Here is a 72,089-nt window from a genome sequence, read left to right on the forward strand (position 1 = left end):
CAATTAGATGTGCCAATTCAGGCACTTAGCCTTGATTCTTACCACTTGCCCAGGTGTGTTGGCAAGTGGTGTAATAGTTTGGGGGTTGATGGCAGCTGTTTTATGCCCAATGAGATCAACCCCAGGGGTTAGTAATGGAGAGACACCCTCGTTACTAACCCCACATTATGAAGTAAAATACACACTGATAAAAGTCCTTTAATTGAAGAAAACACTTCCTGGCCCTCTTTTAGCCATTTATTCCATTACAAATCAAAGTTATACTCATCAGTCTGCTTGTCAGGAGATCCAACAATGATCCCCAACTCTGCTACATCTCAATGGTGTGTTGAGCTGTGACATCAGTAATGTGACCACTCGGCACACCAGTTGGAACACACTAAGCATGCCATGAGAAATTTCCATAAGCGATGACTAGTAGTGACATAATTAAGGTTACCGCAAGCCATAGGCAGCAGTTCCCATAGTAAGCTCTGTATGAGCCACCTATGAATTATGGTAGCCTTTCTTACATCACTGCTCACAGCGTGAGAAATTTCTTTCAGATCGTTTAACCATAGCAGGGGGATCCAGCCCAGCTGACAACCTATCTCCAAAACTTCATAGACCACCCATCCCAGCTTGGATCCTCTACCTTCGAAGTCACTCCAACAACTGCCTGATTCAACCAATGTGTGTCCCTCCCCCTTAAACATTTTCCTTTAGCTCACAGATTGAAGCATGTTCCATCACCTGGGACTGCATGTGAGACCCCCTATGGTGACGGCTCCCTTGGGTCTACAATCCCCATCCACACAATGGGCCTAGGGCTTGGAGTACAATGGCATGAGACCATGAGATACAGATGTGATTGATAGAATGATTGCTTTACATTACCTTTGGCAATCTCCTGTCTGGCCTTAGGTATACATAAGATCCAACCAGCACGCCTTCCTCTGCTTGCTGTCACTGAATGGAAACATTGATTCCTGAGGATGAACTGATGAGTGAGCAAATCACTAATAAAATATCAACAAATATATATTAGATGACAACAATATTCATGTAACAGGTGCTCCGTGCTGGAACAAGTCTATCTTTTAGAGCTGTGGACTCCGCTCTACGTCCTATAGTCTTTAGTAAGTGGCCATCTCCTCACATGGGGTAATAATTTATGGGGTTGATTTCGGCTGTGTAATGTTTACTTACAAAGGATAATAATGGAGAGGCTTCTATTATACACCTCCATTACTAACAACGTAGTCAAAAGTAATAAAGACACATACAGAGAAAAGACCTTTAATTATACAAATCACTAAATAATTTTATTCCTTTTCTTCGCGGTCAAAGAACAGAAAGCAAATCCTGCCATTGGCATAATCATAATGTATTTTTTATTTTGTATCTAATATTTCAAACATGAGCCAATTTAAAGTAAATTGCAGCAATCAAAGAGCAATTATTTTTTTGACGTGCATTAAAAGATAAAAGCAAATTATACTCATTTAATAAACAGAAATGTAGAGAAAATAAACTGAACTGAAATAAATTGAAAAATATCAAAGGTTAAAACAAATACATTACATGCAAGAAGGTTAAAATTCTTATACAAATCAAGAAAGACTAGAACTAAATGGAAAGATTGCCGTTACACAATCTAATCCAACATAACCTTATTTGGTCAAAAGGCCACACTGCTCTACTGAACCAATACCAAAGGACACAAGAAAAGTAAGTGAACTTACATGAATACCTCACCAGAACTACCATCAGTACATGAATACAGCACAAGAACTACCATCATTACAAGAGTAGATCACCAGAACCATCATCAGTACATGAATGCAGCACCAAGTTAGTACATTGATCAATAACAATGTCAACTGAATCCCCACCATATACAGTTTTGTTGCAGGAACTTTCAACTGCTAGCTTATTATTAACAATGGTAAGAAGATATTAAGAGCTTTTGTTACCAGTTATCATCAGACTGTCGATCATGCAGAAGCCACGGTAGTGATTAAAATCAATATTTCAAATAAACATTTACAGGTATCTTACTGGTGATGTGTTCTCTGATTGGAGTTGTTATTTATTTTATTTCCATACATTACAGATGCTAGTATGAGATTTCACACCCACAGCTAATCCCTGCAGTATTTCCTCTTCTCGGGCCTTCTGAAGCACATCTGAACATGCTGCCCTTCGAAATAAAAGTGTCCTTACATAATCCTATGATTAAAAATATTTTTCATGCCGTGTCCCTAAATAAATAGTTGCCCCTCACTGTGCTTCCTGCACAAAATGTAACCCTTAAACCTTTCCTTTTAAGTTACATTACATACATACTGTTCCAATTTATAAATTAAAACCACCATACTGTCATCATGTATGAACTATATCTGCCACAAACTCCTTCTTTATAAACCATGGCTTCCAGACTGACCTTCCCAATCTTCAATGTTCTCCTACACTGCCATCTCCATTTACTTTCCACCCATGCTCACACCTCCCCATACTGTGCTCCCACCTTTCCATGTTGTTCCTGCACACTGCCTCTCTCCATACTGTCCCTCAAAGCTACTACCTTTCTACACTGTCCTTCAAACTGCACCTATGAATATTGTCCTCCCACACTGCAATCTCTCAATACTGCCACCCACACTGCACATCTCTATACTATCCCCTCACACAGTCCCTCTCCACATTGGCTTCCAATGCTCCCAACCTTGTCAAACTAGCCCCACAAAATCCTATGGGTCCATACTGTCACTTAAACTGCATTTCTCTATGTTTCCCCTCACACAGCACCTTTCTATACTGCCCACCATTCTTCCATCTCTCCATACACATATACAAAGGGTACGGAAAGTATTATTCATACTCCTTTACATTTTTCATTCGTTGTTTCATTGCAGCCATTTGGTAAATTCATGTTTCCGCATTCATGTTTCCTTCAATGGCAAACAGTCATCCTGTCCCTGCAGCTTAAAAACACCCCCATAGCATGATGCTGCCACCACCATGTTTCACTGTTGAGATTGTATTGGGCAGGTGATGAGTTTTCTCCACGCATAAAGCTTAGAATTATCACCAAAAAGGTCTATCTTCATCTCATCAGACCAGAGAATCTCATTTCTCATAGTCTGGGAGTCCTTCATGTGTTTTTCAGCAAACTCTATGTGGGTTTTCATATGTCTTGCACTGAGGAGAGGCTTCTGTCGCCCTACTCTGCCATAAAGGTGGAGGGCTGCAGTGACAGTTGACTTTGTGGAACTTTCTCCCATCTCCCTACTGCGTCTCTGGAGCTCAGCCACAGTGATCTTGGGGTTCTAGTTTACCTCTCTCACCAAGGCTCTTCTCCCACGATTGCTCAGTTTGGCTGGACGGCCAGGTCTAGGAAGACTTCTGGTGGTCCCAAACTTCTTCCATTTAAGGATTATGGAGGCCACTGTGCTCTTAGGAACCTTGCGTGCTGCAGAAATTCTTTTGTAACCTTGGCCAGATCTGTGCCTTGCAACAATTCTGTCTCTAAGCTGCTTGGCTAGTTCCTTTGACCTCATGATTCTCATTTGGTCTGATATGCACTGTGATATGTGAGATCTTATATAAACAGGTGTGTGCCTTTCCAAATCAAGTCCTATCAGTTTAGTTAAACACAGCTGGACTCCAATGAAGGAGTAGAACCATCTCAAGGAGAATCACAAGGAAATGGACTGCATGTGACTTAATTATGAGTGTCTGAGCAAAGGGTCTGTATACTTATGATGATGTGATATTTCAGATTTTCTTTTTTATTAAATTTGCCCAAAATTACTACATTTCTGTTTTTTTCAGTCAAGATGGGGTATAGAATGTACATTAATGTGAAAATAATGAACTTTTTTAAATTTACCAAATGGCTGCAATGAAACAGATAGAAAAATTTAAAGGGGTCTGAATACTTTCCGTACCCACTGTATATTTATATATATATATATATATATATATATATATATATATATATATATATATATATATATATATACAGTTGTGCTCAAAAGGTTACATACCCGGGCAGAATTTTTGCTTTCTTGTCATTTTTTCAGAAAATATGACTGATAACACCAAAACTTTTTCTCCACTCATGGTTAGTGGTTGGGTGATGCCATTTATTGTCAAACTACTGTGTTTTCTCTTTTTAAAACATAATGACAAAATGAGAAAAAGGTTTGGTGTTATCATTCATGTTCTCTGAAAAAAGGACAAGAAATCAAAAATTCTACCAGGGTATGTAAAGTTTTGAGCACAAATATATATATATATATATATATATATATATATATATATATATATATATATATATATATATCCCTTCCCGGAGATGAGCACACATTGAAGTGCGGTCCTCATCAGGGTCACCAATCTCCTTGAGTCCTGAAGTCCTGTCACTTGGACACCGTTTCACAGCCAATTGACATTACTGAGGTCCTTCCCCAGGATGAGGAACAGCACTGCAGGCAGGGTGGGTGAAGTAGTTGTTGGTCCCACTAATGTTTCAGTCCACTGTCCCTGACATTGTGGACCCCACAACAATGTACAATGTAGCCTTCATGCAGGACAGCTCCTCCTTGCTTTCAGACCTCTTCTGCAATGCTGGAGCAGCCTTTATCAAAGGAAATCCAACCCTTACACTGCAGTCACATGTGCTCTCTGTGACGTCACACCCACATTACATCCACTACTTGAAGGCATTCACTCTTCTATGTAGGCATTAGGTACCGTTCACACAAGCAATGCAGTTTTGGCTCAATCACTTGCAGTTTTTACTGCTTTCCACAAGTTGTCTATCATCAAAACAAACTCATAAACATAAATCCCCAGCCTTGTGCAGGTGTTAACTAAACAGAACAGACCCTCGCTGCTCATATACAGCTGAGCTAGCCTCAGTTTGGTCAAACAAAACAGCTATTTTCCATAGCAACCACTGATCCTTGCAATTCTCCGCACGTGGTCTTTACATTTATTTGTTTTCAAATATATTTTTATTGATTTCATAAATTTAATAGAGGTGAAGGGTAAAGGGTAAGGGAAAACAGGGTGGATGGGACAAAAGGAAAAGAAAAGACAGGCATACATATACAGTATATACTACTGTGTGACCACATATGTCAGTGTGGGCTCATCTAAACAGATTTCAGTTCTTTTTTCCTGAGCAGAGTTCATACACAGAAGAAGCGTGATCCAGCCAATTGCAGTATCCCCTTCAGTACGAACTCCAGCAGCTTCCAGAAGCGTTCAACTACGGGTACAATTCACACTGAAAAGGCTGCAGGATTGAGATGGTTCTCTAACAAACAGACTGCCTTGTGCAATCTCCAATTAGAGAGAGACCTGGCATGTTTCTCTCAGCTACAGCTCATATTTTGGCTGGTAACTCACCAGTAGCACACTTAACTCTGCTCAACATCCAGCAGACACACAATGAATCTACTTCTTGATTCTTAGAGAAACTCCAAAGATACAGCTAATGAAGACCGTGCAGTGCTAGGATTTAACTCTGTCCTTCCCAGCTTTGCTTGAAGGCAACACGGTGCCTTAGTTGCTAGCATTGTAGCCCCGGAGTTCCTGAGTTCAAATCCCACCAAAGATAGCATCTGCAAGGAGTCTGCATGTTCTCACCGCATTTGCGCAGGTTTCCTCCTGGTTCTCAGTTTTCTATCCACACTCCAAAGACGTACTGATAAGGAATCTATATTGTGAGCCCCAATGGGGACAGTGACGGTAATGTCTAAAAAGCGCTGTGAAATTAATGGCGCTGCATAAATGAGTAAAATAAATAAAATAAATATACACTGCTCAAAAAAACAAAGGGAACACTTAAACAACAGAATATAACTCCAAATAAATCAAACTTCTGTGAAAACAAACTGTCCACTTAGGAAGCAACACTGACAATCAATTTCACATGCTGTTGTGCAAATGGAATAGGAACACTTTTGAATGTTGGTTGTGCTTTCACACTCGTGGTAGCATGAGAAGGTTTGTTGTGTTTTTCAGTGTAGTGTCCAGAAGCTGGAGGCACTACCAGGAGACAGGCTAGTACACAAGGAGATGTGGAGGGGGCCGTAGGAGGGCAACAACCCAGCAGCAGGACCGCTTCCTCAGCCTTTATGCAAGGATGAACAGGAAGAGCACTGCCAGAGCCCTGCAAAATGACCTCCAGCAGGCCACAAATGTTCATGTGTCTGCATAAACGGTTAGAAACCGACTCCATGAGGATGGCCTGAGTGCCCGACGTCCACAGATGGGGGTTGTACTCACAGCCCAACAGTGTGCAGGATGCTGGGCATTTGCCACAGAACACCAGGATTGGCAAATTCACCACTGGCACCCTGTGCTCTTCACAGATGAAAGCAGGATCACACTGAGCACATGTGACAGACGTGACAGAGTCTGGAGACACTGTGGAGAGCGATCTGCTGACTGCAACATCGTTCAGCATGAACAGTTTGGCAGTGGGTCAGTAATGGTGTGGGATGGCATTTCTTTGGAGGGCAGCACAGCCCTCCATGTGCTCACCAGAGGTAGCCTGACTGCCATTAGGTACCGAGATGAGATCCTCAGACCCCTTGTGAGACAATATGCTGGTGCGGTTGGCCCTGGGTTTCTCCTAATGCAGGAGAATGCCAGACCTCATGTGGCTGCAGTGTGTCAGCAGTTCCTGCAAGATGAAGGCATTGAAGCTATGGTTTGGCCCGCCCATTCCCCAGACCTGAATCCGATTGAACACATCTGGGACATCATGTCTTGCGCCATCCACCAACGTCAGGTTGCACCACAGACTGTCCAGGAGTTGGCGGATGCTTTAGTCCAGGTCTGGGAGGAGATCCCTCAGGAGACAATCTGCCACCTCAGAAGCATGCCCAGGCATTGTAGTGAGGTCATACAGGCACGTGGAGGCAACACACTCTACTGCACATCATTTCCTTGTCTTGAGGCATTTCCACTGAAGTTGGATCAGTCTGTAACTTCATTTTCCACTTTGATTTTGAGGATCATTCCAACTCCAGACCTCAGTGGGATATTAGTTGTGATTTACGTTGATCATTTTTAGGTCTAATTGTTCTCAACACATTCCACTATGCAATGAATAAAGATTTTCAACTGGAATATTTCATTCAGTGATATCTAGGATGTGGGATTTTAGTGTTCCCTTTATTTTTTTGAGCAGTGTATATATTATATATCTCTTCTTCCCATGACAATACTGCTATTTCTGTCCCTCTATGTCTCTCTTGGTAATAAACACTCATTGGGACTAGGAGAACTCATAGGGGAATAATGAGCACCTGCTCATCTTGGCTGTTTCAGAAACTGGTGCTCATCTGGAATGAGATTGGTATGGGGGATAGCCAAATTTTAATTATTTGCATATGAAATATTTTGGAAATGATCAAAATACATAATCCAAATTAGTTCTCTCATTTCTGTCTTTACAACTGGCATTGATGTGGTTTTGTGAAGCAGAAATTAAATTGTGAGCCCCATTGTGGACAGGGGCTAATATAACTTGCAGAAAACTCTGCACAGCACTGTGAAATATACTGGTGCTCAGAGCTGGATTCTGACCACGGAAGGTCTCAGGACCATGCAGGATGTATGTCTGGGCCCTCTCCATGTCTCGCCAAAAAAGGTTTGGCAAAAATGTAGATGATACATTATTCTCCCATATACAGTACTTAATACACATGCTGTATGCCAGAATCTTATGTAAAATAATTACATACACATGAGACATGCAAATACAAAATTTTAATTTTCATGTTAAACTTGTTTGAAAGGTCAGAAGAATTTTTCCTATTTTTACCTTTGTTTTCACATTCATAGCCATAACTTTTTTTTACTTTATCTTGATTCCAGATATGTAATATATGACATTTTCATATATATGTATATTTGTTTCTGTTATTTTTTTTTTATTTGTATTGCTTCACATAGCCTACAACTACTTGTTTATTTACTTTTACATTAAAAACAACTATTGTAATTTTCTTTCTGTAGTTCTGAGGAAGGCCTTTGGGCCAAAACGTCAATTATTTTTTCAACACTATGGACATTGTATGAAATAAACTTATTTGCATCAGATGTTGGAGTGCCTAATTCTTTTACTGAAGTTTTTTATTATCTATATGTAAACTTTGCATTAATGAGGTCTTGTTATTGACTAGATAAGTTGTAGTATTTATACATCATATTGCCATAATCTCATTAGAAGTTTACATTTTTATTAATTCTTGTTATGTATTAAATGAAAAAAAATTCACAATTTTTTCACTATTTGCTAAACATCATAAACAGCATGTTTAGTGCATTGCACATGTTGTTATGATTAAAACATGCAATTACATAAAAAAGTATATTACAAAACTACAAATTTAGCAATTTGGTGTGCTGGTATTTTTTAGCAACATTATGATGAGGAAAATAGGAAAAGCATTTAATAAAATGGGGTCCGTTTTATAGTCCGAATTTACTATGGCTTATTTGGGGGTCGGCAGTGGAGAGGTGTTACAGGAAGCAGGGTCACTGCTGCAGGAAGCCGGCAGTGGCAATAGTGGGGCGATGCTGCTGCTGCCCCCCCATCCTGGTAAGCTACATAAGACCACCTCCATTTTTTGTCTCAAATTTAGGGGAAAAAATGAGTCTTATAGTCCGAAAAATATGGTATATAGAAATGTTCTGGTATATGAAGATTTATCTCTACAAACAAGTACATTGTCTGAGCAAAAAACACCATTTAGTTCTTTAGAGAGAGAAAATTCTCTTTATAAAGGCCAAGGTAGTCTTTGTCTCACTGTTAATGTTTCTGCCTTTTATGCTATAGGTCCTGTGTTTGAATCCCGGTTAAGAACAGCTTGAAGAAAAATCCAATAATTAATAAACCATAGACAGGCATCTAAAACAGTCAGATGCGGGAAGGAGGGCCAGTCCCCCAAATGTCCTATATCTTCGGTGGAGATCTGTACGGGAGGTAACGGAACACAAACACAGCAGAGGGGATGGTGTAATGTGATTGCTTTGTGATCAGGCAGGACCCCCTTCCCTCACTTCCCCCGTAGCAGCTACTGAGATGGTATGTATTGTCCACCCATGTTGCTGCTTTATAAAATGCTATTTTCTATTGTTATGGAGGTAATATTCTCTAACTTTTGTCTTTCATGTTAGCTTGTTACAAGTACTGATCCAAATTCTACTGAATCCATTCTTGTGTAATGCAGAATTATTTTTAGAGTGTCTTCATTTGTAACCATGCATTTGTAAACAGGATGGTTTATAAACTAATTACAGAATAAGTCATCAGTCTCAGAAGAAAAGAATACATCATCAATCATTCCTGGATAATCTCTGATGTACTGTACAGTTAATTTGAAAATTGTTTTCTGCTGTGCTGTGTTGTAATCCTTATTTTTGGCCTTGGCACCTTTTTTTTTTGGCTTGGCTCTTTTCAAAATATATTTTGCAGCTACACAACAGAGCATAACTCTCTATAACTTCTAATTTACTCATGCTACATTTAACATTAGTATATGTTGTATATTGTATTTTACAGTTATTGAAAATATTTGGGACATGCACTAAGCCAAATTAATCATGCTGTACGATGCAATTGGTGTTATGTTTAACTTTAGGCCACCTCTTTGTTAATTTACTTAAGTCAGGCCACACCCATTTCCCCTAAGCCAAATATCTCATAATTACTATCACCTGTTGGGAAATTATGTCACAGAATGGTGCCATTGTCTCATCCCCTGATGACGCCGCACATAGGGTGAAACATGTTGTGGGAACAAGTGCTCTAAATCGTTTGCCCTATTCAGACAATAAGCATTGATATCCCGGGATGTCATCTGATCTAAATGTCCTAATGAAGATACTATGCAAACTGCCCCTTCAGAGTGAAAGAGGACTTGAACTCTATAGCGCCACCTGTTGGAAGTAGCGATCCTACAAGTCACAATCAACCTATTAACGCGTCTTGCAATATGAATGGGTCATATTGTCTGATATTGTATGTATGTATGTACAAGTCCCCTCTGAAACATAAAGCGCTGCAGAATATGTTGGCACTATAGAAATAAAAATAATGCTTGTGTCAAGTAGACAACAGGAGTGCAGGCACTGAGACAAATAATACTGAGCATAGCTTCCGTATGGAATTTGGGGTTGGATTTTGAACCTAAACAAAATTTCAAGATGTTTGAAGAGATTATTTCAAAATACTTGGTATGGTTTATTAGAAAGTATCCAGATTCTGAGACTAGATATAATACCAAGGCAACTGGAATTAGAACCCAGAACCCAAGTAGCAAAGGTGCACTGGATACTGTCATCATTGCAAGGACAGCTATGGATATAGTGAGCAATAGAATGGGCAGGATTGTTTCGAAAATACACAAAAAGGATAGTGAGCAGTAGGGTTGAGCGACTTTCATTTTTTTAAGATCGAGTAGGGTTTTGGGAAACCCGATTTTGTCCAGAGTCGAGTCGAGTGCAGTCGGCCGATTATCGCTAAAAGTCGGGGATCGACCGAAACACGAAACCCAATGCAAGTCAATGGGGAAGCATAGTCGGCAGTGAGTGGAGGCCAGGAAAACACCTACAGTGCCCATTTTAATGCCAAAAACATCCATTCTTGTTTCTGAAGCTTGCCAATCTTAATTAACTGTATAATAATAGTTGGGCATAGGGAATTGGGGGAAAGTTGTGGGGGGAGTAGGGCTGGCTCAAGTTTTTCGTGGGCCCAGGAAATGCGGACTACGTCACGGCGGTGTTGCAGGGAAAGGTAAGTATTTAAACGTTGCAAGTGCTGTGATCCTGAGCAAGCAGGAGGGGGCCCACTCGTTCGCATTGGCACTGGCACAGGGCCCCCCAAAGTACGGCGGTGTGTTTGCATGGCGGGGGCGCCTCCCACCAGCAGCGACACTTTTGCGTACTCTGAGGGGCCCTGTGCCAGTGACGTCGCCAACGAGTATGCCCCCCCACCTGATGAAGGAACCTGCACTTTCATCTGCACCTTCCTCTTTGTCCCTGTGTAAGGTGGTATAACATGCGGGAAGGGGAACCTTACTTTCAGCAGGGTCAGATTCTGGCTGTGTAGAGTACAAGGGGAATGTAGTGGTCTAGGTCAATGTACCAGCAGACTCATTTAGCAGTGGCTGGGCAATGGGCAGGATGAGGAGGAAACAGATATAGGGCCAAAGAATAAAGTAGGCTAAATGCAGTTCAAAATTGGTAACAGGACTAAACAGGCGGCATTGCTTTGTTCAGTGGAGTAGCAAACCCAAGAGCAGCAGACACTGTTTCAAGGGCCTAACCACACTAGTAGGCCAAATGCAGTTTAATATCTGATAGTATAGGGCGAAAGCCAGAATGTGGAAGCTCAGCTTTGTTCAGTTGAGGACAACACCAGGGAGGGGCAGACACCTTTAGTAGGCCGGAAAAGCCTATTGCATTTTTTAAAATGGTAATTTGGAGCAGAAGGTTGAAGCTCAGCTTTATTTAGTTGAGGACAACACCAGGCAGGGGCACACAGACAGACACTTTTAGTAGGCCGGAAAAGCCTATTGCATTTTTTAAAATGGTAATTTGGAGCAGAAGGTTGAAGCTCAGCTTTATTTAGTTGAGGGCAACACCAGGGAGGGGCAGAAGCCGTTAGTAGGCCCTAACCACCATTTTTTTTTTTAAAAACCACTTAATGAGAGCCGGAAGGTTGAAGCTCAGCTTTATTTAGTTGAGGACAACACCAGGCAGGGGCACACAGACAGACACCTTTAGTAGGCCGGAAAAGCCTATTGCATTTTTTAAAATGGTAATTTGGAGCAGAAGGTTGAAGCTCAGCTTTATGTAGTTGAGGACAACACCAGGCAGGGGCACACAGACAGACACCTTTAGTAGGCCGGAAAAGCCTATTGCATTTTTTAAAATGGTAATTTGGAGCAGAAGGTTGAAGCTCAGCTTTATTTAGTTGAGGGCAACACCAGGGAGGGGCAGAAGCCGTTAGTAGGCCCTAACCAAAGTTGAAGGCCAAATGCAGTTTAATTTCTGATACTATAGGCCGAAAGCCAGAAGGTGGAAGCTCCGATTTAGACAGTGGAGGACAATTTGAATTAGGGACTGCAGACAGACTTAGTAGGCTGTCCCCTGTGGACCATGCATCCACCACATTAACCCATTGCGCCGTAATGGACACGTAATCTTCCGTGGCCATGCCTACAGGTCCATGCGTCTGTTGTCAGGTGCACCTTTGTACTCACAGATTGCCAGAGTGCATGGACAATGCGGTCTTCTACATGCTGGTGGAGGGTTGGGATGGCTTTTCTCGCAAAAGAAGTGTCGACTGGTTAGCTTGTAGCGTGGTACAGCGTAGTCCATCATGGCCTTATTAATAGTAAATAAAATATATAACTAGGCTCTATGAACTTTTAAATAGGTTCCAGGGGTACACGGGCAGCATTGGTGTGGTCAGTGGAGGAGTATTGCAAGTAGGGGCTGCAGACAGGCTATCAAAGGCCTAAAATACCAAACAGTAGGCACTCATGGCAGTTTTACATCGGTTACATGGATACACAGGCAGGCACTCCAGGCAGCATTGTGGTCAGTGGAGGAGTATTGCAAGTAGGGGCCGCAGACAGGCTATCAAAGGCCTAAAATAACAAACAGTAGGCAGTCATGGCAGTTTTACATCGGTTACATGGATACACAGGCAGGCACTCCAGGCAGCATTGTGGTCAGTGGAGGAGTATTGCAAGTAGGGGCCGCAGACAGGCTATCAAAGGCCTAAAATAACAAACAGTAGGCAGTCATGGCAGTTTTACATCGGTTACATGGATACACAGGCAGGCACTCCAGGCAGCATTGTGGTCAGTGGAGGAGTATTGCAAGTAGGGGCCGCAGACAGGCTATCAAAGGCCTAAAATAACAAACAATAGGCTCATTGCAGTTTTACAGCGGTTACATGGATACACAGGCAGCTAGGTGGTGAGTGGAGGAGTATTTAAAGTAAGGACCGCAGACAGGCTATCAAAGGCCTAACATAACAAACAATAGGCTCATGGCAGTTTTACAGCGGTTACATGGATAGACGGGCAGGCAGCTTGGTGGTGAGTGGAGGAGTATTTAAAGTAGGGACCGCAGACAGGCTATCAAAGGCCTAACATAACAAACAATAGGCTCATGGCAGTTTTACAGCGGTTACATGGATACACGGGCAGGCAGCTTGGTGGTGAGTGGAGGAGTATTTAAAGTAGGGACCGCAGACAGGCTTCAAAGGCCTAACATAAGAAAATGGGCTGGCTGTAGGCACTTTATAATTGGTTCCAGGGGTACACGGGCAGCAGTGGTCTGGTCAGTGGAGGACTAGTGGAAGGAGGGACCGCAGACAGGCTTCAAAGGCCTAACATAAAAAAATGGGCTGGCTGTAGGCACTTTATAATTGGTTCCAGGGGTACACGGGCAGCAGTGGTCTGGCCAGTGGAGGACTAGTGGAAGGAGGGACCGCAGACAGGCTTCAAAGGCCTAACATAAAAAAATGGGCTGGCTGTAGGCACTTTATAATTGGTTCCAGGGGTACACGGGCAGCAGTGGTCTGGCCAGTGGAGGACTAGTGGAAGGAGGGACCGCAGACAGGCTTCAAAGGCCTAACATAAAAAAATGGGCTGGCTGTAGGCACTTTATAATTGGTTCCAGGGGTACACGGGCAGCAGTGGTCTGGCCAGTGGAGGACTAGTGGAAGGAGGGACCGCAGACAGGCTTCAAAGGCCTAACATAAAAAAATGGGCTGGCTGTAGGCACTTTATAATTGGTTCCAGGGGTACACGGGCAGCAGTGGTCTGGCCAGTGGAGGACTAGTGGAAGGAGGGACCGCAGACAGGCTTCAAAGGCCTAAAATAACAAACAATAGGCTCATGGCAGTTTTACAGCGGTTACATGGATACACGGGCAGCTTGGTGGTGAGTGGAGGAGTAGTGCAAGGAGTGTCTGTCCCAGTACTCCCAAAATATAAATAGATGTTAATGTCTCGCAAAACAACCAAAACAAAAAAAAAGGTGGCATACTTAGGTACAGGGGTGGGCTCATCTGCTGAGTTTCTGACATAGTAATTTGGCAGTAACTATTTAATGGTGCCAATATAGGACACAGACACAGACTACTTTAAGTTGCATCATAGATGTCTACAAATTTGTATTGTCAGTGCCAGACATTGAATGATGTCAGCGAATAGACTAAAGATTGGTGGAGCTGTGCGACATAATTTTGCACGTGGTAGAGCACATTTTGAGCTGGGGTAGGGGGGAACTCTCTTGAGGCCGGCGGCACCGCCCCAGGGCCCCTCATGTTACAACGGTGTGTCTGACGTTGGGTGCGCACCGCCACCGCCAGAGACACTACATTGTACTATGAGGGACCCAGTAGCAATGCCGTCAACCAAAAGCGAGCACACCCACCTCTTCAGACAAACAGCAGTCTCACGGGTGCTTGCGCCAAGTCGCGATACCACGGCCCCGTGTGGGGAGTTTTGCCATTTAGGGAGGTGTAAACATGTCGTATGCTGTACAATCAGCTGCAGCAAATTAGACATTAGAAAAGTAATTCACAGGCAAGAGCTTTTCATAGGAAAGCTAGGTGTCGGCCGGGCAAGGTGGGGCAAAAGATTTCGAAATCCAGTTGTGGTTCATTTTAATGAATGTTAGATCGTCAACATTTTGGGTAGCCAGACGAGTCCTTTTTTCGGTTAATATTGAACCTGCAGCACTGAATACTCTTTCTGATAGGACACTTGCTGCCGGGCAAGCAAGCTCCTGCAATGCATATTCTGCCAATTCTGGCCAGGTGTCTAATTTGGAGGCCCAGTAATCAAATGGGAATGACGGTTGAGGGAGAACATCGATAAGGGATGAAAAATAGTTAGTAACCATACTGGACAAATGTTGTCTCCTGTCACTTTCAATTGATGCAGCAGTACCTGTCCTGTCTGCGGTCATAGCAAAATCACTCCACAACCTGGTCAGAAAACCCCTCTGTCCAACGCCACTTCTGATGTGTGCACCCCTAACACTCCTAGTCTGCTGCCCCCTGGAGCTCGTGTGAGAACGATCACGTGCGCTGTGTGCTGGGAATGCCTGAAGCAAACGGTCAACAAGAGTTGATTGTTTGGTTGCTAATATTAGTTCCAAGTTCTCATGTGGCATAATATTTTGCAATTTGCCTTTATAGCGTGGATCAAGGAGGCAGGCCAACCAGTAATCGTCATCGTTCATCATTTTCGTAATGCGTGTGTCCCTTTTTAGGATACGTAAGGCATAATCCGCCATGTGGGCCAAAGTTCCAGTTGTCAAATCTCCGGTTGTGATTGGTTGAGGGGCAGTTGCAGGCAAATCTACGTCACTTGTGTCCCTCAAAAAACCAGAACCCGGCCGTGACACGCAACTAATTTCCTGTGCCCCCGGGAAAGGTTCGGCATTAAAAATATACTCATCCCCATCATCCTCCTCGTCCTCCACCTCCTCTTCGCCCGCTACCTCGTCCTGTACACTGCCCTGACCAGACAATGGCTGACTGTCATCAAGGCTTTCCTCTTCCTCTGGTGCAGACGCCTGCTCCTTTATGTGCGTCAAACTTTGCATCAGCAGACGCATTAGGGGGATGCTCATGCTTATTACGGCGTTGTCTGCACTAACCAGCCGTGTGCATTCCTCAAAACACTGAAGGACTTGACACATGTCTTGTATCTTAGACCACTGCACACCTGACAACTCCATGTCTGCCATCCTACTGCCTGCCCGTGTATCCTCCCACAAATAAATAACAGCACGCCTCTGTTCGCACAGTCTCTGAAGCATGTGCAGTGTTGAGTTCCACCTTGTTGCAACGTCTATGATTAGGCGATGCTGGGGAAGGTTCAAAGACCGCTGATAGGTCTGCATACGGCTGGCGTGTACAGGCGAACGTCGGATATGTGAGCAAAGTGCACGCACTTTGAGGAGCAGGTCGGAGAACCCAGGATAAGTTTTCAATAAGCACTGCACCACCAGGTTTAAGGTGTGAGCCAGGCAAGGAATGTGTTTCAGTTGGGAAAGGGAGATGGCAGCCATGAAATTCCTTCCGTTATCACTCACTACCTTGCCTGCCTCAAGATCTACTGTGCCCAGCCACGACTGCGTTTCTTGTTGCAAGAACTCGGACAGAACTTCCGCGGTGTGTCTGTTGTCGCCCAAGCACTTCATAGCCAATACAGCCTGCTGACGCTTGGCAGTAGCTGGCCCATAATGGGACAACTGGTGTGCAACAGTGTCATCTGCCGATGGAGTGGTTGGCAGACTGCGTTCTGTGGAAGAGCTGTAGCTTCTGCAGGAGGACGAGGAGGAGGAGGAGGAGGGGGTGCGAACGCCTACAGCCAACTGTTTCCTAGACCGTGGGCTAGGCACAACTGTCCCTAAATTGATGTCGCCTGTGGACCCTGCATCCACCACATTCACCCAGTGTGCCGTGATGGACACATAACGTCCCTGGCCATGCCTACTGGTCCATGCATCTGTAGTCAGGTGCACCTTTGTACTCACAGATTGCCTGAGTGCATGGACGATGCGCTGTTTAACATGCTGGTGCAGGGCTGGGATGGCTTTTCTGGAAAAAAAGTGTCGACTGGGTAGCTCGTATCGTGGTTCAGCGTACTCCATCAGGGCTTTGAAAGCTTCGCTTTCAACTAACCGGTAGGGCATCATCTCTAACGAGATTAGTCTAGCTATGTGGGCGTTAAAACACTGTGTACGCGGATGCGAGGATAAGTACTTCCTTTTTCTAACCAGAGTCTCATGTAGGGTGAGCTGGACTGGAGAGCTGGAGATCGTGGAACTTTCGGGTGTGCCGGTGTACATGGCAGACTGAGAGACGGTTGGAGACGGTATTGTTTCCGCCGGTGCCCTAGATGCAATATTTCCTCCTACAAAACTGGTGATTCCCTGACCCTGACTGCTTTTGGCTGGCAAAGAAACCTGCACAGATACTGCCGGTGGTGCGGAAAATGGTGTCCTTACAGTGACGGAAGGGATGTTGCGTTGCTGACTAGCTTCATTGGCCGAGGGTGCTACAACCTTGAGGGACGTTTGGTAGTTAGTCCAGGCTTGAAAATGCATGGTGGTTAAGTGTCTATGCATGCAACTAGTATTTAGACTTTTCAGATTCTGACCTCTGCTTAAGCTAGTTGAACATTTTTGACAGATGACTTTGCGCTGATCAGTTGGATGTTGTTTAAAAAAATGCCAGACTGCACTCTTCCTAGACTCGGATCCCTTTTCAGGGATTGCAGACTGAGCTTTAACCGGATGGCAACGCTGTGCTCCAACAGGTTTTGGCTTTGACACGCGTTTTGGGCCAGATACGGGCCCGGCAGATGGGACCTGTTGCGATGTTGATGCCTGCTGCGGCCCCTCCTCCACCTCCGCTTCTGAACTACTGCCGCCTGCACCCTGTTCCCCCAATGGCTGCCAATCGGGGTCAATAACTGGGTCATCTATTACCTCCTCTTCGAGCTCGTGTGCAACTTCGTCTGTGTCACTGTGTCGGTCGGTGGTATAGCGTTCGTGGCGGGGCAACATAGTCTCATCAGGGTCTGATTGTGGATCTGTACCCTGAGAGGGCAATGTGGTGGTCTGAGTCAAAGGAGCAGCATAGTACTCTGGCTGTGGCTGTGCATCAGTGCACTCCATGTCAGAATATACTTGTAATGGGCATGGCCTGTTAAATGTTTCACTTTCTAAGCCAGGGACGGTATGTGTAAAGAGCTCCATGGAGTGACCCGTTGTGTCGCCTGCTGCATCCTTCTCTCTTGTTGTAGTTTTTGCTGAGGAGGACAAGGAAGCGACTTGTCCCTGACCGTGAACATCCACAAGCGACGCGCTGCTTTTACATTTACCAGTTTCGGAAGAGGAGGCAAAAGAGCTAGAGGCTGAGTCTGCAATGTAAGCCAAAACTTGCTGTTGCTGCTCCGCCTTTAAAAGCGGTTTTCCTACTCCCAGAAAAGAGAGCGTTCGAGGCCTTGTGTAGCCTGACGACGAAACTGGCTCCACAGCTCCAGACTTAGGTGGAATATTTTTATCCCCACGACCACCTGATGCTCCACTACCACTACCATCATTACCAGCTGACAATGAACGCCCACGACGACCTCTTGCACCAGACTTCCTCATTGTTTTAAAATCTTAACCAAAGTAACTTTATTTGTTGCTGTCAAACAACTTACACGGTGAGCTATAACTTCAGTATGATTTCAATATCCCTTAACAGGTTGGTGAGACCACAAGGAAAATCAGGCACAATGTTACACACTCTGTTTTCTGTGGCACAAAATCACAGAGATGACACACACGCAGGACTGTCACTCAAGCACTAATGTCAATATTAATCTCCCACCTAATTTATTTTTTTTTTTTCTCAGGGAGACTTTAGAAACCAAATAATATTAAAAAAAACCAAAAAAATAAATAGGCTTTCTATGGCCCACTGAATGAGAGGGAGAGAGGTGGCACACCCAGGAGTCAAGACTGGCACACAAGCTGAAAGGGCAATATTACTCTCCCACTGTTTTTTTATGTTTTTTTTTTTTTTTCAGGGAGACTTTAGAAACCAAATAATATTAAAAAAAACAAAAAAAAAATAGCCTTTCTATGGCCCACTGAATGAGAGAGAGAGGTGGCACACCCAGGAGTCAAGACTGGCACACAAGCTGAAAGGGCAATATTACTCTCCCACTGTTTTTTATGTTTTTTTTTTTTTAAGGGAGACTTTAGAAACCCAATAATATTTAAAAAAAAAAATAAATAGGCTTTCTATGGCCCACTGAATGAGAGGGAGAGAGGTGGCACACCCAGGAGTCAAGACTGGCACACAAGCTGAAAGGGCAATATTACTCTCCCACTGTTTTTTTATGTTTTTTTTTTTTTTTTCAGGGAGACTTTAGAAACCAAATAATAAGAAAAAAAATAAATAAATAAATAGGCTTTCTATAGCCCACTGAATGAGAGATAGCACACACAGCAGTGGCACACAAGCCCTGACTGAGGCCAATATTTTTCTCCCACTGATTGATGTAGTGTTTTTGTGTTGAGGTAGATTTTAGAACACAAATCAAGGAAAAAAAAAAAAATGCTTTCTATGGCCCACTGAATGAGAGAGAGGTGGCACACCCAGGAGTCAAGACTGGCACACAAGCTGAAAGGGCAATATTACTCTCCCACTGTTTTTTTATGTATTTTTTGTTTTTTAAGGGAGACTTTAGAAACCCAATAATATTTAAAAAAAAAAATAAATAGGCTTTCTATGGCCCACTGAATGAGAGGGAGAGAGGTGGCACACCCAGGAGTCAAGACTGGCACACAAGCTGAAAGGGCAATATTACTCTCCCACTGTTTTTTTATGTTTTTTTTTTTTTTTCAGGGAGACTTTAGAAACCAAATAATATTAAAAAAACCAAAAAAAAAATAGCCTTTCTATGGCCCACTGAATGAGAGAGAGAGGTGGCACACCCAGGAGTCAAGACTGGCACACAAGCTGAAAGGGCAATATTACTCTCCCACTGTTTTTTTATGTTTTTTTTTTTTTTTAAGGGAGACTTTAGAAACCCAATAATATTTTTTAAAAAAAATAAATAGGCTTTCTATGGCCCACTGAATGAGAGGGAGAGAGGTGGCACACCCAGGAGTCAAGACTGGCACACAAGCTGAAAGGGCAATATTACTCTCCCACTGTTTTTTTATGTTTTTTTTTTTTTTTTCAGGGAGACTTTAGAAACCAAATAATAAGAAAAAAAATAAATAAATAAATAGGCTTTCTATAGCCCACTGAATGAGAGATAGCACACACAGCAGTGGCACACAAGCCCTGACTGAGGCCAATATTTTTCTCCCACTGATTGATGTAGTGTTTTTGTGTTGAGGTAGATTTTAGAACACAAATCAAGGAAAAAAAAATGCTTTCTATGGCCCACTGAATGAGAGAGAGGTGGCACACCCAGGAGTCAAGACTGGCACACAAGCTGAAAGGGCAATATTACTCTCCCACTGTTTTTTTATGTATTTTTTGTTTTTTAAGGGAGACTTTAGAAACCCAATAATATTTAAAAAAAAAATAAATAGGCTTTCTATGGCCCACTGAATGAGAGGGAGAGAGGTGGCACACCCAGGAGTCAAGACTGGCACACAAGCTGAAAGGGCAATATTACTCTCCCACTGTTTTTTTATGTTTTTTTTTTTTTTTTCAGGGAGACTTTAGAAACCAAATAATATTAAAAAAAATAATAAATAAATAGGCTTTCTATAGCCCACTGAATGAGAGATAGCACACACAGCAGTGGCACACAAGCCCTGACTGAGGCCAATATTTTTCTCCCACTGATTGATGTAGTGTTTTTGTGTTGAGGTAGAATTTAGAACACAAATCACGGAAAAAATAAATAGGCTTTCTATGGCCCACTCAGTGAGAGATGGCACACACAGGGATGGCACTGTAGCAGAAATGCCAATCTTAATCTCCCACAAAAAAAACAAAAATAAAACAGGGACTGTCCTACAATTACTATCTCCCTGCAGTAATCTAAGCCAGGTATGGCAGGCAGCAATAGGAGTGGACTGATGCACAAATTAAATAAAAAGTGTGGACAAACAAAAAAGATAGCTGTGCAGAAAGGAAGGAACAAGAGGATATGTGCTTTGAAAAAAGCAGTTGGTTTCCACAGTGGCGTACACACAGCAATACAGCTATCACGGAGCCTTCTAGGGCAGCCCAATGAGCTACAGCGCTGAGGGGAAAAAAAAAAAAAATAGCTTCCACAGTCCCTGCACACCGAAGGTGGTGTTGGACAGTGGAAATCGCTGCAGCACAAGCGGTTTGGTGGTTAGTGGACCCTGCCTAACGCTCTCCCTGCTTCTGACGAAGCGGCAGCAACCTGTCCCTAAGCTCAGATCAGCAGCAGTAAGATGGCGGTCGGCGGGAACGCCCCTTTATAGCCCCTGTGACGCCGCAGACAGCAAGCCAATCACTGCAATGCCCTTCTCTAAGATGGTGGGGACCAGGATCTATGTCATCACGCTGCCCACACTCTGCGTTCACCTTCATTGGCTGAGAAATGGCGCTTTTCGCGTCATTGAAACGCGACTTTGGCGCGAAAGTCGCGTACCGCATGGCCGACAAGCACAGGGGTCGGATCGGGTTTCATGAGACGCCGACTTAGCCAAAAGTCGGCGACTTTTGAAAATGATCGACCCGTTTCGCTCAACCCTAGTGAGCAGTAGCGCTGCTACTTACGGATCGTCGGAATGTAGCCTCAGTGGTAGAAGCATGGAGAAAAGGGAAATAAAGAAGTAACAACAACACAAAGAAACACAACAGAAGAAAAGCACAAAACGTGATGTCAATGAGCAAGCAGGAACAGAGACTGGAGTAAAGTGCAAAGATCCAGCAAGGTAAGACTTTTCATTTCCATTTGTTGTTCCTCTAGCCCTAATTCAGATGCATGCTGATTGTGCCCCAGGAATATTTCTCCAGTTAGTGTTTTTGTAGCTGAGTGTTTGGTGTTATTCTATGTATGAGCTCACAAAGTAACAAAAAATGCTTAAAGATCATCAGATCGCTTGAAAATAAGTTGACTAAGATGCATATGGACAATGCATGATCACGTGTAGACAGTCCAGAGTATGGTGGTTGAATGTGATCATGGTTACCTACTTACTTTATTCTTCCTGGACAGCTTATGAAAAAATTGCAGATTTTTTTTTCTGGAGTTAGTTAGACATTTTTACAGCCCATAATTCTGATATTCACCTGAATTCTCTGAAAACTGTAATTATAATTACAGTCGTAATAATCAGTGTCATTTTCTACAGCTTCAAAAAAATCATGGACCAGTTAATTTTTTTTTTTACATATAGGGCATTAGTGCCCTATTTTTATAGACTGTCCTGGAATTTATGAGCACTTGGCAACCCAGAATGTGTTTGGTCTGATTGAAAGGAGTTTGATAAATATGGAATATGGTGATGGTCTCTATTAATTGATGGAATGAATTGTTGGACTATGGATGCAAACTGAAATGCTTTAATGATTTTGTCTTTGTAAATACAATGAATGATATTCTGTGAGGGATGTAGGAAATAGAATATATATGTCCAAAATTGCTAAAAAAAGCCAAACATCATACAGAATATATAGCTAGAAGGAAAGATTATCCAGTGTTTATAGGGATCAGGCTAAGTTCACAAGAGCATATAAAAAAATCATCCGACAGGAAGTATAAAATTATGTGTCTTTCATCTGTTCAACTGTTGATTAGTTTACATTCACACAAGATCTGTGGAAAGTTCTAGTAAATGTTTGGACCAACCTCCCTGCCAAGTTCACTCAAAAACTGTGTGAAAGTGTGTATAGAATAATTGATGCTTTGATGGTGTATTGAGGATACAGGTTGGTCAAATTAAATACAAAATATTTTTGTTTAATAACTTTTAATTTTGTAAACTAATTTTTATTTTAAAAAACCTTTAACACTTCTATTTTGAAAATTAATTTTTAACTTTCCTGTATTTTTTCTACAGCTGCCCAAAACGTTTGCACTGTATTGTATAGATAGCAGATTCGCTGGGACAGTTGTGAAACACAAGTGCTTCTAACTAAATTAGAATATCATCAAAAAGTTAATTTATTACTGTTCTTCAATACAAAAAGTGAAGCTCGTTTATTATATAGAGTCATTACAAACAGAGTGATCTATTTCAAGTTTTTATTTCTGGTAGTGTTGATGATTATGGCTTACAGCCAATGAAAATCCAAAAGTCAATGTCTCAGTAAATTAGAATAATTTACAAAAAAACACCTGTAAAGGCTTCCTAAGCATTTAAAAAGGTCCCTTAGTATGTTTCAGTAGGCTACACAATCATGGTGAAGACTGCTGACTTGACAAATGTCCAGAAGGCAATCATTGACACACTACACAAGGAGGGTAAGCCATAGAAGGTCATCGCTAAAGAAGCTGGCTGTTCACAGAGAGCTGTATCCAATCTTATTAATGGGAAGTTCTTTGGAAAGAAAAAGTGTGCTAGGGTTGGCGGAACGCACCGAATATATATTTATTAGAAGTAGTTGGTGCGTTCGCAATCCAGGATCTACCATGCAGGAAAGAACCTGCTGCTAGATATGCCGGTACAATATAGTAGTATAAACGAACTCTGTTACTTCACAGAGTCTGTTAGTAAAGAGAATGCTGTAACCTGTTAGCTTCACAGGGGAACATAGCTACTTAGTAGAGCAGATGGTGGTCATGCAGTCAAATGCAAACACGCAGCTCCTCTCCGGTGGAGCCGGAATTCTGATGGCTATACGCCAGCCCTGAATCCACTCACATGAAACTCCTCGCCAGAGGTGCCAGCATTCTAGGGGCTTATTTCAGCCAGGTCCCTGAATACACACACACATGACCACACTGGCGCTGAGCTCATACATAAATTGACACTAGCACATGGCCGTGCGGTCATGAGAACCTTTTATAGCTGCAGCAACTTCAGGACCTTCCAAGAAGGACCAATGGAAGACTTCCACAGAACTTGATCAGGTACATGACCTTCCTGGAGGACCAATGGAAGTTGCTGCAGTACCTGAGCATGTGACCCTTGATCTCCATTGAGAGATCTTACCCTGGGCATGCTCAGTGTGTGCAAAGCAGGACTTAGTCACAGAAAAGCCTGCTCACCGCAGACCAGTGCAGGGTACAATAGCAGAGCCTGGAGAGGCAGCAGTAACCCTTTGCACAGTACCAGATTCAGTGAGACACTGGGACCAACGTCTCCGCTGAGCAGGCTCCACTGCGGCTGATGCAGAATGGGAGAACGCAGCAGACATGGCTCGAGATTCCCCCTGTGCAGTGGCAGGAACTCGACTCCTTACAAAGTGTGGTAGAAAATGGTGCACAGCAACTGGGATAACTGTAGCCTTGAAAGGATTGTTAAAAAAAGGCCATTCAAAAATTTGGGGGAGATTCACAAGGAGTGGACTGCTGCTGATGGTTTGGGGAGCCATGTTATCTGCTGGTGTAAGTCCACTGTGTTTTATCAAGACCAAAGTCAGCGCAGCTGTCTACCAGCAAATTTTAGAGCACTTTTTGCTTCCCTCTGCCGACAAGGTTTTTGGACATAGACATTTCATTCTCCAGCAGGACTTGGCACCTGTCCACACTGCCAAAAGTACCAATACCTGGCTTTAAAACAACAGTATCACTGTGCGTGATTGGCCAGCAAATTTGCAGCAAGAGGAAAATGAGAGACACCAGACCCAACAATGCAGACGAGCTGAAGGCTGTGTGAGGCAGTGACCCCTGTTACAGCTAGGGGGTGCTGTATGTGCTATCCTGAATGTGCATGGAAGCGTAGTGAGGCCATGAGGGCGTACTGCAGACACAGGTGTGGCTGTAATTAGAATACTGAAGCAGTGACTGATTAAAAGCCCTGGAGTAGAGGGGGAGGTGTGTCAGTTTTGAGCTTGGAAGCAGACAGAGCAGTTGTCTGCAGAGCTCTCTCTGTGTGGAGCAACACAGAGGCAGTAGGAACAAAAGACACTGACACCCTGTGTCTTGGGCTGTCTTGTGTTTACCCGGCTGCAATCCGGAGGATAAAGAGTGCAGTGCACTGAGTGAGTACAGAGACTTGATACCAGCATGTGGTCACCCAGGGAAACTGGACAGATGGAAGTTTGGCCTGTTTATTGACTGCATTATATAGCCATGTATTATTAATGGACTGTATGAAGAAGCCGTATAATGTATAGACTGTGTGAAGTAACACAATAAAGAAACGTTTTGTTTGAACTTGCTTGGGTCACTGCTGTTTCACTGTGTATGGTCCTACCGCTGCATCACAGCTGCTATCAAAGCAACCTGGGCTTCTATAACACCCCAGCAGTGCCACAGGCTGATCTCCTCCATGCCACACCGCATTGATGCAGTGATTGATGCAAAAGGAGCCCCAACCAAGTATTGAGTGCATTTACTGAACATACATTTCAGTAGACCAACATTTTAAGATTTTAAAATCATTTTTCAAGCTCGTGTTATAAAGTATTATAATTTACTGAGATAATGACTTTTGGGTTTTCACTGGCTGTAAGCCATAGTCATCAACATCAACAGAAATAAACACTTGTTTTAAAGTGTTAAAGAAACACTTGCAATAGTTCACTCTGTTTGTAATGATTCTATCTAATATATTCACTTTTTGTATTGAAGAACTGAAATAAATTAACTTTTTGTTGATATTCTAATTGAGTGAGAAGCACTTGTAGTACACCACATTTGTACTTTATTTTTGGTGAAGTTATGGTGAATAGGTGAATGAATTCTCCTATTGTTTTCTGTGAAACATACTTAACCAAACAGTGAAGCAGCTAATTTAATCTATTCATCCTGAGTTATGACCATTTACGCTTCTCATGCTGTTTAGAATTAGATCCCTCTATAGTTGGTACCTCCTATATAAGAGAAGATTATTCTGCTAAAATAAAGGTAAAATCTGCATCAGTTTCTTTTATAGTGAGGGAAATAATCATTGCTATAGATTCATTATGTTTTTGAGAAAAGTCTTATAAGTTTATCTGCTGTCACTTTTTGACTTGAACGGTTGCAGCAGTCATGTGATATTGCTTATGTGATACAGCTGTAAAAACAAAAAAAGGAACGCCAGCCAAAGAGCACAGTGAGCATACATGGGGAGATCGGGAGTTGAAGGATTGATACTCCACTTACTTCGTAGGGGGAGGAAAGATTCCTATCTCCTCTTCTTCCAAGTCAGCCTCTCCTCCTTGAATATAGACCAATACAGTACAAGTTAAACCATATACCAGAATGATAGCCAGTCCAGCAAGAGACAAGCAGAATTGAGGCCTGATGAAGGGGAAGCCGTGAAACATATAAATTTGTTCTGTTTGTTTATTTGTTATTGAGTTGTAAAAGGTTGTATCCATTAAATTAAATCTGCAAACCTCTTGCTGGATTGGAGCTTCGATCCTTCAACTCCCCATCTTCCCATGGGGACTCACCATGCTCTTCGGCTGGAACTCCTTTTTTGTTTATTTTTTGTTTGTTTTTCAGCTGTCTTACAATATGGCATCTGATTAGAATGTTTGCACCCGGTAGCAGCAGGCTGATTGAGCTGTAACAAAGTTATACACATTCAAGATACCTATTTAGTGTAAAGGTACCGTCACACTCAGCGATGCTGCGGCGATATAGACAACGAGCCGACCTAAACTAGATCGCTGGAACGTCGCTGTTTAGGTCGCTGTAGAGACGTCAAACACAGCAACTCCAGAACGATGCAGGAGCGATCCAGTGACGTAACGGCGACTCACTTCTCGTTCTCGCTGGTTGTTAGCTCCATGTCAAACAGCCGGAGTGTACCGACTGGCTAGAAGGAGACGCTGCGACGCCCCCTATGCTGGCGTCGTTGCTTTTGATGTCAAACATGACGATACACGCCGGCCTGGCGACGAAATAAAGTTCTGGACTTCTAGCTCCGACCAGCGATGGCACAGCGGGATCCAGATCGCTGCTGCGTGTCAAACACAACGAGATCGCTATCCAGGACGCTGCAATGTCACGGATTGTTGTCGTTCTCTTTGCAAAGTTGCTGAGTGTGACGGTACCTTAAGTGTTTTGTTGGTTTTTCTTCCCCTACTCCCTCCTCAAAACAGCTTTGAGCCTTGTTTCTTGCTTTTTCATTATGTGATGTAACTGATGGGAGACCGAGATGAACTTTCTATGTGCTTCAGAGTAGATCTAGAGTAACAAGTATTGGTTGTCTAGACGTGGAAAACACCTTTAAGGCTATAACGTATTTGATCACTTTCTATGTAATTGATAGAAATTGGGTGAGTACCTTAAACTCTTTAAGGGAATGGTTCATGTTAGGTTCTGTGTGTTGTCACTTCTAAATTCCACTGAACTGAGAACAGTAATCCTGACTGTCTAAGATCCTTATAAATCTTGTTATCACTTACTACAGTATAATTAAAGGGTGTCTTTTCTCCTTGTTGGCTAGCCATGGCCTTTAGAACTTTTCAAACTTTAGGTATTTTCTAACAGGTGACTGTGCCAATAAAAAATGCAAATTGTCTCTTCAGAGACGAAGAACACCGTATATGCTCGAGTATAAGCTGAAAGTTTAAGCCCATTTTTTAAGGCTGAAAGTACCCCTCTCAGCTTCTACTCGAGTCATTCAAAGGGGGTCGGCGGCTGTCACATCGTACTCACCTGCTCAGGCGTGGTCCCTGCTTCTCCGTTGCGATGATCTCCAGGCGCAGGCAGCTCTTCCTGTTTTCAGGGGTCATGTGGTACCGCTCATTAAAGTAATGAATATGGACGTGACTCCACTCACATAGGGGTGGAGCACATATTCATTACTTTAATGGCCGGTACCAGTGACCGCTGAACACAGGAAAAAGCTGCCAGCCCGGGACAACGGAGAAGCAGGGCCCGCACCAGGAGGGTGAGTATAACGGGGGAGCGTGAGCATTGCGATATTCACCTGTCCCAGTTCCACTGCCGGGCTCCATCTTCCGCATCCTCTGGCTGTGACATTCAAGTCAGAGGGCGCGATGTCGTGTTTAGTGTGCATGCCGCTCTCTCCCTGAACGGTCAGAGAGCCGGAAGACGGAGTGGCGCATAGTGGTGGAACAGGGACAGGTGAATATCGCAAGTGCCGGGGACCTGAGCAAAGAGAGGTGAGTATGTAATTTTTTTTTCATCACAGCAGCAGCATATGGGGTATAATCTATGGAGCATCTTATGGGGGCCATCAACCTTTGTTCAGCATTATATGGGGCATAATCTATGGAGCATCTTATGGGACATCAAACTTTGTGCAGCATTATATGGGGCATAATCTATGGAGCATTTTATGGGACCACCAACCTTTGTGCAGCATTATATGAGGCATAATATTCTATGGAACATCTTAAGGGGCCATCATTAACCTTTTGTGCAGCATTATATGGGTCATATTTAATATGGAGCATCTTATGGGGCCCATCATGAACTGTATGAAGCATTATATGGGGCTCCTGATTCAATATAGATATTCAAAAACATTTAACCTACTGATGTCTCAATTAATTAAGGAGTTTAGGACCTGCGATGATGTCGCGGCTTGTGATTGGTCGTGTGAGAGGTCACATGAGCGGCACACAACCAATCACAAGCCGCGACGTCATCGAGGGTCCTAAACTCCTCATTCTTAGGAACGGAGGCTGCCGGTTACAATCGGTATGGTCCAGGGGCCGCCGGACGGGTGAGTATATCCATATTTTTTATTTTATTTCTATTATTTTTTACATGAATATGGATCCCAGGGCCTGAAGGAGAGTCTCCTCTCCTCCAGACCCTGGGAACCATACACTGGGAACTTCCGATTCTGATTTCCGATACCACAAAAATATCGGAACTCGGTATCGGAATTCCGATACTGCAAGTATCGGCCGATACCCGATACTTGCGGTATCGGAATGCTCAACACTACTTACAGGGATTTATATTTTGTTATGATATGCTTAAAGGGAATTTGTCACCAGATTTTTACTAGCTCATCTGAGAGCATGGAAAAGAGACCCTAACTTCAGCAATGTATCACTTAGTTTACTGGGTGCAGCAGTTGAGACACAAATCAGAAATTTTAGATGCTCATGCTGTCCACAGATTACATAGCACAAGCCTGCTGACAGATTCCCTTTAAGGATATAAGCCTTTGGACAGGCATTCATACAGTTATGCATTTCTAATATTGGCTGTGATTGGACACCAACCAACCTAGAAATAAGGAATAAATAATAATAATGAGTTATTATGCAATACCTATTAATTTTAAATAATTTAATAACTAATTTAATACTGAAACTAAAACTGTAGATAGCACTACCTGTGATAAAGCCACAAAAATCATCCTTAATTTACTGTAATAGCAGGCATATAGCTACATAAGTATAGATAATATTATGGTATTCACTTTTTTTTAACTTCAGTGACACTGTATTATTTCAAATCAAGTTTAGTGAACTTTAGTTGTGCAAGATATTTGGGAGCAGTGAATATTTAGGAGATTGACATGACCGAGATAAGTGCAGTATTTTGATTGATGGGTAAATTTGCCACAATGAGGTTAAATTGATTCATGCAAATTAATAGAGGTCTTTATAAAAGGGTATTCAATTTACATGTATAATGAGGATATGGCGGGGGGCTGATTGATGATAGCATGACATGAATTAAAAAGATGGTCGATAAGAAAATTAGGAGTAGATGAAATTCATTAATAAACTATTTGTCATTAATTCATAATGTGGTAAAATAATATTCTCAAAGACATACACATGATCAAAAATAAACAATTAAAAAACTTAAGAAATATTCTATTATTTTCTGTACATAATTTTGCATACAATAAAGGGGTTAGTCTCAACTTCTTAAATGGGTAAAATTGAAAAGTATCTGCAAAAAACAAGTACCTTTGCAATTTACCAATTATTACAAATTCTCTCTATTACTCATGAACTGAAGAATTTTCAACTTTACAATTTACTGGTCATTAGTAGGGTTGAGCGAAACGGATCGGTCATTTTCATATTGTAAGTCGACGACTTTTGGCAAAGTCGGGTTTCATGAAACCCGACCCGATCCCAGCGTGGGATCGGCCATGCGGTACACGATCTTCGCGCCAAAGTCGCGTTTCCTATGACGCTTAAAGCACCATTTCTCAGCCAATGAAGGTGCACGCAGAGTGTGGGCAGCGTGATGACATAGGTCCTGGTCCCCACCATCTTAGAGAAGGGCATGGCAGTGATTGGCTTGCTTTCTGCGGCGTCACAGGGGCTATAAAGGGGCGTTCCCGCTGACCGCCATGTTACTGCTGCTGATCTGAGCATAGGGAGAGGTTGCTGCCGCTTCGTCAGAAGCAGGGATAGCGTTAGGCAGGGTAAATTAAGCCCCAAACCGCTTGTGCTGTAGCGATTTCCACTGTCCAACACCACCTTTTCTTTTTGGGACAGTGGAGGCTCGATTTCTGTGCAACAGCTCTGTAGGTTATAAGGCTCCCTGATAGCTGTGTTGCTGTGTGTACGCCGCTGTGCAAACCAACTGCTTTTTTCAAAGCACAAATCCTGTTGCTCCTTCCTTTCTGCACAGCTATCTTGTTTGTTTATCCACACTTTTGACTTTTGTGTGCAGCAGTCCTTTTTATTGCTGCCTGACATACTTTTCTAATATAACTGTAGGGAGATAGTAATTGTAGTACAGTCCCTTTTTTTTTTTTTTTTTTTTCGTTATATCTCTTCAAGCCACTTTTTGCCACAGAAAATATACTCTAATACAGTGGCCCAGATTTATTCACAATTCTCCCAGAAAAAAAAATAAAAGTGGGAGATTAAGATTGGCAAATCTGCATTAGTGCCAGTCCTGTGTGTGGCATCTGTCTTTGTTTTTCTGCCACAGAAAACCTACTGTATAACAGTGGGCCTGATTTCCTCACAATTCTCCCAGAAAAAAAAATAAAAGTGGGAGATTAAGATTGGCAAATCTGCATTAGTGCCAGTCCTGTGTGTGGCATCTGTCTTTGTTTTTTCTGCCACAGAAGACCTACTGTATAACAGTGGGCCTGATTTCCTCACAATTCTCCCAGAAAAAAAAATAAAAGTGGGAGATTAAGATTGGCAAATCTGCATTAGTGCCAGTCCTGTGTGTGGCATCTATCTTTGATTTTCTGCCACAGAAAACCTACTGTGTAACAGTGGGCCTGATTTCTTCACAATTCTCCCAGAAAAAAAAATAAAAGTGGGAGATTAAGATTGGCAAATCTGCATTAGTGCCAGTCCTGTGTGTGGCATCTGTCTTTGTTTTTCTGCCACAGAAAACCTACTGTGTAACAGTGGGCCTGATTTCTTCACAATTCTCCCAGAAAAAAAATAAAAGTGGGAGATTAAGATTGGCAAATCTGCATCAGTGCCAGTCCTGTGTGTGGCATCTTTTTTTTTTCCTGCCACGGAAAACCTACTGTGTAACAGTGGGCCTGATTTCTTCACAATTCTCCCAGAAAAAAAATAAAAGTGGGAGATTAAGATTGGCAAATCTGCATCAGTGCCAGTCCTGTGTGTGGCATCTGTCTTTGTTTTTCTGCCACAGAAAACCTACTGTGTAACAGTGGGCCTGATTTCTACACAATTCTCCCAGAAAAAAAATAAAAGTGGGAGATTAAGATTGGCAAATCTGCATTAGTGCCAGTCCTGTGTGTGGCATTTTTTTTTTCTGCCACAGAAAACCTACTGTATAACAGTGGGCCAGATTAAATCACTTGTCTCACATATCCCCCCAAAAAATTAAAATAAAGAAAGAATAATCTTGCCAAACCTGTGCATCTGTGCGAGTGCTGTCTGTGGTATCTGTCAGTCATTTTGTGCCACAGGAACTATACCGTGATATAGTGGGCCTGATTCAATCCCTTGTCTCCCATATCAAAAAAAAGAGGGACATTTCTATTGCCAGTGTGTGCATCTGCGTCACTCCTGTTAGTGCCATATCTGCCAGCCTCTTTCTGCTAATCAAACTGTGTTGTTGTGTAATACAGTGGGCCTGATTTTTCCCTGGATTCTCCCACACATAAAGAGGGACATTTCTATTGCCAGTGTGTGCATCTGCGTCACTCCTGTTAGTGCCATATCTGTCAGCCTCTTTCTGCCAATCAAACTGTCTACTGTAATATAGTGGGCCTGATTTTTCCCTGCATTCTCCCACACACAAAGAGGGACATTTCTATTGCCAGTGTTTTCATCTGCGTCACTCCTGTTAGTGCCATATCTGCCAGCCTCTTTCTGCCAATCAAACTGTCTAGTGTAATACAGTGGGCCTCATTTTTCACTGCATTCTCCCACACATAAAAAAGGGAGATTTACATTCCCAACAAGTTCACGCACACCTTGTACCTGGTTTTACAGGACCACATAACGGTTGTTAGTTTGGTAACATTTTTCCAAGAACGAGGAAGTCTGGTGGAAGAGGTCGTGGCCGTGGGCGGTCATTGGCAGCTGGTAATGATGGTAGTGGTGGTGGTCGTGGAGCATCAGGTGGTCATGGGAAAAGCAGTATAGCCCCTAAGTCTCGAGTTGTTGAGCCAGCGTCCTCGAGTTGTTGAGCCAGCGTCCTCGTCTGGCTACACAAGGCCTCGAAGGCTCCCTTTTCTGGGAGTAGGAAAACCGCTTTTGAAGCCGGAGCAGCAGGAACAAGTATTGGCTTTCATTGCTGACTCTGCCTCTAGCTCTTTCGCCTCCTCCTCGGAAAGTGCAAAATGTCAGAGCAGTGCGTCGTCAGTGGATGCTCCCGGTCAGGAACAAGTCGCTTTCTTGTGTCCTTCACCCAGAACAACAGTGAAGGATGCGTCAGGCGACACAACTGGTTGCTCCATGGAGCTCTTTACACATACCGTGCCTGGGTTAGAAAGGGAAATTGTTAACAGGCCATGCCCATTACAAGATGAATCGGACATGGAGTGCACAGATGCACAGCCACAGCCAGATTATTATGCTGTTCCTTTGACTCAGATCAGAACATTGCCATCGCAGTGCACTGATCCAGAATCTGACCCCGATGAGACTATGGAGCCCCGTCACGAACGCTATAGCACCGGCTTACACGGTGACCCAGAGGAAGGTGCACAGAACATAGAAGAGGAGGCCATAGATGACCCAGTTGTTGACCCCGATTGGCAGCCATTGGGGGAACAGGGTGCAGGCCGCAGTAGCTCTGAAGCGGAGGAGCAGGAGCCACAGCAGGCATCAACATCGCAACAGGTTCCATCTGGCAGGCCCGTATCTGGCCAAAAACGTGTGGCAAAACCAAAACCAGTTGTAGGACAGCGTGGCCATCAGGTTAAAGTAGCTTAGTGTGCAATGCCTGAAAAGGTATCCGATAGGAAGAGTGCAGTCTGGAATTTTTTAACCAAGATCCCAATGATCAGCGCAAAGTCATCTGTAAGAAATGCTCAAGGACCTTCTGCAGAGGTCAGAATGTTAAAAATTTAAATACAAGTTGCATGCATAGACATTTAACCACCATGCACTTGCAAGCCTGGACAAACTACCAAACGTCCCTTATCGTTGTAGCACCCTCTCACAATGAAGCTAGTCAGCAAAGCAACATCACTTCCCTCACTGTAAGCCCACCGTTTACCACAACACCTGCAGGTAATGTTGCGGTTTCATCACAAGGCCAAAGCAGTCAGGGAATCACCAGGTTCATGGTCGGAAAAACTGTATGTAGGGCACCATCAAGAATACCATCACCAACCCTCTCTCAGTCACCCATGTCCACCGGCACCCCTGCTAGTTCCACCGTATGCAGCTCTCCAGTCCAGCTCACCCTACATGAGACTCTCGTTAGGAAAAGGAAGTACTCATCCTCGCATCCGCGTACACAGGGTTTGAGCGCCCACATTGCTAGACTAATCTCTTTAGAGATGATGCCCTACCGGTTAGTTGAAACCGAAGCTTTAAAAGCCCTGATGGAGTACGCTGTACCACGCTACGAGCTACCCAGTCGACACTTCTTTTCGAGAAAAGCCATCCCAGCCCTCCACCAGCATGTAAAAGACCGCATTGTCCATGCGCTCAGGCAATCTGTGAGTAGAAAGTTGCACCTGACAACAGATGCATGGACCAGTAGGCATGGCCAGGGGCGTTACGTCTCCATCACGGCACACTGGGTTAATGTGGTGGATGCAGGGTCCACAGGGGACAGTAATATTGGGACAGTTCTGCCTAGCACATGGTCTAGGAAACAGTTGGCTGTAGGCGTTCATCCCCCCTCCTCCTCCTCGTCCTCCAGCAGAAGCGAGAGCTTGTCCACAGACCGCAGTCGCACGACCACTCCATCCGCAGCTGCCACTGTTGCACACGAGGTGTCCAATTATGGAACAGCTAGTGGCAAGCGTAAGCAGGCTGTATTGGCAATGAAGGGTTTGGGCGACAACAGACACACCGCGGAAGTTCTGTCCGATTTCTTGCAGCAAGAAACTCGGTCATGGCTGGGCACTGTACATCTTGAGGCAGGCAAGGTAGTGAGTGATAACGGAAGGAATTTTATGGCTGCCATAGCCCTTTCACAACTGAAACACATTCCTTGCCTGGCTCACACCTTAAACCTGGTGGTGCAGTGCTTCCTGAAAAGTTATCCGGGGTTACCCGACCTGCTGCTGAAAGTGCGCAGACTTTGCTCTCACATCTGCCGTTCGCTCGTACACTCCAGCCGTATGCAGAACCATCAGCGGTCTTTGAACCTTCCCCAGCATCGCCTAATCATCGAGGTTGCAACAAGGTGGAACTCCACACTGCACATGCTTCATAGACTGTGCGAACAGAGGCGTGCTGTTATGTATTTGTGGGAGGATACACATACACGGGCAGGCAGTTGGATGGCAGATATGGAGTTGTCAGCTGTGCAGTGGTCGAAGCTCCAAGACCTGTGTCAAGTCCTTCAGTGTTTTGAGGAATGCACACGGCTGGTTAGTGCAGACAACGCCGTAATAAGCATGAGCATCCCCCTAATGCATCTGCTGATGCAAAGTTTGACGCACATAAAGGAATAGGCGTCTGCAGCCGAGGACGAGGGAAGCCTTGATGACAGTCTGCTCAGGGAAGTCTACAGGATGAGGTGAAGGGCGAAGAGGAGGAGGACGAGGAGGATGATGGGGATGACTATTTTTTGGATGAGGAAGCTTCTCAGGGGGCAATAGAAACTGCTGGCGGTGCAAGGCTGGGTTCAGGGTTTTTGAGGGAGACAAGTGACGTTGATTTGCCAGAAAGTGCTCCTCAACCCAGCATATGCACTGACTTAACAACTGGAACATTGGCCCACATGGCGGATTATGCCTTGCGTATCCTCAAAAGGGACCCACGCATTATAAAAATGATGACAGATGACGATTACTGGTTGGCCTGCCTCCTTGATCCTCGCTATAAAGGCAAATTGCAAAATATCATGCCACATGAGAACCTCGAACAGATATTGGCAACCAAACAAGCTACTCTTGCAGACCGTTTGATTCAGGCATTCCCAGCACACAGCGCCGGTGATGGTTCTCACACGAGCTGCAGGGGGCAACAGGGCAGAGGTGTTAGAGGTGCACAGATCAGAAGTGGCGTAGGACAGAGGGGTTTTCTGACCAGGTTGTGGAGTGATTTCGCAATGACCGCAGACACGACAGGTACAGCAGCATTCATTCAAAGTGACAGGAGACAACATTTGTCCAGTATGGTTACTAACTATTTTTCCTCCATTACCGATGTTCTCCCTCAACCGTCATTCCCCTTTGATTACTGGGCATCCAAAATAGACACCTTACCTGAATTGGCTGAATATGCATTGCAAGAGCTTGCTTGCCCAGCAGCTAGTGTGCTGTCAGAAAGAGTATTCAGTGCTGCTGGTTCAATACTGACCGAAAAAAGGACTCGTCTGGCTACCCAAAATGTTGATGATCTAACCTTCATTAAAATGAACCACTCATGGATTTCAAATTATTTTGCCCCACCTTTCCCGGCTGACACCTAGCTTTCCTGTAAAAAGGTCTTGCTTTGGGACTGGTGTTACTGACTGTTCCAATCTCTTAATTTGCAGCTGCTGTTTGTCCAGCATATGACATGTTTACACCTCCCTAAACGGCCTAACTCCCCCCATGGGGCCGTGGTCTCGCCTGTCATGTTCCCAATGGCAGGGAATTAAACACATAACACGGGCAAAAACAGGACGAGCTCTAGGGTGATGGAACCTGAGCTGACCGCGATCCTGAACCTCAACACTCAACTAACAGCAGCCGGGGAACGTTCCTGGGGGGACTCTAGACGTCTCGCGCCAGCCGGAGATCTAGCTACCCCTATCAGAAGAATCACAGACCTATCTTGCCTCCAGAGAAATATTCCCACAGAAATAGCAGCCCCCCACATATAATGACGGTGAAATGAGAGGAAGGCACAAACGTAGTTATGAAAACAGATTCAGCAAAATGAGGCCCGCTTAAGCTAGATAGCAGAGGATACAAAAGGTGAACTGCGCGGTCAGCTTAAAACCCTTCAAAATACCATCCTGAAATTACTTGAACTCATGTGCCAACTCATGGTACATGAGTGGTAATTTCAGCCCACTAGAGCAACCAGCAGCAGAGAATTACATATCTGCAAGCTGGACTAAAAACATGAAAGCAAACATGAAACAGGGAAATCCAGACTTAGCTTGTCTTGAAGGCCTAGGAGCAGGTAGCAAAGGTAACAGAGACACACTGATACATTGATAGCAGGCAAGGGAATGACAGGAAAGCCAGGTTAAATAGGAAACACCCAGCCTCTGATGGACAGGTGGAAACCAGAGACCGCAACCCACCAAAGTCACCCAGTACCAGCTGTAACCACCAGAGGGAGCCCAAAAACAGAATCCACAACAGTACCCCCCCCCTTGAGGAGGGGTCACCGAACCCTCACGAGAACCCCCAGGGCGATCAGGATGAGCTCTATGGAAGGCGCGGACCAAATCAGTCGCATGAACATCAGAGGCGACCACCCAGGAATTATCCTCCTGACCATAACCCTTCCACTTAACCAAATACTGGAGTTTACGTCTGGAAACACGAGAATCCAAGATCTTCTCAACAACATACTCCAATTCTCCCTCCACCAGCACCGGAGCAGGAGGCTCAACCGAAGGAACAACGGGCACCTCATACCTCCGCAATAACGACCGATGGAACACATTATGAATAGCAAACGATGCTGGGAGATCCAAACGAAAAGATACAGGGTTAAGAATCTCCAAGATCTTATAAGGACCGATGAACCGAGGCTTGAACTTAGGAGAAGAGACCTTCATAGGGACAAAACGAGAAGACAACCACACCAAGTCCCCAACAAGAAGTCGGGGACCCACGCGGCGACGGCGATTAGCAAACTGCTGAGTCTTCTCCTGAGACAACTTCAAATTGTCCACTACCTGATTCCAAATCTGATGTAGCCTGTCCACCACCACGTCCACTCCAGGACAATCCGAAGGCTCCACCTGACCAGAGGAAAAAGAGGATGAAACCCCGAATTACAAAAGAAAGGAGAAACCAAAGTAGCAGAACTAGCCCGATTATTAAGGGCAAATTCGGCCAGTGGCAAAAAGGCAACCCAGTCATCTTGATCAGCAGAAACAAAACACCTTAAATAAGTTTCCAAGGTCTGATTAGTTCGCTCCGTCTGGCCATTCGTCTGAGGATGGAATGCAGACGAGAAAGACAAATCAATGCCCATCTTAGCACAAAACGTCCGCCAAAATCTAGACACAAACTGGGATCCCCTGTCAGAAACGATATTCTCCGGAATCCCATGCAAACGAACCACGTTCTGAAAAAATAAAGGGACCAACTCAGAGGAGGAAGGCAACTTAGGCAAGGGTACCAAATGAACCATCTTAGAAAAGCGGTCACACACAACCCAGATAACGGACATTTTCTGTGAGACAGGGAGATCTGAAATAAAATCCATGGAAATGTGCGTCCAAGGCCTCTTCGGGATAGGCAAGGATAACAACAACCCACTGGCCCGAGAACAGCAAGGCTTAGCCCGAGCACACACTTCACAAGACTGCACAAAGGTGCGCACATCCCTTGACAAGGAAGGCCACCAAAAAGACCTGGCCACCAAGTCTCTAGTACCAAATATTCCAGGATGACCAGCCAACACAGAAGAATGGACCTTGGAGATGACTCTACTGGTCCAATCATCCGGAACAAACAGTCTTTCTGGTGGACAACGATCAGGTTTATCCGCCTGAAACTCCTGCAATGCACGTCGCAAGTCTGGGGAGACGGCGGACAATATTACCCCATCCCTAAGGATACCAGTAGGCTCAGAGTCTCCAGGAGAGTCAGGCACAAAACTCCTGTTAAGAGCATCTGCCTTCACATTCTTTGAACCTGGCAGGTATGAAACCACAAAATTGAAACGAGAAAAAAACAACGACCAACGAGCCTGTCTAGGATTCAGACGCCTGGCAGACTCAAGGTAAATCAGATTTTTGTGATCAGTCAAGACCACCACACGATGTCTAGCACCCTCAAGCCAATGACGCCACTCCTCAAATGCCCACTTCATGGCCAAAAGCTCCCGATTACCCACATCATAATTGCGCTCGGCGGGCGAGAATTTTCTAGAAAAGAACGCACATGGCTTCATCACCGAGCCATCGGAACTTCTCTGTGACAAAACCGCCCCCGCTCCAATCTCGGAAGCATCAACCTCAACCTGAAAAGGAAGTGAAACATCTGGTTGACATAACACAGGAGCAGAAGAAAACCGGCGCTTAAGTTCCTGAAAGGCCTCCACAGCCGTAGGAGACCAATTAGCAACATCAGCACCCTTTTTAGTCAAATCAGTCAAAGGTTTAACAACACTGGAAAAATTAGTAATGAACCGACGATAAAAATTAGCAAAACCCAAGAACTTCTGAAGACTCTTAACAGATGTAGGTTGTGTCCAGTCACAAATCGCATGAACCTTGACGGGATCCATCTCAATAGTAGAAGGAGAAAAAATGTACCCCAAAAAAGAAATCTTCTGGACTCCGAAGAGACATTTTGAGCCCTTCACAAACAGAGAATTGGCCCGCAGGACTTGAAACACCTTCCTGACCTGTAGAACATGAGACTCCCAGTCATCAGAAAACACCAAAATATCATCCAAATACACAATCATAAACTTATCCAGATATTCACGGAAAATATTGTGCATAAAGGACTGAAAGACTGAAGGAGCATTAGAAAGTCCAAAAGGCATTACCAAATACTCAAAATGGCCCTCAGGCGTATTAAATGCGGTTTTCCACTCATCACCTTGCTTTATCCGCACAAGATTATACGCACCGCGAAGATCTATCTTAGTGAACCACCTAGCCCCCTTAATGCGAGCAAACAAATCAGTCAATAATGGCAATGGATACTGATATTTGACTGTAATCTTATTCAGAAGGCGATAATCTATACAAGGCCTCAGGGAACCATCTTTTTTTGCCACGAAAAAAAAACCTGCTCCCAGAGGGGACGAAGATGGACGAATATGTCCCTTTTCCAAGGACTCCTTAATATAATTCCGCATAGCAGTATGCTCTGGCACTGACAGATTAAATAAACGACCCTTAGGGAACTTACTGCCAGGAATTAATTCTATAGCACAGTCACAATCCCTATGAGGAGGGAGCGAATTGAGCTTAGGCTCCTCAAAAACATCCCGATAGTCAGACAAAAACGCAGGGACCTCAGAAGGAGTAGATGAAGCGATTGAAATCAGAGGTGCATCATCATGAACCCCCTGACATCCCCAGCTTAACACAGACATTGTTTTCCAATCCAGGACTGGATTATGAGTTTGTAACCATGGCAGACCAAGCACTAGTACATCATGTAAATTATACAGTACAAGGAAGCGAATCACCTCCTGATGAACGGGAGTCATGCGCATGGTCACTTGTGTCCAGTACTGCGGTTTATTCATAGCCAATGGTGTAGAGTCAATTCCCTTCAAAGGAATAGGAACTTCCAGAGGCTCCAGACTAAAACCGCAGCGTTTGGCAAATGACCAATCCATAAGACTCAGGGCAGCTCCCGAATCCACATAGGCATCGACGGAAATGGATGACAGTGAACAAATCAGAGTTACAGACAAAATGAACTTAGACTGCAGAGTACTAATGGCAAAAGATTTATCAACCTTTTTTGTGCGTTTAGAGCATGCTGATATAACATGAGCTGAATCACCACAATAAAAATACAATCCATTTTTCCGCCTATAATTTTGCCGTTCACTTCTGGACTGAATTCTATCACATTGCATAGTCTCAGGTGCCTGTTCAGAAGACACCGCCAACTGGTGCACAGGTTTGCGCTCCCGTAAACGCCGATCAATCTGAATGGCCATAGCCATAGACTCATTCAGACCTGTAGGCGCAGGGAACCCCACCATAATATCCTTAATGGCCTCAGAAAGACCATCTCTGAAGTTTGCAGCCAGGGCGCACTCATTCCACTGAGTAAGCACCGACCATTTCCGAAATTTTTGACAATATACTTCCGCTTCATCATGCCCCTGAGAGAGGGCTAATAAAGCCTTTTCAGCCTGAATCTCCAGGTTAGGTTCCTCATAGAGCAATCCCAGTGCCAGAAAAAACGCATCCACACTGAGCAATGCAGGATCCCCTGGTGCCAATGCAAATGCCCAATTCTGAGGGTCGCCCCGCAGGAAAGATATTACAATCTTGACCTGCTGAGCAGGGTCTCCAGAGGAGCGAGATTTCAAAGAAAGAAACAATTTGCAATTGTTCCTGAAAATCAGGAAGGTAGATCTATCTCCAGAAAAAAACTCTGGAATAGGAATTCTAGGTTCAGACATAGGAGTGTGAACAACAAAATCCTGTATGTTTTGAACTTTTGCAGCAAGATTATTCAGGCTGGAAGCCAAACTCTGGACATCCATGTTAAACAGCTAAGGTCAGAGCCATTCAAGGGTTAAGAGGAGGTAAGAAGCAGCTAGACAGCAATTAAGAGCTAGGCAGCAAAACTGAGGGGAAAAAAAAAAAAATTTCCCTTCAACACTTCTTTTTCTCCTGCTTCAGCCCAAACAATTAACACTTTGTGGGCCGGCTATACTGTCATGTTCCCAATGGCAGGGAATTAAACACATAACACGGGCAAAAACAGGACGAGCTCTAGGGTGATGGAACCTGAGCTGACCGCGATCCTGAACCTCAACACTCAACTAACAGCAGCCGGGGAACGTTCCTGGGGGGACTCTAGACGTCTCGCGCCAGCCGGAGATCTAGCTACCCCTATCAGAAGAATCACAGACCTATCTTGCCTCCAGAGAAATATTCCCACAGAAATAGCAGCCCCCCACATATAATGACGGTGAAATGAGAGGAAGGCACAAATGTAGTTATGAAAACAGATTCAGCAAAATGAGGCCCGCTTAAGCTAGATAGCAGAGGATACAAAAGGTGAACTGCGCGGTCAGCTTAAAACCCTTCAAAATACCATCCTGAAATTACTTGAACTCATGTGCCAACTCATGGTACATGAGTGGTAATTTCAGCCCACTAGAGCAACCAGCAGCAGAGAATTACATATCTGCAAGCTGGACTAAAAACATGAAAGCAAACATGAAACAGGGAAATCCAGACTTAGCTTGTCTTGAAGGCCTAGGAGCAGGTAGCAAAGGTAACAGAGACACACTGATACATTGATAGCTGGCAAGGGAATGACAGGAAAGCCAGGTTAAATAGGAAACACCCAGCCTCTGATGGACAGGTGGAAACCAGAGACCGCAACCCACCAAAGTCACCCAGTACCAGCTGTAACCACCAGAGGGAGCCCAAAAACAGAATCCACAACACTCGCCACTTGTCGCATGCACCTGTCAGAGTGCCGATTGTCAGAAGAGGTGGGTGTGCCCACTTTTGGTCGACGGCACTGGCACTGGGTCCCTCATAGTACAATGAAGTGTCTCTGGCGGTGGTGGCACGCACCCAACGTCAGACACACCGTTGTAACATGAGGAGCCCTGGGCTTGTACCGCCGGCCAGGAGAGAGTGCCCCCCCCAAGGTCAAACAGTGCTCTACCACTTGCAAAATTATCTGTCGCTGCTCCACCACTGTTTAGTCTATGCGCTGAAATCCTTCCATGCCTGGCACAGACAATAACAATTTGTTGACATGTATGATGCTAGTTAAAATAGTCAGCTGCCCTGTCCTACATTTACACCAGTAAATACTTTGCGCCAAATTACAATGTCTGAAAGTCTGCATAGGAGCCCACCCCTGTACCTAAATATGCCACTTTTTTTTTTTTTTGTTTTGTTTTTGTTTGGGATACATTAATATCAATTTAGGTTTTGGGACTCGGAGTACTTACTGTGTCAGACACTCCTTCCAATTGTCCTCTGCTGACCACACCAATGCTGCCTGTGTACCCCTGCCACCTAATGGAAGCTGCATAGAGCCTATTTTATTATTTTAGGCCTAGGAATTCTGTCTCGGTCCCTCCTTCCAATTGTCCTACGTTGACCACACCAATGCTGCCTGTGTACCCCTGCCACCTAATGGAATCTGCATAGAGCCTATTTTATTATTTTAGGCCTAGGAAGTCTGTGTGCGGTCCCTCCTTCCAATTGTCCTCCACTGACCACACCAATGCTGCCTGTGCACCCCTGCCACCTAATGGAAGCTGCATAGAGCCTATTTTATTATTTTAGGCCAAGGAATTCTGTCTGCGGTCCCTCCTTCCAATTGTCCTACGGTGACCACACCAATGCTGCCTGTGTACCCCTGCCACCTAATGGAAGCTGCATAGAGCCTATTTTATTATTTTAGGCCTAGGAATTCTGTCTGCGGTCCCTCCTTCCAATTGTCCTCCGCTGACCACACCAATGTGGAGGGCATGTGCACAGGAAATTGATATTTACTAGGGGGCAATTTTACCATTTGGAGAGCACATAAGTGGCATGATTACTATATGAGGGCACAGTGGTGGTATTACTATGTGGGACACTAAGAGGAGCAGTTATTGTACAACACAGTAGGTGCAGTACACTGTGTTCCACATTATTATGCAAATTGGATTTAAGTGTCATAAATATTTAATTGTTTTGTTTTTCAAATAAATTTGTGGATGGTATTGTGTCTTAGGGCTCAATGGATCACTGAAATCAATCTTAAGGTACCTTCACACTCAGCAACTTTACGAGAATGACAACGATCCGTGACGTTGCAGCATCCTGGTTAGCGATCTTGTTGTGTTTGACATGCAGCAGCGATCTGGATCCCGCTGTGATATCGCTGGTCAGAGCTAGAAGTCCAAAACTTTATTTGGTCGTCAGGTCAGCGTGTATCGTCGTGTTTGACAGCAAAAGCAACGATGCCAGCAATGTTTTACATGGAGCTAACGACCTGTGAGAACGATAAGTGAGTCACCGTTACGTCACAGGATCGCTCCTGCATCGTTGTGGAGCTGCTGTGTTTGATGTCTCTACAGCGACCTAAACAGCGACGCTGCAGCGATCGGCTCGTTGTCTATATCGCTGCAGCGTCGCTGAGTGTGACGGTACCTTTAAACACATGTGACAATTAGTTTTCCAGGTGATTCTAATTAAAGGAAAACTACTTAAAAATGATGTTTCACATTATTAAGCAGGCCACAGTTTTCAAACAATATGGGAAAGAAAAGGGATCTCTCTGCTGCCGAAAAGCATCAAATAGTGCAATGCCTTGGTCATGGGATGAAAACATTAGATAGGGCAACCCTGGATGGTCCAGATGGATGGAGTAGTGGATGGTTGGTGGATGGCCACCATGTCCCAACAAGGCTACGACGTCAGCAAGGAGGTGGAGGAGTCATGTTTTGGACCGGAATCATGGGGAGACAGCTGGTAGGGCCCTTTAACGTTCCTGACGGTGTGAAAATGACCTCTGCAAAGTATATAGAGTTTCTGACTGACAACTTTCTTCCATGGTATTAAAAGCAGAAACGTGCCTTCAGGAGCAAAATCATCTTCATGCATGACAATGCACCATCTCATGCTGCAAAATACACCTCTGAGTCATTGGCTGCTATGGGCATAAAAAGAGATAAACTCATGGTGTGGCCACCATCTTCCCCTTACCTGAACCCTATAGAGAACCTTTGGATTATCATCAAGCAAAAGATCTATGAGGGTGGGAGGCGGTTCACATCAAAACAGCAGCTCTGGGAGGCTATTCTTACTTCATGCAAAGAAATACAAGCAGAAAATCAATGGATGCAAGAATTGTGAAGGTGATATCAAAGGGGTCCTATGTTAACATGTAACTTGGCCTTTTGGGATGTTTTGGAGTTAAATAGCATTTTTTGTTCAATGAATGTGACCTCCTAAAGCTGCAAATTCCATAAATGAGCATTTTCAGTTCTTTAAAACTAGTGATGAGCGAATATACTCGTTACTCGAGATTTCTCGAGCACGCTCGGGTGTCCTCCGAGTATTTTTTAGTGCTCGGAGATTTAGTTTTTATTGCCGCAGCTGAATGATTTACATCTGTTAGCCAGCATAAGTACATGTGGGGATTCCCTAGCAACCAGGTAACCCCCACATGTACTTATGCTGGCTAGGGTTGAGCGACTTTTACTTTTTTAGGATCGAGTCGGGTTTCATGAAACCCGACTTCCTCAAAAATCGGATCGTGTGAAATCGGCCGATTATTGTGAAAAGTCGGGGGGGCCGACCGAAACACGAAACCCAATGCAAGTCAATGGGGATATATATATTTTTTCTCTCTCTCTCTCTCTCTCTCTCTCTCCTCCGTGCAAAGCATAGGTTGTGTTGGACTACGGAAATCGCTACATCCCAAACGGTAATATGGCTCTGTGATGCCGCAGAAAGCAAGCCAAAACCTATGTCATCACGCTGCCCACACTCCTTCATTGGCTGAAAAAATGGTGGGGAAAGTGTCATACGAAACGCAACTTTGGCGCCAAGATCGCCGACCGCGTGGCCGATCCCACGCTGGGATCGGATCGGGTTTCACGAAACCCGACTTTGCCTAAAGTCGGCGACTTATGAAATTGTTCGATCTGTTTCGCTCAACCCTAATGCTGGCTAACAGATGTAAATCATTCAGCTGCGGCAATAAAAACTAAATCTCGGAGCACTAAAAAATACTCGGAGGACACCCGAGCGTGCTCGAGAAATCTTGAGTAACGAGTATATTCGCTCATTACCAGGGTTGAGCGACTTTTATTTTTATAGGATCGTATCGGGTTTAACGAAACCCGACTTTCTCAAAAGTCAGGTCGAGTGAAATCGGCCGATCCTATAAAAAAGTCGGGGTCGGGGTCGGCCGAAACACGAAACCTAATGCAGTGCAATGGGCTACTATGGTTCCCAGAGTCTGAAGGAGAGGAAACTCTCCTTCAGGCCCTGGGATCCATATTAATGTGTAAAATAAAGAATCAAAATAAAAAATATTGATATACTCACCCTCAGACGCGCCCTGGTACTAACCGGCAGCCTTCCTTCCTAAGAATGAGCGCGTGAATGACCTGCAGTGACATCGCGGCTTGTGATTGGTCACGTGAGCAGTCACATGGGCGGTCACGCGACCAATCACAAGCTGCGACGTCATCTAAGGTCCTTCATGCGCTCATTCTTAGGAAGGAAGGCTGCTGGAAAGAAGCAGGGCGCGTCCGAGGGTGAGTATATACCTAATAGGAATATACTCACCCTCGGACGCACCCTGCTTCTTTCCGCAGGTCATTCACGCGCTCATTCTTAGGAAGGAAGGCTGCCGGTTAGTACCAGGGCGCGTCCGAGGGTGAGTATATCAATATTTTTTATTTTGATTCTTTATTTTACACTTAAATATGGATTCCGATACCGATTCCCGATATCGCAAACATATCGGAACTCTGTATCGGAATTCCGATACCAGATTCAGAAGATCGCCGACCTCATGGCCGACCCCACACAGGGGTCGGGTCGGGTTTCATGAAACCCGACTTTGCCAAAAGTCGGCGACTTCTGAAAATGGCCGACCCGTTTCGCTCAACCCTACTCATTACTATTTAAAACATATCAAATGTTTAGAAATTCTACTGTGCCTAATAATTTGGAACAGTGCATTTTGAGCTTTTATTAATTTTGGAGATTATACTGACTGTCAATTGCACCAACCATTTAGGAAAATCTGAGAAAAATGTCATTGCATAATAATTTGGAACATGGTGTAATAGGGACACATATGGCAGCAGCAGCTGTGCACTGGGGTATCAGCCGGATGATGAGTTTGTGCAGGTTGGGAATAGATGAGAACGGTGCTGGAAATGTGTGAAGTCAAATGTGTCTTTGTTGTATTCTCTGCAGATAAGTCCTGGCTGGAGAAGTCGACATGTCGGTCTGGGCCAGATGGAAAAGACGGGAAAAGTGAACGACACCACCAGAAAGAACATCAGCTGTAAGTCACTATCTGTAACTGTGCTGTGATCTCTATATGTCCTGCAGGACTGGTATCTACCACTATATGTCACAATATGGCAGTAATATCAGTGCTGGTCTTTGTATAGAGATTTATTTTCAATAACAGTGCAGTAATCAACTGAGGTACCCCTATACCCACTGTAGTTATAATCATGGTTACCTGATTAGGGGCCAAAGGCGGACACAGAAAGAAAGGGGCCCATGTTCAAGAACAATATATGGACCTTTTGCAGACCAAGAGCTCCTAAAAATGCAAAATTGCACCTTCTTTAGAGGTAGAAATGGGCCCCCTTATCTCTTGGGCCCATGTGCAGTTACAAAGGTTGCACTAATGATATGTCCGCCTGTTACGGGCCCATTCACATGTTTCACTCGCCTGACCGGAACCCCTAGCTATGCCTCTGGTGTGGACCCTGGGAATCTTCAGAACGCTATTAACCTGCAGATTAATCCCATATCTGCAAGTTTATAGCATTTCTTATTCATGACAGATTCCCTTTACTGATGAAGAATAAGGTTGTTGAATGTCCCATATGAAACAGTTCATTTCCCAATAATTTCTGAGTGCTGAATGATTGTGACGCAAATATGCAAAAGTTGTGAATATGTGAACAATGCAAAACTAGCTGAAATATGCAAACGTTTAAAGTGGATTTTCCTGGCTGAAAAATTAAAGTAAAAAAACTTTTTCTTTAGCGGCTTTTTAATTCATATTGTCATGTGTTTTTTTTTGTGGATGTTACATATTTCTCTTCTTCTATTGACTCAGTAGTTAAAATTGAAGGTTTTTTTTAAAGCAAAAATGACAGTAATTATATTTCTAGTTTTCTAGTCTAAAAAATAGGAAAAAATGACCATGTGCTGTATAGGCATGTTTTCTTATTCTACTGAAATTCTATTAAAATCAACTTTTTTCAGGAGTATTTGCAGTAGTTTTCCATACAGGATTTGCAATAGTTTTTGCTCCCAAATCCACAACAAAATATAGACATTGACTTCAATTTATTAAGCATTTTTGTCTGAATTCTGGAGTAAAACTGAAATGTTGTAATATTTTTTGCACAAAACTTTTCTATTTCTATCAAATTCAACTTATTATTATTATTATTATTATTATTATTTACACTGTGTGCAGAATTATTAGGTAAGTTGTATTTTAGAGGATTATTTTTATTATTGATCAACAACTATGTTCTCAATCAACCCGAAAGACTCATAAATATCAATATTTTTCGAAGTTGGAGTGTTTTTTTTTTTCAATTTGGTTATATCAGGAGGATATCTGTTTGTGCAGGTAACTATTACTGTGCAGAATTATTAGGCAACTTAATAAAAACCAAATATATTCCCATCTCACTTGTTTATTTTCACCAGGTAAACCAATATAACTGCACAAAATTTAGACATAAATGTTTCTGACATTCAAAAACAAAAAAACCCTAAAAATAGTGATCAATATAGCCACCTTTCTTTATGATGACACTCAACAGCCTTCCATCCATTGATTCTGTCAGTTGCTTGATCTGTTTACAATCAACATTGCGTGCAGCAGCCACCACAGCCTCCCAGACACTGTTCCGAGAGGTGTACTGTTTTCCTTCCCTGTAGATCTCACATTTTATGAGGGACCACAGGTTCTCTATGGGGTTCAGATCAGGTGAACAAGGGGGCCATGTCATTATTATTTCTTCCTTGAGACCTTTACTGGCCAGCCACGCTGTGGAGTAGTTGGAGGCATGTGATGGAGCATTGTCCTGCATCAAAATCATGTTTTTCTTGAACGATACTGACTTCTTCCTGTACCACTGCTTGAAGAAGTTGTCTTCCAGAAACTGGCAGTAGGTCTGAAAGTTGAGCTTCACTCAATCCTCAACCCGAAAAGGTCCCTAAAGTTCATCTTTGATGATACCAGCCCATACCTGTACCCCACCTCCACCTTGCTGGTGTCTGAGTCGGAGTGGAGCTCTCTGCCCTTTACTGATCCAGCCTCTGGCCCATCCATCTGGCCCATCCATCTGGCCCATCAAGAGTCACTCTCATTTCATCAGTCCATAAAACCTTTGATAAGTCAGTCTTAAGATATTTCTTGGCCCTGTCTTGACATTTTATCTTATGTTTCTTGTTCAAAGGTGGTCATCTTTCAGCCTTCCTTATCTTGCCCATGTCCGAGTATCGCACACCTTGTGCTTTTTGTTACTCCAGTAACGTTGCAGCTCTGAAATATGGCAAAACTGGTGGCAAGTGGCATCTTCACGCTTGATTTTCCTCAATTCATGGGCAGTTATTTTGCGCCTTTTTTGCCCAACATGCTTCTTGCGACCCTGTTGGCTATTTGCCATGAAACCCTTGATTGTTCGGTGATCACGCATCCCTCTGCAAGACATCTCAGAATTTTGGACTTTTCAGAGCCCATCAAATCTCTCTTCTGACCCATTTTGCCAAAGGAAAGGAAGTTGCCTAATAATTAAGCACACCTTATATAGGGTTTTGATGTCATTAGACACCCCTCCTCATTACAGAGATGCACATCACCTGATTTACTTAATTGGTAGTTGGCTCTCAAGCCTGAACAGCTTGGAGTAGGACATGTATAAAAAGTATCATGTGATCAAAATACAACTTGCCTAATAATTCTGCACACAGTGTATTTATATAGCACCATTGATTACAAGGTGCTGTACATACAAATTACAGATATCACTTACTGTAAGCAAACTAACAATTACAGACTTATACAGAGGGGTGAGGACCCTGCCCTTGTGAGCTTAGATTCTCATTCTACAGGATGATGGGGAAAGAGACAATAGGTTGAGTGTTGCAGGAGCTCCGGTTTTAGTGAGGTGGTAGCTCCGGTAGTGGTGAGGAGGCAGTGGGGTCAGTGCAGACTGTAGGCTTTCCTGAAGAGGTGGCTTTTCAAGTTCCGTCTAAAGCAGAGGTCCCCAACCGCCGGTCCGCGGACCAGGACCGGGCCGTAGGGGTTTTTCAGCCGGTCCGCGGCGCCCCTGTTCAGCGGTCACGTGGGACCGCTCATTAGAGAAATGAATAGGCGGCTCCACCTCCCATAGGGGCGGAGCCGCATAATTCATTCCTCTAATGACGGTGCCGGTGACCGCTGACAAAGGAAGAGGCTGCGGCACCGAAGACCAGCTGTCCGGTGGAAGGAGCGGGACGCCGGGAGCAGGTAAGTATCGCATATTCACCTCTCCTCGTTCCACACGCCGAGCACTGTCTCCATCTTCCCGGCGTCTCTCCTCACTGACTGTGCAGGTCAGAGGGCGCGATGACGCATATAGTGTGCGCGCCACCCTCTGCCTGATCAGTCAGTGCGGAGAGACGCCGGGAAGATGGCGCCGAGGAGCTGCAAGCAAGACAGGTGAGTATGTGTTTTATTATTTTTATTGCAGCAGCAGCAGCACAGCTATGGGGCAATAATGGACGGTGCAGAGCACTATATGGCACAGCTATGGGGCAACGGTGCAGAGCACTATATGGCACAGCTATGGGGCAATAATGGTGCAGAGCAGTGTATGGCACAGCTATGGGGCAATAATGGTGCAGAGCACTATATGGCACAGCTATGGGGCAATAATGGTGCAGAGCACTATATGGCACAGCTATGGGGCAATTATGAACGGTGCAGAGCACTATATGGCACAGCTATGGGGCAATAATGGTGCAGAGCACTATATGGCACAGCTATGGGGCAATAATGGTGCAGAGCACTGTATGGCACAGCTATGGGACAATAATGGACGGTGCAGAGCACTATATGGCACAGCTATGGGACAATAATGGTGCAGAGCACTATATGGCACAGCTATGGGGCAATTATGGACGGTGCAGAGCACTGTATGGCACAGCTATGGGGCAATAATGGTGCAGAGCACTATATGGCACAGCTATGGGGCAATAATGGTGCAGAGCACCAGGGAAACAAGCATGGTGCTCCCACTCATTCTGAACCTATGGTAAGTTGAATCACATTCTCATTATAAATGTCATAATTATATGATAAGTATGCACTAAGCTCCATCCCTCCATAACCCCACCCCCATATGACCAAAGCCCCGCCCCTGCCCCACCCCCACCGGGCCATGGAAAACTGGTCTTGCTTAAAGCCGGTCCCTGGTGCAAAAAAGGTTGGGGACCTCTGGTCTAAAGGATCCCAATGTGGTTGATAGTCGGACATCGGAAGAATTCCAAAGGATGGGGGATATTCAGGAGAAGTCTTGGAGTTGGTTGGGTGAGGAGCGAATAAGTGTGGAGGAGAGAAGGAGGTCTTGGAGGATCAGAGATTATGTGAGGGAAGATATTGGGAGATTAGTTCAGAGATATGAGAAGGAGACAGATTATGGATGGCTTTGTAGGTCAGTATTAGTAATTTGAACTGGATATGCTGAGGGAATGGGAGCCAGTGAAGAGATTTGCAGAGGGGGGAAGTGGAGGAGTAGCAAGGAGAAAGATGAATTAGTCGAGCAGCAGAGTTAAGGATGGACTGGAGAGGTGCAAGGGTGTTAACAGGAAGGCAACAGAAAAGGATGCTGCAGTAGTCGAGGCGGGAGATGAGGGCATGTACAAGCATTTTAGTAGATTGACGGTTGAGGAAAGGACAGATTCTGGAGATATTTTTGAGCTGGAGGCGACAGGAGGTGGAAAGAGCTTGGATGTGCGTTTTTAAGGACAGGGCAGAGTCAAGGGGTTACTCCAAGCCAGTGGAGTTCCGATACGGGGGAAAGCGTGATGCCGTTAATTGCAATAGATAGGTCAGGTAAGGAAGATCTATGAGATGGAGGAAAGATGATGAGTTCAGATTTTTCCACATTGAGTTTGAGAAAGCGAGAGGAGGAGAAGGAGGATATGGCTGATAGACGCTCCGGGATTCTGGACAGCACAGAGGTGATGTCTGGGCCAGAGAGGTAGATCTGATTGTCATCAGCATAAAGGTGGTACTGGAATCCATGGGACTTTATGAGTTGTCCCAAGCCAAGTGTATAGATTGAGAAGAGTAAGGGTCCTAGAACAAAGCCTTGGGGGACTCCAACAGAGAGAGGGTGGGATGAGGAGGTAGTGTGGGAGTGGGAGACACTGAATGTGTGGTTGGAAAAGTATGAGGAGATCCAGGATAGGGTGAGGTCTTTGTTGCCAAAGGAGGAGAGGATCTGTAGTAGGAGGCAGTGGTCAACTGTGTCAAAAGCAGAGGACAGGTCTAGAAGGAGTATAGAGTATTGTCCGTTAGCTTTCGCTATAAGTCATTAGTAATTTTGGTCAGGGCTGTCTCAGTTGAGTGATGGGGGCGGAAACCAAATTGTAGATTGTCAAAGAGCAAGTTAGATGAGAGGTGGGAGGAAAGTTCGGCGTGGATGTGCTGCTCCAGGAGTTTGGAAGCGAATGGGAGCAGTGATATTTGGCGATAGCTGGACTAAGCAGTTGGATCAAGGGTTGGCTTTTTAAGGATAGGCGTGATTGTGGCATGTTTGAAAGCAGAAGGGAAGGTACCAGAAGTTACTAATAGGTTGAAAAGGTGGGTTAGGGATGGGATAAGAGTGGCGGTGAGGTTGGGTAGGAGGTGGAATGGGATGGGGTCCAGCGCACAGGTGGTGAGGTGCGATTTGGAGAGGAGACAATTAAGCTCCCCTTAAGTGATGTTGGGTAGGGATGTTATGGGGTTTGGGAATTGGTCTGGTATACAAAGGGGTTGTGGTGGTTGAACAATGAAGACTTGTCTTGTTTGGTCGATCTTATTTTTAAAGTGTGTGGCAAAGTCCTCAGCAGAGATAAGTGAGGTTGGAGGGGGCGGAGGAGGGAGTTAAAAGTTTTGAATAACTGTTTGGGGCTGTAGGATACGGAAGATACGACGGTAGTGAAGTAGGCCTGTTTAGCAGAGGTAAGAGCAGATTTGAAAGTGAGTGTTGCCTGTTTGAATGCAGTGAAGTCGTCTTGCGAATGTGTTTTCTTCTAACGCCTCTCTGCACCCCTGGACACTTGCCAGAGATTTTTAGTGGTGTTATTATGCCATGGTTGTCTATTGATATGTCGCACTCTGCCATGAACGAGAAGGGCAACCGTGTCAATAGCTGATGCGAGAGTGGCATACCGTATATACTCGTGCATAAGCCGAGATTTACAGCACATTTTTTTGTACTGAAAACACCCCCCTTGGTTCATACATGAGTCATTGTCCAGAGAGCCGGCGGGGGAGCGGCGGAGCCGCGGCAGGAGCTGGCTAACAGAAGACATTATACTCATCCTCCTGGTGCCATTGCTGCATCTCCGTCCCAGCACCTGAGGCTCTTCCTGTGCTGAGCGGTCACGTGGTACCACTCATTAAGGTAATGAATATGCATCTGTCTCCACCCCATAGGCGAGGAGTGCATATTCATTACCTTAATGAGAGGTAACACGTGACCGCTTAGCACAGGAGAGCTACTGCACTGGGACAACATTGAGGCACGAGGAGGGTGAATAGGATGGGGGAGAAGTGAGCTATGCATACAACGATGGGATGGGGGTGAGCCATGCGGGACCAGGGGAGCCACACATACCAGGACAGGACGGGCGGGAGCCATACATAGCGGGGCAGGACGGGGGAGTCACACGTACCAGGACAAGATGGGGGATCCACACAGCAGGACAGGATGGGGGGAGCCACACATAAAAGGACAGCACGTGCAGGAGCAACACACATAGCAGGACAGGACGGGCAGGAGCCCCACATACCAGGACAGGATGGGGGGAGCCACACATAGCAGGACAGGACGGGGGAGCCATACATACCTGAACAAAACAGGGGAGCCACATACCAGAACAGCGATGGGGGAGCCACATATAGCAGGACAGCGACAGGGGAGCCACGCATACCAGAACAGGGATGAGGGGACAATGCATATCCGGCTTATACTCGAGTCAATAAATTTACCCAGTTTTTCATGGCAAAATTAGATGCCTCAGCTTATACTCTGGTCGGCTTATACTCGAGTATATACAGCAATTTATGCCACAAAAGTTATTATGTTAGCCCTTAACTAGATTAACATTTCTTGTGGCACACCGCAGTAAGATGCATCAAATTCCGAAAGAGGCGCACATATTAATGAATTTGGCGCATCTTATTCCATCACTCCTCTCATTAACCTTATTATTGCAATTGCACCTTTTTTGTCTAACATTTGCTTTTGCTCTGTTTTTGACATATGCCAAATTCTTCTTTTCATTTCTGTCTTTTTTTACTCTACTTTCTATGTGTTAGCTTTTATTTCATCTAATTTTTTTATCTCTGTCAATGTGGGCGTGCTTTATTTTCCAGACGTTTGTAGCCGGATCATGAACTGTGACTATTTAAAAAGTCACAACATTTTTGTGGAAATCGCCCCCTGGAATCATTCTATGTACGTCTGAATTTTTGTTATGTTTTATCTCAAAATGTGACTTTTTGCTCTCAAAAAATTTTAAGTAGTAGAAGTCAATATTAAAAGCATTTTGTTTTGTTTTGCTCAAAATTCATGAACCACGCACACCACTTTGAATAATCTGGCACAAAAAGCATAAATGAGTACCAAAAAAAAACAAAAAACAAAAAAAGGAAAGTAACATAAAAAGACACAAATGAATCTCACCTGTAGCTTTAGTAATTTTGCTATATTTTATGTTACTTTTTTCATTTTTCACTTTTATGAATGTCACTATTAGAGGCAACTCTTTATTTCTCTCTTTGCTACAGTGCCATGAGAACCTGTGCATCGTTCTTCTTTACAAACGATAGGGTGAGAAATGTGACCAAAGGGTGTAGAGATGATAAAGAACTACAATAACCAAGTCCTTTTATTGTGGATGGAGCTTATATTGATACTTACGATCCTTGTATTCCATAGTGAAATGTTTTCTAATAAATTTATTTTAAGAGAAGAAATATATTTGTACTTTGTACAAAAGACTCAAAATTTAGGACTTCCCGTGTAAATTTTAATGTAACGCGTAAGAGCAAATACATTTGGATGAACTTGAATTCTACTCGAATCTTACAAAAATCTGTATTAGCCAAAATAAAGTTTTAATTGTAATTTGTTTCCTTGCAGATTCAAGGATAGCTATACAAATAAAATAATTGGCAAGCTTCATCACATAAATAAAAGTATAGAGCTTTTTAGGTAATGATTAAAACCAATGAAATGAACACAAAGATAGATAAATAAAATGCAATAAATAGATGGGGTATGGCACCACAATCCCAAAGAGTAAAACAGGCTAATAAGAAAGTGAATTTAATGAAGTCTCTGCATTGAGAATGGATACTCAAGTGAAGAAGAAAGCCATAAGCAGTGAATGCTACTCAGATAGTGTTCACACTCAGGAAAAGGAGAGGTATCACATAGCTGTAGTAATACACAGTGGCACCAGACAGACGTCACCTATTAGAAAAATGCTCCCAATGTGTGTTTTGCATTAAGCTTCATCAGGCAGTGTTTGTGAAATGAAAGATCTAGGCAATTTAAGTACTGAAGCCCAAATCATAGCATACATCACATGTGCGAATATTTAAATAATTAAAGACTCACTTAACGGCATACGTCAATGACCAGGGTGTACATGCAGTCAGTGGCAGGAAACCATGACAGATGCCTAGCGAGAACGCACCACCAACTGTATCCGTGCAGATTCAGCCAGATTTTTCTGAAATATAGAAAGCCATCAAAAGTATTTAACCCCTTTCTGACATCCGACACGTACTATCCCGTCGAGGTGTCCATAGCCTGTATGACCATCAAAGGGATAGTACATGATACGCGATCAGCCACGCTCACGGGGGGAGCGCGGCCGGTTATCAGCTGACAACCGGCACTTTAACCCCCGGAACACTGCGACCAGACAAGATCGCAGCGTTCCGGTGGCATAGGAAAGCATCGCACAAGGACTGGGCTCCCTGCATGCTTCCCTGAGACCCTAAGATCAGTGATCGCATTGTTCCAAGGGTCTCCTCCCTGCAAGCCTATGGATCCAAGATGGCAGCGGGGTCCTTCCAGGTCTTTCAGGGAGGTGGCTTGTCAGTACCTGCTAAGAGCAGGACCTGAGAAGCCTCCTTCACTGCCTGTCAGATCGCTGATCTGACACAGTGCTGTGCACTGACACTATATAGTGATGTCCCACCCTGGGAAAAATAAAAAAAGTAAAAAAAAAAATTAGCATGTGTAAAAATATATTTTTTTAAATTTCTAAATAAAGAAAAAATTAATAAATAAATATTTTTCCAAAAAATAAATTTCTTTATGTAAATTAAAAAAAATAAAAGTACACATATTTAGTATCCCTGTGTCCGTACCGACCTGACCTATAAAACTGTCCCACTAGTGAACCCCTTAAAAAAAGACAAAAAAACCCAATGCTTTATCATCATACCGCCGAACAAAAAGTGGAATAACACACGATCAAAAAGACCTATATAAATAAACATGGTACCATTGTTTTTTGCAATAAAAAGCATCTTTTAGAATGTGCTAAACATAAAAAATAAAAACCGGCTATAAAAAGTAAAGCAAACCCCCCTTTATCACCCCCTTAGGTAGGGAAGAATAATAAAATAAAAAAAGCATTTATTTCCATTTTGCCATTAGAGTTAGGGTTAACCCTTACCCACCTCCGCCATGCTATTACAGCAGAGGTCGGATCCCCTGCTTTAATGTGGGCTCCGGCGGTGAGCCTGCATCAAAGCCAGGATATGTCAGCTGTTTTGAACACCTGGCATGTGCCCGCAATAGCAGCGGATGAAATCATGATTCACCCGCCCCTATTAACTAGTAAAATGCCACTGTCAAATGCTGACAGCGGCATTTAACCGGCGCTTCTGGCCATCGGGCCGGAAATGAGCGCATTGCCAACCCCGTCACATGATCGGGGGTCAGCGATGCATCAGCATAGCAACCAGAGGTCTACTTGAGACCTCTGTGGTTGCTGATGCCGGCTTGCAGTGAGCGCCACCCTGTGGTCAGCACTCATAGAAAGCCTGTAATTCAGCTACATAGGAGCGATCTGATGATCGCTGCTATGTAGCAGAGCCGATCAGGCTATGCCAGCTTCTAGCCTCCCATGGAGGCTATTGAAGCCTGGCAAAAGTAAAAAAAAAGTTAAAAAAAATATGAAAAAAATATAGAAGCCAGAATTACGTTTTTTTGGTCGCCGTGACATTGCATTAAAATGCAATAACAGGTGATCAAAAGAACGTATCTGCACCAAAATGGTATCATTAAAAACGTCAGCTCTGCACACAAAAAATAAGCCCTCACCTTACCCCAGATCACGAAAAATGGAGACGCTATGTGTATTGGAAATTTGCGCAATTTGTTTTTTTAGCAAAGTTTGAAATTTTTTTTACTACTTAGATAAAACGTAACCTAGACGTTTGGTGTCTATAAACTTGTAATGACCTGGAGAACCAAAATGGCAGGTTAGTTTTAACATTTAGTAAACCTAGCAAAAAAGCCAAACAAAAAACTAGTGTGGGATTGCACTTTTTTGCAATTTCACCACACTTGGAACCTTTTTCCCATTTTCGAGTACATGACATGCTAAAATCAATGATGTTTTTCAAAAGTGCAACTTGTCCCGCAAAAAACAAGCCCTCACATGGCCATATTGACGGAAAAATAAAAAGTTATGGCTCTTGGAAGGAGGGGAGCGAAAAAACAGAATGCAAAAATGGAAAAGGGCAAGGTCTTGAAGGAGTTAAAGTTAGGGTTAGGATTGGGGCTATGGTTAGGGTTGGGGCTAAAGTTAGGGTTAGGGTTGGGTCTAAAGTTAAGGTTGGGGCTATAGTTTGGGTTAGGGTTGGAGCTAAAGTTAGGATTAGGGTTAGGGCTGGGATTAGGGTTAGGGGTGTGTTAGGGTGAGGTTTGTGGTTAGGGTTATGGTTAGGGTTGGGATTAGGGTTAGGGGAGTGTTGGCATTAGGGTTGGAGTTAGAATTGGGGGTTTCCACTGTTTAGGGACATCAGGGGCTCTCCAAACTCGACATGGCGTCTGATTTCAATTCCAGCCAATTCTGCATTGAAAAAGTCAAACGGTGCTCCATTCCGAGCTCTGCCATGCGCCCAAACAGTGGTTTACCCCCATGTATGAGGTATAAGCGTACTCAGGACAAATTGTACAATAACTCTCAGGGTCCAATTTCTTCTGTTACCCTTGGTAAAATAAAAAATTGGGGAATAATGGAAATATCATTTTTGTGGAAAAAAATATGATTTTTTATTTTTATGGCTCTACGCTATAAACTTCTGTGAAGCACTTGGGGTTTCAAAGTTCTCACCACACATCTAGATATGTTCGTTGTTTAGTCTAGTTTCCAAAATGGGGTCAATTGTGGGGATTTCCACTGTTTATGCACATCAGGGACTCTCCAAACGCGACATGACACCCGCAGGTCATTCCATCAAAGTCTGCAATCCAAAACGTCACTACTTCCCTTCTGAGCCCTGACATGTGCCCATACAGTAGTTTTATCCCACATTTAGGGTATCATCGTACTCAGGACAAATTGTACAACAACTTTTTGTGTCTAATTTCTCCTGTTACCCTTGGGAATATAAAAAATTGGGGACTAAAAGATCATGTTTGTTGGAAAAAATATGATTTTTTATTTTCAAGCCTGGGCGTTATAAACTTCTGTGAAGCACTTGGGGGTTAAAAGTGCTCATCACACATCTAGATAAGCTCCTTGGGGGGGTCTAGTTTCCAAAATGGTGTCAAAATGGTGTTTTCACTGTTTAGGCACATCAGAGGCTCTCCAAACGCGTCATGGCGTCCGACCTCTATTCTAACCAATTTTGCTTTGAAAAAGTCAAACGGCGCTCCTACCCTTCCATGCTCTGCCATGCACCGAAACAGTGGTTCCCCCCACATATGGGGTATCAGCGTACTCAGGACAAATTGGACAATAACTTTTCAGGTCCAATTTCTCATGTTACCCTTGGGACAATAAAAAAAATTGGACCTGAATAATTTTTTTGTGAAAAAAACTTACATTCCAAAAATTCCTGTGAAGCACCAGAAGGTTTAATAAACTTCTTGAACATGGTTTTGCGCCCCTTGACTGGTGCAGTTTTTAGAATGGTGTAAATTTTGAGTGCTTTCTATCATATAGACCCCTCAAAGTGACTTCAAATGTGATGTGGTCCCTCAAAAAAAATGATGTTGTAAAAATGAGAAATCGCTGGTCAACTTTTAACCCTTATAACTTCCTAACAAAAAAAAAATTTGGTTACAAAATTGTGCTGATATAAAGTAGACATGTGGGAAATGTTACATATTAAGTATTTTGTGTGACATATATGTGTGATTTAAGGGCATGAAAATTCAAAGTTAGAAAATTGTGAAATTTTCAAAATTTTCATCAGATTTCCGCTTTTTTCACAAATAAACGCAAGTCATATTAAAGACATTTTATTACTGTCATGACGTACAATATGTCATGAGAAAACAGTGTCAGAATCACCAGGATCCATGGAAGCGTTCCAGAGTTATTACCCCATAAAAGGACAGTGGTCTGAATTGTAAAAATTGGCCCGGTCATTAACGTGCAAACCACCCTTGGGGGTAAAGGGGTTAAAAAATCCTTATAATCACCCATCACTAGTGTTGAGCGATACCGTCCGATATTTGAAAGTATCGGTATCGGAAAGTATCGGCCGATACCGGCAAAGTATCGGATCTAATCCGATACCGATACCCGATACCAATACAAGTCAATGGGACTCAAGTATCGGACGGTATTCCAGATGGTTCCCAGGGTCTGAAGGAGAGGAAACTCTCCTTCAGGCCCTGGGAACCATATTAATGTGTAAAATAAAGAATTAAAATAAAAAATATTGCTATACTCACCTCTCCGAGGGAACCGGCAGCGTTGTTTGCTTAAAATGCGCGCTTTTCCTTCCTTCCGTGACGTCACGGCTTCTGATTGGTCGCGTGCCGCCCATGTGGCCGCGACGCGACCAATCACAGCAAGCCGTGACGTAATTTTCAGGTCCTTCTAGGCATTCAGTATTTTAAAATTACGTTCCGGCTTTGTGATTGGTCGCGTCGCGGTCACATGGGCGACGCGACCAATCACAAGCCGTGACGTCACGGGAGGCAGGAGACGCGCGCATTTTAAAATGCGCGCGTGTCCAGCCTCCCGTGACGTCACGGCTTGTGATTGGTCGCATCGCCATGTTGGCCGCGACGCAACCAATCACAGAAAGCCGTGACGTAATTTCAGATCCTTCAGTATTTTAAAATTATGTTCCGGCTTTGTGATTGGTTGCGTCGCGGCCAACATGGCGACGCGACCAATCACAAGCCGTGACGTCACGGGAGGCTGGACACGCGCGCATTTTAAAATGCGCGCGTCTCCTGCCTCCCGTGACGTCACGGCTTGTGATTGGTCGCGTCGCCCATGTGACCGCGACGCGACCAATCACAAAGCCGGAACGTAATTTTAAAATACTGAATGCCTAGAAGGACCTGAAAATTAAGTCACGGCTTGCTGTGATTGGTCGCGTCGCGGCCACATGGGCGGCACGCAACCAATCAGAAGCCGTGACGTCACGGAAGGAAGGAAAAGCGCGCATTTTAAGCAAACAACGCTGCCGGTTCCCTCGGTGAGGTCCAGGCTGCGTCGGAGAGGTGAGTATAGCAATATTTTTTATTTTAATTCTTTATTTTACACATTAATGTTGTTTCGATACCGATACCCGATACCACAAAAGTATCGGATCTCGGTATCGGAATTCCGATACAGCAAATATCGGCCGATACCCGATACTTGCGGTATCGGAATGCTCAACACTACCCATCACCTCTCCAACTCCTCCACTCCTTACCATCTCCTGTCTGGTCCTCACTGCATCTTCTGGTCTTGCCATGAGTGCTGAAATACACAGGCCTCTCATGTGATGAAATCACAACATCATAACTGTTCATGTTCACACTCTTACACAAAACCCTGCTAGGGCTCATCAGAACCAGAAGTTCTGGCTCAGTGAGAGAGTCTCAGGGATTGTAGTGTGAGCGGTGGAGATCAGAAGATGGAATGAGGACTGGAAGGTTAACAGCAAGGAGCGAAGTGGCAGGAGAGGTGAGTGCTCAGGTGAGTATAATACATTTTTTCTTACACATTATGTTAATTATGCTCTGGGAGAGTCCCTGAAGCATAATAAGGGCCAAAATATTTGCAAAGAATAACTTCTCTGCAAATAGAATTTTCTGAGAAAATCCAAGCAAACATGCAAACTCAAATTTAGTCTAAATATATATCTATATATACATACATATATATTTATATGTTTGCTGTGTCTGTCAGCGTAGTGTCCAGAGGCTGGAGGCGCTACCAGGAGACAGGCCACTAGACCTGGAGACATGGAGGGGGCCATAGGAGGGCAACAACCCAGCAGCAGGACCTCAGCCTTTGTGCAAGGAGGAACAGGAGGAGCACTGCTAGAGCCCTGCAAAATGACCTTCAGCAGGCCACAAATGTGCATGTGTCTGCACAAACGGTTAGAAACCGACTCCATGAGGATGGTCTGAGTGCCTGATGTCCACAGATGTGGGTTGTGCGCACAACCCAACACCATGCAGGACGCTTGGCATTTGCCACAGAACTCCAGGATTGGCAAATTCACCACTGGCACCCTGTGTTCTTCACAGATGAAAGCAGGTTCAAACTGAGCACATGTGACAGATGTGACAGAGTCTGGAGACGTCGTGGAGAGTGAACTGCTGCCTGCAACTTCCTTCAGCATGACCGTTTTGGCAGTGGGTCAGTAATGGTGTGGGGTGGCATTTCTTTGGAGGGCCACACAGCCATCTATGTGCTCGCCAGAGGTAGCCTGACTGCCATTAGGTACCGAGATGAGATCCTCAGACCCCTTGTGAGTCCATATGCTGTTGCAGTTGGCCCTGGGTTCCTCCTAATGCAGGACAATTCTAGACCTCATGTGGCTGGAGTGTGTTAACAGTTCCTGCAAGATCAAAGCATTGAAGCTATGGACTGGCTCGCCCATTCCCCAGACCTGAATCCAAATGAACACATCTGGGACATGTCTCGCACCATCCACCAACGTCACATTGCACCACAGACTGTCCAGGAGTTGGTGGATGCTTTAGTCCAGGTCTGGGAGGAGATCCCTCAGGATACCATCCGCCGCCTCATCAGGAGTATGCCCAGGCATTGTTGGGAGGTCATACAGGCACGGAGGTCACACACACACTACTGAACATCATTTCCTTGTCTTGGGGCATTTCCACCGAAGTTGGATCAGCCTGGAACTTCATTTTCCACTTTGATTTTGAGCATCATTCCAACTCCAGACCTCTGTGGGATATCAGTTGTGATTAACGTTGATAATTTTTACGTGTTATTGTTCTCAGCACATTCCGCTATGTAATGAATAAAGATTTACAACTGGAATATTTCATTCAGTGATATTTAGGATGTGGGATTTTAGTGTTCCCTTTATTTTTTTGAGCAGTATATATATACATATATATATGGAAAAAGTAGTGGCACTCACCAGTCCTGTAAAATTCAATGTCTTTAGTCAGAAAAATATGTCTAAAACTGGCCGCAGAGAGGCAAGGAGCACAGGAAAGAGTGCAACAATCGCCATCCCACAAATGTGTTCCTTCCCTCTCTACAGCCAGGTTTGAAATATTTTTTCTGCATAAAGATATTGGATTTCATAGGGTTGGTGAGCGCCACTATTTTTTCCTTCTCATATACCATATTTTTCAGATTATAAGGTGTACTTTTTCCCCCCAAATCTGGGGGGAAAATGGGTTTGCGTCTAATAATACAAATGTACCTTACTGGCCGTGGTGGAGCAGGTTCCTAGGGTCGCTGCTGGAGGAGGCAAGAGTAAAGTATTGCTGCAGGCCATAGGCTGGGATGAGGAGGTGTTTGGAAGTGCGACGCTTTGGGTGGTCAGTGGTGTGGGGCTCCGTTGACATTTTGTGAAAGCCCGGAGCCCCCACATTTCCACGGTTTACTATGAGGTGGACTCCGGGAAAATTGCTGTCGGGGGTGGCGCATGCGCAGATGGAGAACTCGGTGCCTAGATCTCGGGAGATGAAATCTCAGCACCAAGATCTCCATCTGCACATGTGCCGCCCTGGCAGCCATTTTTCCAGAGTCCATAGCATAGAAAACCATGGAAGTGCAGGGGTTTCGTGCTTTCACAAAATATCGGCGGAGCCCCCGCACCACCGAACACCGGCAGCATCGCACTTCTGAACACCCCTTTTTCCCAGTCTGTGGTCCACAGCACCGCCCCACTTTTGCCTTTGCCAGCAGCGACCCTGGGACTTTACTTCACCCGCCGGGTTCTGACATCTGATAACGATGAGTATCTTTCCTCACTTGCTGCTATGATTTATTTATAAGCATTTGATATCAATAGACAACTTCTGTCTGGGTCTGCAATGATGTGCCTATCAGTATATGAAGGCTAAGGCCATTAATGCTAAACTTATCAGTATTTCTATATCTCTCTGCCTATTTAGCTACCCATAGGGCATCTAAGGGTTTAGCCATCGAGGAGTGGGGGTGCCATATCCACTGCACAGTAGGGTGCCAATCTCCACAGCTAGGCAGGAAATTTAAGCAGGGAGCAGCATAGTGAGGTTTCATTTAGGTACACACTAGCACTTTAGCACTTTTTGCACTTTTATGTCTGTATTTCTCACCCTGCCACAGTTCAAATTTGGTAACTATCAGCCAATAGGACTTCATTATCCCCTTCCATCTATTTTTTTCTATTATTGTCCAGTGTCGTATAATCATCTGCCCAAGTGAGACACCAGTTTAGGGTGATCACAGGAGCACTAGGGGCAGCCGACGCCGAGCGGGGGCGCCAATCTCGTTTGTGTTACAGGGTGCCAACCTCCGCTGTCAGGTAGTGTGATATAGGAACTGTGACAGGGGTGTGCTTAGTGAGCACGGTTGCTTGTTATGTTTGACTGTGGTTGTCTTTTCATGGTTTTATAGTTATTGAATTAAGTTGTTTTATCTTATATACTAAATAGGGATTAAGGTCATTTATATTGTTTTTTTTATTTCCCTGGACCTTTAGCTTGGTAATATTTTGTTAGTTTCTTTCCAATACAATAAAAAAAAGTGAAACATGGTGGTGGCAGCATCATGCAATGGGGGTGTTTTTCAGCTGCAGAGACAGGACGACTGGTTGTAATTGAAGGAAACATGAATGCGGCCAAGTACAGAGATATCCTGGATGAAAAACTTTCCAGAGTGCTCTAGACCTCAGACTTGGCTGAAAGTTCACCTTCTAACAGTATAATTACCCTAAGCACACATCTAAAATAACAAAGGAGTGGCTTCAGAATAACTCTGTGACCATTCTTGACTGGCCCAGCCGGAGCCCTGAACTAAACCCAATTGAGGATCTCTGGAGAGACCTGAAAATGGCTGTCCACCAACATTCACCATCCAACTTTATGGAACTGGAGAGAATCTGCAAGGAATAGTGTTGAGCGATACCGTCCGATACTTGAAAGTATCGGTATCGGATAGTATCGGCTGATACCTGAAAAATATCGGATATCGCCGATAACGATACCCGATACCAATACAAGTCAATAGGACACCAAGTATCGGAAGGTATCCTGTATGGTTCCCAGGGTCTGAAGGAGAGGAAACTCTCCTTCAGGCCCTGGGATCCATATTAATGTGTAAAATAAAGAATAAAAATAAAACATATTGATATACTCACCTCTCCGACGCAGCCTGGACCTTACCGATGTAACCGGCAGCTTCCGTTCCTAAGAATGAGCACTTGAAAGACCTTAGCCGCGACGTCATCTAAGGTCTTTCAAGCGCTTGAAAGACCTTAGATGACGTCGCGGCTTGTGATTGGTCGCGTGGCGGTCACGTGACCGCTCACGCGACCAATCACAAGCCGCGAAGTCATCTAAGGTCTTTCAAGCGCTTATTCTTAGGAACGGAAGCTGCCGGTTACATCGGTAAGGTCCAGGCTGCGTCGGAGAGGTGAATATATCAATATTTTTTATTTTTATTCTTTATTTTACACATTAATATCGATCCCGATACCGATTCCCGATATCACAAAAGTATCGGATCTCGGTATCGGAATTCCGATACCGCAAATATCGGCCGATACCCGATACTTGCGGTATCGGAATACTCAACACTAGCAAGGAAGAATGGCAGAGGATCCCCAAATCCAGATGTGAAAAACTTGTTGTGTCATTCCTAAGAAGACTCATGGCTGTACTAGCTCAAAAGGTGCTTCTACTCAATACTGAGCAAAGGGTCTGAATTCTTATGACCATGTAATATTTCAGTTTTTCTTTTTTAATAAATTTGCAAAAATGTCTACATTTCTATTTTTTTTCAGTCAAGATAGGGTGTAAAGTGTACATTAATGAGAGAAAAAAATGAACTTTTTGAATTTCCTAAATGGCTGCAATGAAAGAAAGAATGAAAAATTTAAAGGGGTATGAATAGTATCCGTACCCACTGTATATATATATTTAACTGGTAATGATCAATTTATCAGATATAGCATAAAATATCTGGATTCAATGGATAGACCTTACTAAGCAATTATTTTATGGCCCTTTAAAAATTAGCCAAAGTGCTGTCTCTGCTGCTTTTAATCAATAGGATATCTAATTAAGTGAAAAGTCATGCAGGTTTTCTATTAAGTGAAGTGCATTGGCTGGAGCATACCATGTGAACTAGGTGGTAAAGCATTTTGCTGATTGTATGGCTTTTGATAAATTGGTGCATTCCATTTGGAGGTATGAACCTTATGAATAGAAATTAAATAAACCTCTTGTCGGACATTCAGAGCATGCCAAATAGAAGATCTGGAATTACTGATATTTTTTATATCAGCTTTAGCATGAACATCTAAAAGGAGGAGGCAATATAATAGGATTTTGTAATTTAATAATGATAATGGAATCTTAGAGCTTAGTAGAAGCAGAGAAAAAATAAGGAATAGAGCTGTCCTTATAATAATGTAATCTTGATCTAGCACAAGAATATCTTCGAGGGATTTTATTACAGTGGTAAACTGTCACCAATATCAAAAGAAAAATGTTTATGTATGTAATATTGATTAGTTCTGAAATCTATCTATCTATCTATCTATCTATCTATCTATCTATCTATCTATCTACTAAAAGGAAAAATTCGATAGCACCTTCGAGCAGAATAAAGCAAGTGTGCGAGCTGCTATGACTGCATTATAATGAAAAGCAAAAGCATACAGTAACACTATGTAAGCGCTAAGATGTATGCAAGCACTGAATATTTGACATTTCGGATGCATGAGGCTATGTGCACATGCTGTGGATTTTGCTGCGGATCCGTGGCGGATTTGACGCTGCAGATCCGCAGCAGTTTTCCATGCATTGTACAGTACCATGTAAACCTAAGGAAAACAAAATCCACAGTGCACATGCTGCAGAAAAAAACGCGTGGAAATGCAGTGGTTTATTTTCCGCAGCATGTCAATGCTTTGTGCAGATTCCGCAGCGGTCTACACCTGCTCCTCAATAGGAATCCGCAGGTGTAAAACCGCAGGTGGAATCCGCACAAAAACCGACGAAAACTGGGGTAATTCTGCGGTAAATCTGCAGTGCGGTTTACCTGCGGATTTACAAAAAACAGTGTGGAAATATCAGCACAACAATCCACAGCATGTGCACATACCCTTACTGCTCAAATGTTCCTATTTATGTGAGCCCACCAGCCAAGACAAGGTGACTTTTCTTTGATGGGACACTAAGCCTAATATTTATCAGATATACCTCTCTCAGACCTAAAATTTTAAAGGCAGCACAAATTAAAAACAGTATATTATGCAGTCATAGTAGCTTACACTAGGGTTGAGCGAAACGGATCGGTCATTTTCATAAGTCGGCAACTTTTAGTCAAAGTGGGGTTTCATGAAACCTGAACCGATCCTAGTGTGGGATCGGCCATGTGGTACACGATCAGAGCGCCAAAGTCGCGTTTCATATGACGCTGTCACCGCCGTTTTTCATCCAATGGAGGACGCAGAGTGTGAGCAGCATGATGACATAGGTCTCAGTCCCCACCATCTTAGAGAAGGGCATAGCAGTGATTGGCTTGCTGTCTGCGGTGTCACAGGGGGTATAAAGGGGCGTGCACGCCGACCGCCATCTTACTTCTGCCGATCTGAGCATAGGGAGAGGTGTTGCTGCAGTTAGTCAGAAGCAGGGACAGAGTTAGGGAGGAAATATAAAGCCCCAAACCGCTTGTGCTGGAGCGATTTCCACTGTCCAACACCACCTTTTTGTGCAGGGACAGTGGAGGTCGTATTTTAGTGCAGCAGCTGCATAGCTGTGTGCACGGTGCTGTGCAAACCAACTGCTTTTTTAAAAGCAAAATTCCTGTTGCTCCTTTCTGCACAGTTACCTATCTTGTTTATTTGTCCACATTTTTGTGTTCAGCAGTCCTTTTTATTGCTGCCATACTTGTCCTGAGCTCCTGTAGGGAGCTTGTTATTTTTATTTTTTTTATTTTTTTAAATAATAATTCCAGCCACTTTTTAGCACGTTCATTGTGTTGTGTTATACCACTGGGCCAGAGTTGTGGTTCTGTGTCTCCCCCCCAAAAAAAGGGAGATTAAAATTTGCACACAGTGTATATTCTGCTGTACTGCTAGTGTGTCGTATATATCAGGCAGCCACTTTCTGCCACGTTCATAGTTTACTGTTATACCACTGGGCCAGAGTTGTGGTTCTGTGTCTCCCCCCCAAAAAAAGGGAGATTAAAATTCGCACACAGTGTATATTCTGCTGTACTGCTAGTGTGTCGTATATATCAGGCAGCCACTTTCTGCCACGTTCATAGTTTACTGTTATACCACTGGGCCAGAGTTGTGGTTCTGTGTCTCCCCCCCAAAAAAGGGAGATTAAAATTCGCACACAGTGTATATTCTGCTGTACTGCTAGTGTGTCGTATATATCAGGCAGCCACTTTCTGCCACGTTCATAGTTTACTGTTATACCACTGGGCCAGAGTTGTGGTTCTGTGTCTCCCCCCCAAAAATGAGGAAGTCTGGTGGAAGAGGCCGTGGGCGGGGGTTGTCAGCTGGTACTGATGGTGGTGCTGCATCTGGTGGTAGTGAAATAATATTGGAGCAAGCATATTTAATAAAGTAACTGAAAATGACCAGTGTATCATCCCAGAACTAGAAGTAGACAAATATGCATCAAGGACCAATGAGGACCAGCTGCCAAAATATAACAGGAAAAAAGACAAAGGAAAAACGGACAGCCATAGAGGTCCAATAAAATAGATTTAATAATGCAAAATAGTTAAAACCACCAGATACAAAAGGTAATACGGTACAGGGAAAGAAGGCACACATGAAAACACGGCCAAGCAAAAAAACGGGTCAAGACATCAACCCATAGCTAGATCACTTACAGGGGTACAATGTATTAAAGTACATACCCATGTTATTTAGAAACAGTGCAACAGATCAGTGCCTAAACATGGGAACATTAGGCATAATAATGCCATATAGTTGCCATATCAGCATATTTAACGTACTTAGTACCTGCAGGATCAGCAAATAGGAAGAGCGGCCTGACCCGACCCCAGAGTTGTGGTTCTGTGTCTCCCCCCCAAAAAAAGGGAGATTAGAAGAGGCCATGGGCGGGGGTTGTCAGCTGGTACTGATGGTGGTGCTGCATCTGGTGGTAGTGGCAAAAGCACAGTAGCACCTAAGGCTGGAGGTGTTGAGCCTGCGTCATCGTCTGGCTACACAAGGCCTCGAAGGCTCCCTTACCTGGGAGTAGGAAAACAGCTTTTAAAGCCGGAGCAGCAGGAAAAAGTTTTGGCTTTCCTTGCTGACTCAGCCTCTAGCTCTTTGGCCTAATCTTCCCAAAGTTCAAAATGTCACAGCAGCCAGTCGTCAGTGGATGCTCCCGGTCAGGAACAAGACATTTCCTTGTGTCCTTCTCCCAAACCAAAAGTGAAGGATGCGTCAGGCGACACAACAGGTTACTCCATGGAGCTCTTTACACATACCGTGCCTGGGTTAGAAAGGGAAATTGTACCCTGCCCATTACAAGAAGAATCGGACATGGAGTGCACTGATACACAGCCACAGCTAGATTATGATGCTGTTCCATTGAGTCAGATCACTACATTGCCCTCGCAGTTTGCTGAGCCAGAATCTGACCCTGATGAGACTATGGTGTCCCGAACGCTATAGCACCTTACACGGTGACACTGAGGAAGGTGCACATGACATTGAGGAGGAGGAGGTGATAGATGACCCAGTTGTTGACCCAGATTGGCAGCCATTGGGGGAAGAGGGTGGCGCTGCCACTAGCTCAGAAGCGGAGGAGGGTTATCCACAGCAGCACCAATCTACATCGCAACAGCTGTCATCTGGCAAGCCCGTATCAGGCAAAAAACGTTTGACAAAACCAGTTTTAGGACAGCGTGGCCATCCTGTGAAAGTTGCACAGCGTGCAATGCCTGAAAAGGAATTCCATAGTAGGAAGAGTGCAGTGTGGCATTTTTTTGACCAAGATCCCAATGATCAGTCAAAAGTGATCTGTAAAAAATGCTCAAAGACCTTTAGAAGAGGGAAGATTCTTAACAATTTAAATACAACGTGCATGCGTAGACATTTAAACAGCATGCACTTGCAAGCCTGGACTAACTACCTAACGTCCCGTACCATTGGTGCACCAGGTCTGAATGAAGGTAGTCAGCACTGCAACATTGCTTCCCTCACTGTAAGCCCACCGGTTAGGACACCAGCAGCAAATGAGGAGGGATCGTCGCTAGGCCAAAGCAGTCAGGGAGTCAGAAGGTTATTGGTAGGAAGCACTGTATGTAGGCCAATATTCCCAACTCACTCTCAATCTGGCATGTCCACAACCACCACCACCGCTAGTTCCACCATAGGCAGCTCTCCTGTCCAGCTCACCCTAGAAGAGACTCTTGTTAGGAAACGAAAGTACTCATCCTGTCATCCGCGTACACAGGGTTTGAACGCCCACATTGCCAGACTTATCTCGTTAGAGATGATGCCCTACCGGTCGGTTGAAAGCGAAGATTTCAAAGCCCTGATGGCCTACGCAGTACCACGCTATGACCTACCCAGTCGCCACTTCTTTGCGAGAAAAGCCATCCCAGCCCTCCACCAGCATGTCAAAGACCGCATTGTCCATGCACTGAGGCAGTCTGTCAGTGGGAAGGTGCACCTCACAACAGATGCATGGACCAGTAGGCATGGCCAGGGACGTTACGTGTCAATCACGGCGCACTGGGTTAATGTCGTGGATGCAGGGTCCACAGGGGACAGCAATAGTGGGACAGTTCTGCCTAGCCCACGATCTAGGAAACAGTTGGCTGTAGACGTTCGCCACCCCACCTCCTCCTCCTCCTCCTCGTCCAGAAGCGAAAGCTCATCCACAGAGCGCTGTCGCACAACCACTCCATCCGCAGCTGCCAGTGTTGCACACGAGGTGTCCCATTACGGAACAGCTAGTGGGAAGCGTCAGCAGGCCGTGTTTGAAATGAAGTGTTTGGGCGACAACAGACACACCACGGAAGTTCTGGCCGAGTTCTTGCAGCAAGAAACTCAGTCATGGCTGGGCAGTGTACATCTTGAGACAGGCAAGGTAGTCAGTGATAATGGAAGGAATTTTATGGCTGCCATAGCCCTTTCACAACTCAAACACATACCTTGCCTGGCTCACACTTTGAACCTGGTGGTGCAGTGCTTTCTTAAAAATTATCCGGAGTTACCAGCTCTGCTCCTGAAGGTGCGAAGACTTTGCTCGCACATCCGCCGGTCGCCCGTACACTCCAGCCGTATGCTGAACCATCAGCGATCGCTCAATCTTCCACAGCACTGCCTAATTATCCCCTTTGATTACTGGGCATCTAAACTAGACACCTGGCCCGAATTGGCAGAATATGTATTACAGGAGCTCGCTTGCCCTGCTGCCAGTGTGCTTTCAGAAAGAGTCTTCAGTGCTGCTGGTTCAATACTGACCAAAAAAAGGACACGTCTGGCTACCCAAAATGTAGATGATCTAACCTTCATTAAAATGAACCAATCATGGATTGCCAATTCTTTTGCCCCACCTTCCCCTGCTGACACGTAGCTTGGGTGATAAATGACTCTCTTTTGCCCTCCTCTTACTGACTTTGCCAATTCCTCCATTTGCAGCTGCTGAATGTCCACCATAGGCCATTTTTATACCTCCCTAAATGGGCTGACTCCCCCCACAGGACCGTGGTCACCACTTGGCGCAAGCACCCGTGCAAGTGCCGTTTGCCTGGACAGGTGGGTGCGCCCACTCTACCTCTACTAAACAAAGCTGAGTTTGAATCTACAGGCTTTCGGCCTCTATCAACAATATGAAACTGCATTTGGCCTGGTTCTTGGTTTGGGCCTAGTGACATCTGCTGCTGCCTCTTGGTTTCCTCAAAGAAACAAAGCTGAGTTTGAATCTACAGGCTTTCAGCCTCTATCAACAATATGAAACTGCATTTGGCCTGGTTCTTGGTTTGGGCCTAGTGACGTCTGCTGCTGCCTCTTGGTTTCCTCAAAGAAACAAAGCTGAATTTGAATCTACAGGCTTTCGGCCTCTATCAACAATATGAAACTGCATTTGGCCTGGTTCTTGGTTTGGGCCTAGTGACGTCTGCTGCTGCCTCTTGGTTTCCTCAAAGAAACAAAGCTGAGTTTCAATCTACAGGCTTTCGGCCTCTATCAACAATATGAAACTGCATTTGGCCTGGTTCTTGGTTTGGGCCTAGTGACGTCTGCTGCTGCCTCTTGGTTTCCTCAAAGAAACAAAGCTGAGTTTCAATCTACAGGCTTTCGGCCTCTATCAACAATATGAAACTGCATTTGGCCTGGTTCTTGGTTTGGGCCTAGTGACGTCTGCTGCTGCCTCTTGGTTTCCTCAAAGAAACAAAGCTGAGTTTCAATCTACAGGCTTTCGGCCTCTATCAACAATATGAAACTGCATTTGGCCTGGTTCTTGGTTTGGGCCTAGTGACGTCTGCTGCTGCCTCTTGGTTTCCTCAAAGAAACAAAGCTGAGTTTCAATCTACAGGCTTTCGGCCTCTATCAACAATATGAAACTGCATTTGGCCTGGTTCTTGGTTTGGGCCTAGTGACGTCTGCTGCTGCCTCTTGGTTTCCTCAAAGAAACAAAGCTGAGTTTCAATCTACAGGCTTTCGGCCTCTATCAACAATATGAAACTGCATTTGGCCTGGTTCTTGGTTTGGGCCTAGTGACGTCTGCTGCTGCCTCTTGGTTTCCTCAAAGAAACAAAGCTGAGTTTCAATCTACAGGCTTTCGGCCTGTATTTAGAATTTGAAACTGTATTTGCCCTACTAGTTTGGTTGGGCCCTACTAACAGTGTCTGCTGCTGCTTGTTGTTGTCCTCCACTGAACAAAGCAATGCTGCCTGGTTACTCCTGTTACCAATTTTTTTCTGCTTTTAGCCTCCTTTTTTATTTTGGGCCTATATCTGTGTTTCCTCCTCATCCTGCCTATTACCCAGCCACTGCTTGATGGGTCTGCTGGTACATTGACCCAGACCACTATATTCCCCTTGCACTCTACACAGCCAGAATCTGACCCTGCTGAAAGTCAGTTCCCCCTTCCCGCATACTATACCACCTTACACGGGGACAAAGAGGAAGGTGCATATGAAAGTGCAGGTTCCTTCATCAGGTGGGGGGGCATACTCGTTGGCGACGTCACTGTCACAGGGCCCGTCATAGTACGCAAAAGTGTCACTGCCGGTGGGAGACGCCCCCGCCGTCAAACACAACGCCGTACTTTGAGGGGCCCTGTGCCAGTGCCAATGCGAACGAGTGGGCCCCCCTGCTTGCTCTGGATCACAGCACTTGCAAAGTTGAAATATTTACCTCTCCCTGCTCCACCGCCGTGACGTATTC

The sequence above is a fragment of the Ranitomeya variabilis genome, chromosome 1, assembly GCF_051348905.1.
Source record: "Ranitomeya variabilis isolate aRanVar5 chromosome 1, aRanVar5.hap1, whole genome shotgun sequence".
Lineage (NCBI taxonomy): Eukaryota > Metazoa > Chordata > Amphibia > Anura > Dendrobatidae > Ranitomeya > Ranitomeya variabilis.